Consider the following 72,089-nt stretch of genomic DNA (forward strand, 5'->3'; position numbering starts at 1 on the left):
AAAAACCACTACGTAGCATGGGTATATTGCTAGTTTTCCATTGTTACCCATTATATAGTCTATTATAATGCAAATAGCAGTTGTTATTTGTTCCACTTTGTTGGGATAAGAAATTTTGAAAAATTTTAATGGGTGCCAACCCTCATATAAAGCCCTTCCACTTGATCCCCTAGACGATCACGAGCTCTTGGCTCACATATTCCCACATCTCTACTCTCCAAGCCGCTCTTCTAAATCCCTTTTCCATTATCTGAGGTCATCTTATCCACTCTCTCATTATAGTTTCTCCCACCAAACCATCGCCTTCTCCCATCAAATCATCCTAAATTAACCTTCCTACAAATTTTTGGCACCAAACACCTGTATCAAACCCTAAATCATGTCTCTTGGCATTATTTAAGAGCGAAATCTATCCCTATCAACCTCCTATATCCCAACACTCCCAAGGCATATGCTTATCCACCACCCAAATGTAAGGTCATTATCTACTAATTAGCTCACATGTATCTTTGCATCAAATTATATAGTTGATTTGTCGACTATTTTAGCTATTTATGATTTATCCATTCGAATAAGTGGTGGTTAATTTATTTTAAGTATGCTTCCACTCGGGGTGTAATCTAAACTTATGGAATAGAAAAGGGATAAATCAATCACCATTTTTAATATTTATCACATTTGTGATGAATTATTTGTAAGTGTTCTTAATATAAATGTGATGCTACTAATATTATTTCTTTGCAAATTTTGAATTGAATTATCGTATTTATCCAAAATTTGGGCTCATTTGTGGCCTAGCCAATGTTGTGGATCAGAAATAGATCATTATATTGCCATTTAATACAAAATTTTTAAGAGAAATAATCATGTAGTAGCATTAGAAACTTTGCATTGATAATAAATTCACATGCAGTTAAACATGTCTTAGTTCATATTGTTAATTAGCTGATATGCATCTATTTGATCTATTTCAAGAAAGGCATATTTGTGGCTATTAAAAAAGCTGGTTCTGTCTTTGGCAATATAGGTAGATGGGTAAAAAGGATGAGAAATGGAATCACCAAGTCTTTAGATTCTATTTATGCATAATTGTCATGCGAAATATACTAAAAGACACCTACAATAATTTGCTTCGAGTGAAAATCAGAAAAAAAATCAAAATGGACTACAATTAGTATCTAAGAGTCCGTTAAGTCAAACAACTTTGATCGGGTTTTAACTAACTCAACAAGCTAGGCAAGTCAAGACTAACACAACATATGGGTTTTAAACAAATTCCAGTCTCTTACCATCCATCTCTAAAATTTGCGTAGTTGAGCTGATTTGGCCAACTTTCGAGATGGCTCAATAAGTTTCTAAACTTTGTAACATTGCAGGGAAGCTTGTCCTAGCTCGGCTCGACAAAAGATTGGTAAAAAAATTTTATTAGTCAAGCTTGAACGCTTGCAGTCAAGCTTGAGCAACCAAAGTATACATATAGTTGAGCCGGAAGTAGTCTAATACTCTTCTTTATACCCAAGATTACCATATTTAGTGCACATGATCCATGATAATTGCTTTTAAGATGAGTATTTGTAGGACAACAGATCAATAAACTCAGCGGTCAGCACATTAGACTAGTAATCTTTGGGCAGGGGATTGGTAAGTTGACATCCTAGACTACTAAAATTAGGACAAAGGGTTCATAACCTTGATACTTGACTAGCAATGGTGACATGGTTTGGTAAAGTTGATGCATAAAACCAACAGTGTTGTCATCCATGCCTAGTAATTTTGGCACACATGACTAGTATTCATAAGAAAGAAGCATGCATGATAGGCTGACCAAGAGACATAAATACATTAGGTAGTAAAATCTACATCTAAACATCTTTTTCCAAATTTTTTCACCTCCATACTCTTTAACTCTGGTTGGTTCGCAGAGATATAAAAAAAGAGAAAAAAGTAGTGCCACTAAAAAAATAAAGATATAGCTCATATCTCGTTAAAGTTTAGAGATGAAAAAATTATTTTTTTATGAGAATAAAATTTTTATATTTTATAATAATAAATGAAAAATCGATGTACTATATGAAAAGTTCCAATTATATTGAAAATTGGAGGTTTTTTTTCCAAAAAATATTTAAATTTTTAGATAAGATCCGGTAAAGTCTTACTTCTTTATTGAGAGTGTAATAATTATTTTACATAATTTTTTAAAAAATAAATACTTAACGAAAAGTAACTTATTTTGAAATATGCTATTTTTTTTAGCTAAACAAATGTGCAAAAATTATTTATTAATTTTTTACAAAAATATTTTAGAAACTAGTTGAGTGCTTAATTAGTATTTGACTCCTTGGTTATTCTAGGATATATTCCTCCACTAACATAGCATTGATTGCTAAAAAAGAAAATGTCCATGACCGCAAGTTTGGGCTGCGGTCAGCTTTGGTGGCTTGCCATGTTACCAGAAATAAAAAGCCTTAAATGCCGATTCCAACCACCCCTGCAGCAGATCGAGCGGCTTCCGGACCGGACTTGCATCAAAATCGACGGCAGATATTCGCCGTACGGATTCCCCGGCTCACTCCCTGCATTGATTGCAACATAAACCATCAGTAGTCCTTTGTCCCCATCACCTGCCCACCGTCAAGTTCAAGAAACCGGCGAAGACAAGCACGCAGCCGCCGTGACTCCTCCCAGTTTCTCTTCCTTCGAAGGTCATCAGCAAGAGGCAAATACGAAGAAGAGGGCAGGGGCGTTGCCGTCTTTCGTCGGTGAAAACGCTCCGCATAGTGTTTCTTTCGTAGGTGCGGTCTCTCTCCCTCTTACATCCCCCCCACTCTTGCTTGTCTTCTTGTCTGGAAGTATTCCTTCTGGTTTCTATTTGAGCTAGAACATGTTGGTGGGTCTGTATGCATCTGGGCTGCAAGCATAAAGAAGAAACTAGGAGGGCTAAGTAGTTGTCGTTTCACGTCTAGCATCAAATTTCCATCTTCTTCATCTTGTGCAGCAGGTGATTTGCAACTTTGCAATGCTTCACAAGCATTATGTAGGGACTTATAAGTTTGATTTTTTTTATATATATGTGTAGCTTAATAAGTATTTAAAATTGTGGATATACCGTTGTAGATTTTCTATTTATGTGCATATCCTTATATATATATATATATATATATATATATATATATATATATTTTTTTTTTTACATATGCATCCCTGACTCGATAAGGAAGATGTGCAAAAAGAAATAATTTATGCGGGTTTATACATAAATAGTAAAATTTGATAGTATCATATAAAAGAAAATTATTTATAAGGATATACATGCAGATCTAATAGATGTGACTGAAGTAGAACTAGGATCTAATAGCTCGTCATATATCCTTATTTAGCATCGTGCGAACCCTCTGCTACTTCAATCAATGCTGGGAAAGACATGTAGATCTAAATCATGGACTGTGGCTTATGGTGGAATTTTATTGGAGGACATATTTCTACTGCCAAAAGCCCGCAGAGTAGATGTAATATAGCCACCGCCTTTATTGGCAGTCACCCTAACTAATGAGGTCTTTTTGGACTTTGGATCGCTCCAATGGTCGCAGAACTAGAGCCCGACTCGTAGTGTGAGGGCCCAAATTAAGCTCTATATCGGGCTATCTCATCCTGCTGCCAGTGTCACCCAGACTTGCCTGAACGATAACTTTCATGCGAGCCTGGATTTATGTCTCATCATCATTTGGAGCAGGCGCCTCCTCTGACTCCCTGGAGTGAAGGTGGCTCCGTCGCTTGGCTGTCCACCTCCATCTTCTCTTTGACAACCCTCTCCTTAGCTGCTCTGAAATCAGCGAAGAGCTTGTTCATTAACTATCGGACTTTTTGTCAGTATTTCCATCATATAAATATATTGGGATAACTAACAGTCAGGTGCTGCTTTAACTTGGTTACCACTCTTTCTTTTAACTCTATGTTGCACTAGTACACCGTCATTTGTATCGTTCCGAGAGCATTTATCTATGATCCCAACTAATATCATACTTTGGATCTTTTTTTTTTGTATGGATCCATTCCTCTAGGTTTATCAAGCACGCCAGTTTATTAATTATTTAAAAATAGTAAAATTTTATTATGATTAATAAATATATTTTCTATTTTAGAAAATCTTCTAATTTATCTAATACATAATAATTTTTTTATTTTTTATTATTTATATATATTAATAATTTTTAAATTTAAAAATAATTTAAAATATTATAATTCAGAAAATATATTTTTTACTTTAGAAAATATTTCTGAATTATGCAATATGTAGCACTAATTTTTTATTTTTTGTACGGATTATATTTTTTAATATTTTTAAATTAAAAATAATTTTTAATCATAAAAATTTTAGAAAATTAATTTGAGTTTAGATTTATATACAACCCTACTATGGATGCTATATATATTTTTCTAAGCTCGTGGGCATGCATTAAAGGCTACTTATTTCATAATTTTATTCAAATTTAGGCCCATATCATATCACTGTGTGCATGATCACACCCAAATTTGAATAAATGAATACCAAATTTAGGTCAAAAGTTGCTTACATGCCCTAAAGAAACTTTTTAGATTTTATTTTATTTTTTAAGTTAAAAAATATTTTTTAATAAAAAATATAGAATTAATAAAAATTAAAGATTTTAGTCTCACTTTGTAAATCATCCATAGATTTACAATATATTATGAAATCATGCCAAAGTCAAAAATTTTGGCGTAATCTCCTCTTATTTTGAATTTTTTTGGTATTTTTCGACGTTGAAAAAAAAGAAAAAGAAATGAGATAGGGGAGAGCCACCTTACCTTGTTTTAGGTTCTTTAATCCTCGAAATTATGGAGTTTTTGGCGAAATAGGGGGGGTTTGAAAACAAAATAGTAGAATGACCTCAAAAGCTTGGGAGGCCTTCTTAGGCTTCTCTATTATTGAAAAAGGGGGGCACACCTGAATTGGTTTAAACTGGTGAATTGACTGATTTGCACTGGTTCCGCTTTGAACCGTCTAGTTCAGAGTGTTGCGGGGGTGTTCTCGAAAAAGAGGGCCGAATTGTTCCGATTCTGGCCCGGTTTAGCTCGGTATAGGGGTGAACTGGGTAATTCTGCGATTTGGCAGACTATCCAATTAGCTAATACTCAAAGTCATGACCCGGTTGGGTGAGCATGCTATGAAAATGATCTCATAGGACTTCCATCGAAAGAAGGCTAGCAAGATAACGGTACATACAAAGAATAAGTGTTTGGTTGAAAACAACGTTGGAAGGACTTTTGTGAAATGTTATCTCTTGGTCAAAGCCTTTGCATCATCTCCATCACTATCTAAAACAAAGAGTTGCATCAATACAGCCCCAAGCATCTCCTATTAATTGGTCCTATCAAGCTTCACATAAACACTGCTAAGAAATTCGTAGAGGCTCTAATGAATTTTTGCAACAAGATGAGCAGAAAGAAACTGAAAATATGCTAAGGGGAAACTAGGTCTTGGGAGTAGGAAAAATATATGAGAGAAAAAGGATGAACAAGAGATGGAAAAACCTATAAAAGGAATAAGAATGAAAAAAGGGAGAGAAATGAAGGTTTTTTTGAAGTAAAGAAGGAGTGCAAAGGAAACAAAAAGAAAGATGGATAGGATAAGCAAATGCAGTTGTCTATAGCTTTTGCTGGCTATGCACTGCCAACCTGAAATGGAAGTGAAGAATGGAGACAAAAGGGGAGAAATGGAGGGAAGGGAATGAATTATGGGAGAGCTTGAAGAGAAACTAGAGAAAAATGAAGGGATCCACCTAGAATGTATTAGAGCAACACTGGTCAAAGTTGGACCAGTTTGGGTCAGTTAGTGCACACAAACTACGGGGATGAGATGTTTTTTGAAAGCTAGCAAGAAGAAAAACATGGTGAGAAAGATAAGGAAAGGAAGGGCATGACAAATTTGAACAAATAAACCTTATCCGAGCCCACAAGTTTGCGAGACTATGGAGGACGCTGCAAACAATAAGAATTTTTTAGTACCAGAAGCTGGAGAGACGGTAAACCTTTCAAATAAGGAATTTTCCAAAGGTTAATAAATATCCCAACTTGTCCTTGAAGAATGCATACAACTCTAAGGTTTTGCCTTACATGCTAAGTGAAGGATGATTTTTCTGAAAATCCAGGATCATTTCCCTGTAACGGAAGAAAATCAAGGGAAAATCCTGCAAAACAACGAACAGAGTGTTAGAAACACAGATCTCACCACTAGCAACCCAAGCGTGTTGCCTCCCAAGAGATCCACGCTCACTGCCTCTCCCTGAATTTTTGTGGCTCTTGCAACTTTTGCGTGATTTCTTAGTTCTGATGGCCAACCTTGGCTATTTACGGCCACCACATAAAATCCTAGGCAATGATATGCGTGGAATCCTTAGGGATCTCTATTCTCGGTCATAGGATCACTGAAAAATAATTTTTCACAAAACTCCTTATATTCTTTTAATTCCGAATTTTGGGCGTCTACAAATTGCAAAAATGTCCATCAATACTTTGCAATTGACTTTCGAGAAAAGGAGATTAATTTAGTGAAATTTCTTTTTGCTTACAATTTTGTTTATTTATCCTTCCACCACACCATATTCCACATAAGCCAATAGGATCGAAAAAATATCATTGATTAAATTCCTGGTTCATATAATTCTTAATTCTTATTTTGTAATTCAGTTGGACCCAAAAATTGTTCTAAAACAATTTCACAAATAAACATGTTATTTATAGTAATAATAAAATATAATGAAAACAATTTTTATAAATCTTACTGGCCAGTTTTTCTTTTGGTCCAACCTCATACAGGCATACTGAATATTCTACCTCAAATTGAGGCTGGTGGATTCCTTATTGAGCATCTATACAAATCTATCTGGTGCACTCAAGATCCAACTTTGTTTGTATATTTGATCTTGAGAAGACCATCAACAATTGACTCAGTCAAAGCACAAGAACACACCAAATATATCTGCATAGACTTCTTAGGTCAAAGGGCATATAAACTAATTATGCTGAATACTCTTCTCAACATCAGTGATCACTTTCAGAAGGTACTCATATTTGGATCTCGTTCAGTGCATGTACTCTTACAGTGCACCTACTTGTCTGCTTAAGGTCTCTACCTCAATGACAAAGCCTATCATTCTATTTATATAGCGGCACAATGAGTGTAGGCCTAAAATATGTAACTCGGCTTAGAACAACATGAGTTAACAAAGAATCGAAAAACCACCACTCCGCGCCTATAATTCATTATTCATCGGTGTGGTCCCTCTACAATGTTACTTAACATATATACCATGTGAACATCTCATGTCACAATAAAATACCCAATAAACAAATAAACATATGTGTGAAAAGGAGACATAAATAATTCAATAATTATTAAAATTGTTTTACAAATTGGTTTCTGAGGGCATATATCTAACGCTAAGTTCATCAGATTTGAGGATGCTTCCATGAGAGCATTCTAGGAGGACATGCGGATGGAAAATCTCTGGCTTATAGTTTAGTCCAACAATATCAGATGAAGATTCTTTGTCAATTATAGACAATGCTCTCCTCAAGCTTTCATGTGGAAGCTCGATTATCTGGGCCTTCAAAGTACCTCTGCAAGGGTGTTGAAAATCAGAAGTATTTGGAGCCTTTTGAGTTTTGAAAATCCAAAGTATGTCTTTTTAGGGGCCTTAGGGCACAAGCCCAAAAAATATTATGTACATAGGAGGTGTAGTTGCCGCATAGTGAGAATAAAACATGATCAAGAAATAATGTATTTAACATGGACTCTATGCATGGAAAAACCAGGCTATGATAAAAATGATGCTTGTGACAATGCATATAACTGCAATATATGCCTCAATAAGGTGCAGGCCAAAAATGTAAAGATAATTATAATATATGTATTGTGGAAGAGTACCAGTTGATGGATAAATTATAAAGTGTAATGTGTATAAAGGCACCAATTCCAGATAATTTGTAAGCTAAAAATTGGATATTTTAGATATGTATTGGCTTAATCCGCTGAGTAATTCTTCCCTGAAGAGAAGTTCTTGGTGGATGTGGTTTGGCCAGGAAGAAGAGTGCTAGGACAATTTCAGTCCTTTTATCTCAAGAATTCTTATTATATTTTATGATCCTTGGTAGTTTCTCTAGAAATATCTAAGGCACTAGTTATTCCCAATTCTCCATACACCTCACCATTCGTTTTCTGTATGTACATTAAGCTTGAAATTAGCATTTGCATGTTTGAGCATGATTGATGACTGACAATACTGGTTTTTCAAGCTTGCTGCTGTGGTTGCAATATTTGTATTTTTGCATCTTATGTACGTAAATGTCTTGTTTCTTCATTTAATATTATTATGCTAAACATTCATAGTGTTTTCATTTTTATGGAGCTTCTCATGAGAAAATGATGTATATGATTACAGGTTGCATCCTTATTGTAGACCGAAGGCTGCATATGTAGCCGTTTAGAAGACTGAAGGTCCATTACATGAGTGGATATGCGTTGGTGTTGTTTTGATGCCCCGTCAGTGACAGAAAAGGATCGTCCTAATTCTCAACAAGACTTACGCAGTAAGAAATGCTTTTATATCTCAACTTCTTTCGCACTTACTGTTACAATAACAATATGTGAGGAGCATCTAGTGGAGAATATATTCGTTGCTTCATGGTCTGCTGAACCGCCCGCTGGTGCAGAACTGAATTGGTTTTGTTGTGAAATTTGGAACCCACCCCTGAACCACTTCGAACTAGGCGGTTCGGAGTGAAACCGGTGTGAAGCAGTTTGCACCAATTCGAACCGGTTTTCACTTCTCGCCGTCTTGAGAAAGATTCTCAAGCCTTCTTATTAGGCCTTCCTTCACGGTTTTCTCAAATCCCCTTTCCAGCCAAAAAACGTGCTGGTTTCGATAATTCAAGAAGGTTCCAACTCAAAATAAGGTGTGTTTTCCCTCTCCTATCTCATTTCCTCTTTTCTTTTTCAATACCGAAAATGCCGAGAAATTTTCAAAATAAGAGGTCATGCCAAAAGTTTTGATTTTGGCATGATTTCATGATATGTTGTAGATTTATGGATGATCTACACAATCCTACTAAAATCTTTCAATTTTATTAAATAATAATTTTTAAATTGAAAAATATATTTTTGAATTAAATTTTTAAAAAATAAAATACATAAAATAACTATAAAATTTGAAGCTTATTTAGGGGCATACAAGCTACTCCTGAGTTAAATTTGGTGTCTATTTTTTTAAGTTATCATCGTATAGTGGCCTATATTTAAATTTTAAAAATATTAAGAAATAAGTAGCGTTTGATACATGAACACGACTTAAAAAAATATATATAGCATCCATGGAAGGATTGTACATGGTTCTAAGATCAAATTAATTTTCTAAAATATTTATATTTAAAAAATATTTTTAATTTAAACAATTATTAAAAATATGTAATTAACAAAAAATAAAAAAAGTACTACGTATTACATGATTTAGAAGTATTTTTTGAAGTAGAAAAAATATTTTTCTAACTTTATGATATTTAAATATATTTTTAAATTTAAAAATTATTAAAAAATATATAAATAATCTAAAAAATATGAAAATTAGTACTATGGATTAACTACATCAGAAGTATTTTCTGAAGTAGAAACATATTTTTCATCGTAACAAAATTTTATTATTTTTAAATAATTAATAAACCGACGTGCTTGATAAATTTGCAAGAATTGAGCCATCAAAGAAAAAGAATTAGGACTCGCTTGTGTATCAAAAACTATCCTGTAGCTGTCTCATGAACAATAGTCTCCTGTCCTTCACTTTCTTCATGGCCAACAGATCCATGACCACCAGAACCGTCATTGCTGCTGCTCCAGGACTCTTCGACACTCTCTATTGGGACTGCAGGTGCTTTTTGTTTTTCTTTTTTGATCTATTGGGCAGCTGTCTTTTTACCCTTCGTGCCTCTCTGTTTGGCTTTGTGGCCATCCTGACAGAGTCGACTAGGTAGCGTAGTGGCCTTATCTAATCATTTCTCAATCATATCTCTGAGAGGATGTCTCAGACAAGGAGTCATATGGCGACTGGCTCTTTTGTGGCTATAGTTGATTAGCTGTAGGAATGCATGGAATATTACGCTCAGCCCATTGCCCTGCATCGACCCTAGCCTTGCCGACTACGTAGATGGTCGGTCGTGGAGGCAATCCTGGCTCGTCAAGCCTCGGCTTTTACTGTTGGTCCACAAGCCATCCGATCATAGGATCATCCTCATCATCAGCGAAAGCACTATAGATTGGATCTATATACTTGAGCTCCACTTCCTCAATGTACTTTAGCCTCATCTTCGGATTGTAGTTGACATATACAAGGTCGTTGATGCGCTTTTGTGTCAAACAGTTTCTCAATTTGCTGTGGATGAGGGCAAAGATAGATCAGTTGCGCTCACAGCCACTCGAGAAGACCGTCTGGAAGAGGATCCAGATAGTTACCTGCTTAAGATTTTTTGCGGACAGCCCAAAATGAATCCACCATTTAGCTACAAAAATATTATAAAAAAATAAATATAAGATAGTACCATATTAGTAACCATCTAATGCTAGGTGAATGTCCTGATGTGTAACATACTTAGATTCATACTTGTCTTACTTACGACAAGTGCTTGCTGTCCAAAGTTGTAGCTGCCCTCTCTAAATAATTTGGTCTATAAAAAAGAATCGTATTGTACTACGTTAATAATAGAAGATACCGGTAAACTTACATATGCCACTTAAGTTACCTCTTCTACGCAACTTTTGGATCAGACTCCATCTTGTAAATGACATTACACAAAGCTATCAGAAGTTCGTCATCCTTACCAATTCCAGCTATGTTGTACTAGAATCGAGGATTTATGTAGTATGCTGCACATAGAGGAGACCATTTTAGTAAAATTGTACAAGTACAAGAGCAGTCTAATTTTTAATGTTCTTGCTTACCTGCTAGATGCAAGTCTCAACCTATTTGGTAGTCCCACTGTCGCTCAATGATGTCGATGTACTCTTAGGCATGGGCTGGGTCTACCTCCATGATTTGAGCTTGTGCCCTCTCCATTATGTGATACAGAAAGCCCATCGGGAGGAACCTCTCGCTATCTACAGCCCGAAGTACTTTATATAATGGTTTGATAGCCTTCATTATTGCAGTGGCATGATCTCCTCTTATTTTGCAATATTTGAGCTATGTTTTTAAGCCCCCTCCAAAAAAATGAAGGAGATAGGAGAGAGGAAGAACATCTTATTTAGTCTAAGCTCTTCCTTCTGATAGCCTGAATCGGTGTTGTTTGTGGATTTTTTGGATAGAAGAATCTCTAGCAAGAAAAGGCTACTTACTTTTGGGATTTGGGAAGGCCCAAGCTTTTAAAGCCCCTAGCAGGCTACTATGGCATTATTGCCACAGTGCTGCTGTGGCAATAATGCCAAAATACTGTGGCATTACACTGTGGCAATAATGCCAAAGTGCTACTTGACTTGGTGCGAATCGACTGGTTCGCACCGAGTCATCATCAAACTAGTCAGAACCGACTGGCATGAAAAGGATCGAATTTGGCCGATCCTATTGCGATTCTGGCCCGAAGGGGCCGGAACCGTTTTTTGTAACCAATCGAGTCGGTTCGGTACTGCATGAACCGAGCGGTTTGACTCGGTTTGGCAAATCTTGATTTTACGAGTCGGATTTTTCTGTCGGTATATTCAGATGGGCTTCTCCACAGTCATATTATCAACTAGAGAATACTTCTCAAAGCCAGAGCTTCAATGAGAGATCCAAAACTGGTTATAACCAGAGCGCGTTCCTTATGAGATGAGTATATAGGATTACAACGCTGCTTGGTTAGAGGCATTGGTTGATGTGTCTCCTGATTATGCTAATGGTCCGGATATCTATGAGAGACATCACCACTCAACGAAATTTTAGATATTGGTATGTATGTTGTACTCTAAATATATTTTAATTGATTATATCGTTTTATATTTTGTATCTCACTAATTGATTTTAGGATATTTCATATTGTTTCTTCTAGCATGCAAAGCATTCTAGAAACAGAAATTACACTTAAAGTTATTTATATTTTGCATCACTCTAAAACATCAAGAGGCATCATTTAGGGTGTATCAGGATCATATACAAATCAAACAATATCAAAAAAATCAAATTATAAAAAAAATTGATTTTTTTTTGAAAAAATTAAAAAAATAATTACCATTAGTTCAAACTTAAAAATATTAAAAAATTGGCATGCTGGTTCGGAATTGGCACACCACCAGCCGCCGACCGGTACGGCTCTTGGTATCGGTTCGGCGGACCTTGAGTTGCTTTATATATATGGCACGTTTTGCTGACGGCACCGAAAACATGTGAGGAGGCATATTATTAATGATAAAAATAAGCATTATAGCAACTATTGTAGTTGTATCAAAGTAGTTAAGTCTTAATGTAGCACTATTGTCCTTTTCTCCTGAGATGCCATGAGTTTTGTATTGTTATCATCGCATGACTTGCTATGTGGCCATAAAGTGTTTCTTAGAATTCTAATTTAATTTTTTAATCTTATGATCCTTGAAAATATTGTTACTAAACTTTTCTGGATTTGATACATGTTTTTGCTACTTCTAGTTCATGTGGTTCTAGTTGTGCATGTGTTAACCTTTTGGGGTCCAATCCTAAGATGTTAGTGCGCAGTATTTTCTGCCTTTTGGGAATTGTGTTCACTAATTGTACTATATAGTACTAATTGACGGAGCCATTAATAGGAAAGTCTAAGCTGACCAACATGATGATTTTGCTGCCATTTATGCACACCAAGACATACAGACTTCATGGGCCTAGCAACTAAGTGTAAGACGACCACATTAACAGAAGCAGGCAAATATTAACTATTTATTTCATGGGCCTGGATTTCAGGGCATTTTAATATTTTTGGGGTGAATGCATTAAAAATATTTTGTTTAAGTGTTTTGATTATGTTAATAGCTAGCCACAACCTCTTATAAAACAATTGAAGGAAAAAAAATTTCATAATGAAGGCAAAAATAATTAGTCCAAAAGGAGAAGATTCTACGCTAAATGTGTGAAGGCCTGCCCGGGCCTGGTCCACTTGACCGGCCCGACTAGGCTTGGCCCAGGTTAGCCTTGCATGTGCTTTGCACGTGATGGGCGGAAGACTCCTATCGGGCGTCTTCCTTCCTCCCTTCTCCCCCAATGATACCGCTAGGAGTCAGAGACCTAGGGCCATCGGAGCCCTAGGTCTCGTCTATATAAGCACCTCCCCACCTCTCTTTCTCCTCCACCGATGATCATCGATCTCCTTTCTCTCTCTTTTTTCCTTTGAAGTTCACGGCTGCCTGTTTCTGTGCTCGTCAGAAATCGGGATCACTGATACCTCCTCAGAGCCAAGGTAAGGTCCCCGTCTTCTTCCTTGTTCTTCCTTTTCCCGATCGACCCGACAATGGCCGAAATCTGGCGAAAGATCATCAGAAAATTTCTGTTTCTCTCTCTTGTGTTGGTCACTGTCGGTGGCCGTTCTCTCGCCGTTGTGCCACCGGTTCTCGGCCGCAGTCGCTGGTCCTCCGGCCACAGCTGCCATCAGGCTGGAGGATCCCCTATTTCTCAATGGGGCGAGCTCACACCCCCTCCTCTATTCTGCGAAGAAAAGAGGGGAGTGCGATAGAGAAGAGAAAAAGAAAAAAAAGAAGAAGAAAAGTTAGAAAAGAAAAGAAGAAAAAGAAGAAAGAGAACCGATTTCTCTCTTGTTTCTTCTCTCTCTATCTTCTCCCTCTTTCTCTCTTGTCTTTTTGTTTCTATCTCTAAATAACCCTATGGATCCCAGTATAGGATCTCATCGATCTGATCTACGAATCCGAGTTGATTCCTAAAAAGAGGCCCTAAACTGCCCTAGTGCCCAGGTTGCCTACTAGATCAATCACCTCGGCCTTATTAAGCATCCTGGAACCCCCTAATGATGAGCCATGTCGAACGACTTTGGCCTTGATCGAGTCCATACCCTATGATTTATTGATCGAATTGCTTAGACTTGACCTGCCCGGAGCCGCCGAACATCGTCACCCAACCAACTGTCTCCTTTTCTTATTATTTTAATTCTATTGAAATCATTGAACAAAAATTAATTTTGCTTTTAATATTTTTAAGAGGGTTAAGTGATTTCACTAGTAAAGTTTGGCGGTGTAAGGCGAAAGAAGTAAGTAGATCTTACACTCATGATTTTTTAAATTATCATGTTTTTCATGCATATCAAGGATTGCTGAACTGATACCGGGTGTCGTACCAGTCGGCGCCCAATCCGGTTCAGTACCGGTTCCGACAGAACCGAACCGGTATCAAACCAGTTGGCTTGGTTCAGCAATCTTTGGCCTGGTTCGCACATCCGCACACCGTATTTTTTATTTTTTGGAGAGCTCTCTCTCTTTTCGAATTTATTCTATAAATTTATGTCTAATTTGATTTTTTTAATTATTTTTTTGATGTTTTCTGATGTTTCTATGATTCCGGTTCAAGCTAGATGATGTTTTTTGATATTTTCTGTGGCAAAATTAATCAGACTCCGTGCGAACCGACCAGTTCGCATCGAGTCCTGGCCGAGCGGGACGGATCCGGTTCCGTCCGGTTCGCTCTTGTACTGATTGGTTCCTACGGGGCCAGAATCGTTTTTCATGCACGAACTGACCCGGTCAGAGATCAGGTCGGCTCGGTTTGGCCCGAAGTGGGCGGCACCGTCCGGTTCGGCAATCCTTGATGCTAATGATATTGCCAATAAAGAAATCATGTTTTTTTTAAAATTACGGATCAACATATGTATTATAAAAATCATGCTTTACTATGAAAAATAGTTTCATGAATGTTTTGATGAAAATAGCTTTGTTATGAAATATGAATCTGATTATGTCATTTAGTATTTTTCATCTATTTATGTGCATATTTTAAGAAAAAGATATATATTTTCTAAAGGCTCTTAGATTGCTATGATTGCCCGTAGAAATATGGGTCAATCGACATCCTGGAGCTAGCATACAATGAAAACAGCCCTCTCTGCCAACGGGTTAGAGTTGGTAACGAATACAAACTATGATATCTTGTCGATTACGAAGATGGCCTTGTCATAGATTATAGTGATTATAGTGCAAATCTATGAGCACTGTTTTAAATGAAAGTATGGATAAATGGCAAATATTTGTTGAATATGAATATTTCAAATTATACTTTTAGCTTTATGAACTTTCATGATTTGTGTATAATGATTGGTTTGCTATGACATAGTTTGTTATTATATTTATGAAATATTTATTTTACAATATAAATTTACTTTCCAAATAATGCATTGAATCATGTAAAAACTTATACTTGATCCGGTAAGGTAGAGTAAGATTTAGTTATTGAGCTATGTCGCTTATATATCTTTATTTTTATTTTTCTCTCTCTAGACGAATAGGGTCTTAGAAATGAAGGATGATCCACGCTTGGAGTTCGCATTAGCAAGCTTGACGACTTTGTAGAAAAACTTTAGTATTTTAAATTGACTATGAATTTGTAGTTAATGATTTTCTGAATATTGAGGATTATGGGTTTAGTATTTATGTTTAGATTTAGACGCTCTGAACTCGTATTGGTTTCATTTAATGGATAATGAAATTGGAATTTTATTTATGATATTTTATCTGAAATGAATTTGGAACTTAAATGAAATGTTTGGCTTCGTATTATCATGGGTTGTACCCCTCGCTAGCACGGCCGTGTCTTGTCTCGGTTTTCGGGCGTGACAAAATGATGTTTCCGTTTCTACTTTGTCTTGGCAGAAGTGCTGGTTAAGTCCACAGTCAGGTCAGCTATGTATCTACTTATGGAATCTGTTGAAGACTTCTGGAGTCATTGCATTGAAATGCTTCTCAATTTTCTTTCTGCTGTTTGTTTCAATTATAAGAACTCCATCACCGCTAGAAATATTCATGTTTTGTCTCCCAAAAGTTTTGTGAACCATGTTGAAGAGCAGATATTTGTGTTAAGGGCCAGCAGTATAATTTGTGTTGAAGTTCATTGGAGATTTATACAGACACTACGGGGGAAAGGCAAGCAGAGAAGATGTGCAGATTACTTTTGTTATCTACAGTGTTGACTTTGAGGCAACACATTTGATTGGCTGATGTCAGATCAAGATCAATATTGCTATTATTAGACTTGACTGTCAAGTCATGTGAAAGGACTACTCGCATGTTCTAGTAAACCATATGTAATTGTTTGATTTTGTTTCTCTTTTTCTGGACAGGGTTGTCATCCAGTGAGAACATCACGGTTTTCTCCTACGGTGAGTTGAGAGCAGCAACAAATAATTTTCATCCATGTAATAAATTAGGACAAGGTGGTTTTGGAACAGTCTACAAGGTATTCATAATGTTTTAATATGTTGCCTTTGTTCACTTTAATCACACTATAATTATGGCTGTTAAATGTCTTAGTTCTTATGCTTGGATTCATCTACCTTATTAACTTATGACTGAATCTGACATATTTTGATTATGGCATGCCGTATGTCCCATCTCGTTCCAGCATATTGTAGCATTACCGGCATCGAACCGAGACTTGGTACGGGCGTGTACCAAGTCTCAATACACCGAATCAACCCCCGTATCGGATATACTGACACTGTACCAGCATGGTACCAATACCGGGTCTGGTACCAAGATAGCAAACCTTATTCTGATTATCATGCTAACATAGTTCGTGATTTTATAAAACTACCAGGAAAAAGGAAAAGAAATCCTGAGTGTGTGTATAAAGTGCCTTCTGCCTAGTTTGTCACATTAGACAGATAAATGATAGCTGACACCCTAGGAACAACAGCATATAACATACAAGATGAATGCTTAACACTAATTGTTAGTGGGTAAGGTCTCCCTAGTGCATTCAAAGTGTCATCTACTTGCAATGCACCTTTGTTAATCAATTGTGAGTAGTTATTCTCCATTGCGCAATTATATATTGTCACGCCCCCGCCTGCGCGGGGCACGTGAGGCACCCAGTGCCCACGTGGGGGCCACATGAGGGGGGAATACGGGGCTCCTCTGCCAGATATTGTCCGGTTCCGGGGCTTCACGCAAACGTCCTTCACCCCTTCCCGGTTTTGTTTTCCACCCAAAACGCGTCTGCAGGATTAGGAGACACCCGCCTCATATGCCCAGGCTCTAGAACGAGTCTTTCCGATGTGGGACTATTGGGCCTCACACCCTTCCCACCATCAGACAAGAGTCGTCCTCAGCTCTGATACCAAATGTCACACCCCCGCCTCTGCGAGGCACGTGAGGCACCTAGTGCCCACGTGGGGGCCACATGAGGGGGGAACACGGGGCTTCCCTGCCAGATATTGTCCGGTTCTGGGGCTTCACGCAAGCGTCCTTCCCCCCTCTCCGGTTTTGTTTTCCACCCAAAACGCGTCTGCAGGATTAGGAGACACCCGCCTCATATGCCCAGGCTCTGGAACGAGTCTTTCCGATGTGGGACTATTGGGCCTCACATATATTGCACATTTTCTCATTCCTTTCTTCGATTAGATAGGACCAAGCTGATTGTCGTTGAAGAATTTTGATGTTTGATTTACTAGATTTTGGTAAATGTTCATTTCATATATGCAGCAGAGTCTAAAATCGCCTTTAAGTACCTTGCATTTGCCTCTGTATGATGCCAATATGTATCAAGAATTTGGAAGGGAAAACACTTAGGCATTTTTTCATTTATTGTGTTAACTTTGAAGGTATTTAATTCTTAATTGAGAAAAAAAATCTTAGATTGTTTAAGTACACCAAAAACATCCTGTATAATCTAAAGTTTGGACCGATCTTCTATACTTCACCTGAACAACTTCTTTATGCTGGGCTACCTGTCATATGCCCATTCATGCCAAATTCATTTACCAACAGTACTAAAAATAATGATGCATTTGAACTCATCAGGGATCTCCCCTTCTTGAGATGCTCAAACGAGATATATTGTAGTAGAAAAAGGCCCATCTGTATCAAGTATTTTTTCATTGGAAAATCCAGTGTTGCTTCTATCAAAAATATATTTTCTCAATTTGGGAAAAAAAGACATTCCAACCATAGCTTAATATCTCTAAATTCCTCGAACAATTTGAAAGTCTATCTTGAATTGTGCCTCACTGCTTCCTAAAATGTATCTCTAAAACCTATCCTCCTACTTTTATCACTCTATCTATTTTCTAGGCTTTGTGAAACTATTAAGAGATAATACATTTCATCATGACCATAGGGCGAGGAATTTAGGTTCTGAGATTATATCCAAGAAAATATACTGAGAACATGAAAATGAATATCTAAACTGCTACTTTTCTCTAATGGTTCAGAGTCTTGATGACAATAAATTTTGAGCTTCAAAATTTTGACCTGTAATCCCTTTTAGCATCTACATGCAAGTTACCAAATTTTTAACATAACTATAGGAAGACAATACCTGGAACATGATCCTCAGGTGACAATCTCTCAGAAGGAAACATTTGGCAGGCCAAATCCTTGATACAAAACCTTCAAGAGACATAATTATTGAATTTCAGAATTGACAGAGAAAATACATATGTGCATGCGTGCTTCATTAGATTGAATAGCCACTTTTCCTGTTTCTTAAAAATGAAACATGCGAAACAGGTTAATTGTTTTGTAGTGGAGATCGTGCCAGATTTCTGAAACTTGTAACCAGAAAAACAAGTTTGGAACAAAAGAAGAAAACTTTCAATACTTATTTCAATGAAAGAAAAGACTGCATCCGCAAACCGTAGAAACATGGGCAGTTTATGATAACAGATATGTTTGGACAAGAGGAGAAGCAGATCTATCTCCTTGAGGGTGAAAGTTTTAAGGTGCACTCGTAGAATCTTGGAACAAAGTGAAGAAGAGTCACATTTTCTGTTGATACATTCTTTTCAATCAGGATTCACATTTTGAATCTAGAAGCAGTTTCTTAGATCCATTTTAAAAATTGTATTCAGGATTCTGCCGCCCTCGCCTTACTCGGCTCCAATCCTCCATGTAGTCTTAACTTCTGTATCAAGGCCAATCTTTTCCTTTTGTTGCAAATGAAAAAATAGTATGTTCTTTCTAACCAGATCATCAATTGTTGTGGCTTGTTGATTTCCATTAACATACACATTAATGGAAATCAACATATTCCCTTTTAAATACTCACCATTATTATGATCACCTTGCATGCTTGAAATTGCAATGTTGTTTTTCAGTTTTGACTTTTCTCCATGCAATTATTAAGGTTGTTATCAAGCATAATTTCGAAGTTTGTATGACGTTAATAACATCCTTGGAAGGAAGGATGGATGGATCAAGATAAGGAACCAAGCATGGAATGCCGTACCGGCCGGTACGGGCCGGTACGTACCGGTCCGGTCCTAGACCGGTACCGGAACGGCAAAAAAACCGGTATTTCCCGGTTTTCGGTCCCGTACCGGCCGGTTCGCACCGGTACGATTTTTTTTTTTTTAGAACCACAGCGCGCGGCGCTGTGGTTTTTGAAACCACCGCGTACCGTACCGGCCGGTACCGTACCGGTCCGGCCGGCCACCGGTACGCCGACCGGTACCGGTACGGCGGACCTTGGAACCAAGACATCATTAAATTTTGGTAGTCCCAGATGCCGGAGGAAGTTGTATTTTATAATTATCATTATGTTCTGCAACTGCTAATTCCAGTAGAGGATCACAAGTGTAGAATCTAGTACCAAAATAGCCATTTTTTAAGGATTTTCAATGTCATTGATCAGTTAACCAGCAACAATTAATTTACAAACTTATAGTAATTTCCTTGACACATTAAAAAAATTGTTTGAGAAACTACTGGAGTTAGTTTAGATTTTAGAAATTAAGAAAAGATGAAAGGCTTCTGATTCCTTGTTGAATTAAGTTTGACTGTTTTCAGTGATGATTAAACTTTCCCCTGAGTTCAATTATAGTGGTAAAGGAACGCATTTAAACTCCCTCCAAATAGGCATGCTTCTTGAGGAGATTTTCAAAATTTCTGATCTGAAATATATTTGATTTACATTTACTGAGTGGATAATTTATTAATCGTTTGCTTCTGCTGAATGGAGATAAGATTGAATAAAGTTTTCGTTCCAGGATAGCCGTGTCTAGAAGATTAAAACCAATTTGAGAATAAAAAGTTTAGTCTCCTTGATGTCAGATTTGCTATTACTTATTTCTGAAATTCTTTTAAATGTTTGCTTAATTGGTTTATTTGCTCTCTCTATATGGTTATAAGCATGTAATCTCTCATGCTTCTGTGAGACTTAATAGTTTCCTAGATATATTATAGAATATGGGCACTTAAGAGTTAAGATTATTGTTGGTACACTTTGATATCAATTTCTGTTCCTTCTTTATCTACAATAGGGAACTCTTAAGAATGGAGCTCCTGTTGCAACAAAGGTTCTCTCTGCAGAATCCAAGCAAGGGGTTCATGAGTTTCTGACCGAGATCAAAATTTTAACAAATGTTAAGCATCCAAACCTTGTTGAGCTAATTGGATGCTGCATTCAAGGAAGTACGAGAATATTGGTCTATGAATATCTGGAGAACAATAGTCTTGATCGTGCATTACGAGGTAAATTTAACAAATTCTGAAGATTAATTAGGGCAAATGAGGCACTTGTTCCACATATTAATGCATTAATGTTTCTTTAATCTGGTAGGGTCTGATGGTGAAATAGGTAAGCTAAATTGGAGCATGAGATCTTCAATTTGTATGGGCACTGCCAGGGGTCTTGCATTTCTTCATGAAGAACTTGAGCCACAAATTGTGCATAGAGACATTAAAGCTAGTAATATTCTTCTGGATAGAAACTTCACTCCGAAAATTGGAGATTTTGGTTTGGCCAGGCTATTTCCTGATGATACTACTCACATCAGCACATGTGTAGCTGGAACAACGTAAGTGATCTTATGGACTTGTGGCTGCAACATCTGCTGTCATGTTTTTTCTTGGCTGGTTAACTAGTTAAGTCCCTTGTTTTACTTGGAAATTTAGAAGGAAAAGTATACTGATATTGAATTTAAACCAAAAACTTATAGTCTTATTTCGGTTATATTTTACCAGCCTAAACTGTTTTCTACAAGGTTCCAAGAATTGCGGTATGAATCTTTCTACTTAGTTACTCATTTTAGTAATTAATGCTTGGCTTTCTTTAGCATTGGAAGCATATGATTTGTGGCAATAGTTTTTGTAAGAAATGTTCATGAATGTTGATGCCGGACTGATTTCTTGTTGCTCATAATTGTTAATGCCCGATTGATTGCTTAGACCTTTATTTTGCTAGTTTGTATGCTCTCTACAACTACTGTTAATTGTAATTCTTTATAATTCCCCATTCAATACCACATAAAGTGCTGCTTGTGGAGTCTAATTAGAGTTGCTCACTTAGAAGATTTGGTCAGAGTGCAAGTTTGGGGTGGAGTGGCAAGTTATATAGTCTATCATCTTGAAATAGTTTTGCTAATGACAGAAAGGAGAAGCATAGGTTGCTTGAGAAACTACAAAATGTTTGACTGTTGGAATTAAAGATTATCTATAAACATTTTATACTCGAGAAATTGCAAGAGAATATAAAATTGAGAAACAGGAAACTATAGATGTCGTTAACTGCACTACCTAAAGAATATAGTATCTCGAAATTATATGACGATGGTGCATAATCATGTTACTGTATGTGTGCCACTTAGGAGTTAATTTATTGAAAATATAATTTTAGAATCATATAGGATTGAGTCATCAGTTACCCCTTTCCAATTTCCACTATCATGTTAAGGTGCTATTACATGGCACATTAACTATGTTGCCTTGCTAGGAGGTTGTTAGCTGACATTGAGCCTATTCCATGGATAGTGTACCGGATGGAACAGCTTATATACTAAGGCACAATGTCATACTGAGAAATTTGGTGAGCTACTTTGATACCTTGCTCCCCGTTGCAGAGCTGAACATTCAATAGGTAATCATTTCCGTTATTTTAAATAAAGGATGATCCTTGTGAAAAACACCTTTTTTCATGATATTACAAGAATAGGTGCATAACCTATATTAAATGCTCAAGTTTCAAGTCCAGATAAATTATGTAGAAAGTAGAAGGTAATTTATGGATTGAAACATATTTCTCAGTCTAATTTTGATAGGTTCAGCAAAATGCTTGTTGCATGCATGCCAATAGAGGTCAAGTAAATCATTATCCAGCAAAACAGGTATCTTTGGAATGATTGTTATGGTAAAGATGATATTCTTGTCTACAATGGACAGAGTAAGGGAAAAAATGAAGGAAAACATTGAGCAAAGTTTTGGCACCAGAGAAGAGTTAGAGTCCTCAGTCAAAATATGGAATTTAGTTTCTTATGAGGAAGTTATTGCAATGACTTTAACATAGAAAGATGAGTGCTTGTGGAAAGCCAATACAGACACACTAAGTATCCTCAAATGGAAGTAATTGCAAATTTAACGGCTTTGCTTTATGATTTCAAAGTTTGCACTGCATTGGTAAGTGAACTTTTCTTTTTTGTTTCTGAGACCAAGCTTGAATTTGTTCTTATAGTTGTTATGATTGGGTTACCAGGTTCCTAGAGCTTTGAATTATAATTAAGTGATTTCGCTTCTAGAGGTAACTCAAAGGTGCCCATTGTTGAGTTATCAAATATTACCTGCAAAAAGAATGTGCATACAGTCTTGGGAAGTTGTCCTATGGATGAGAGATTGACCACTGGGTGGTACACAGTCAAACTGCAGTTTCTAGCTTGAATGCAAAATCAATTACAAAGTTATGGATCGCAAGTGTGTGAGATGAAGTTATCAAAGACATTTATGCAAGGAATCAATTTCATTATCATTGACCAAAGACATATTATGAACTAGTATTGATGAGATTGACTACTAGGTGGTCCACAGTCAAACTGCAGTTCCTAGATTGAATGCAAAATCAAATACAAAGTTATGGATTGCAAGATGTGCGACATGAAGTTATCAAAGACATTTGTGCAAGAAATCAATGTCATTGTCATTGACCAAAGACATATTATGTACTAGTATTGATATTTTTGTTATGGGAAGACATTATTTGATGACTAGACAGCAAGGCATATAATCAGCTTCCTATGCAGTGAACAAAGAGAACACTTAGGTCAACTCAAAAACACCTAGGTCAATTACTACCCTATTGCAGAGAAAATTGATCATGTGGATATATTTATAACTTATGGGAAGAAAAGGATGAGGATGAGCCTTACCGCAATTGTATGGTTGCACCATTATGATTTGGAGATCTTGGATTCGAAACACAGAAACAGCCTCTGCGCATGCAGAGTTAAGGCTTCATACATCTAACCCTCCCTAGACCCCACAATGGTGGGAGCTTTGTGCATTGGGCCACCATTTATGTGAAGAAAGGAATTAATTTGACAAACGCTCTTGGACATTCAGCATCAATCCATATGCAGTTGGGCACAAGTGAGATACCTATGCTCCTGTTCAGTGTCATACATGTGTTTTAGACAAATTACTGTTGTGCAAACCTATTGACATCCACTTCTTTTTTTTTATCCTGATAGCCTTTTCACTTTTTCTTATTTTTATTGCTTGTCTGATTATTGCCAACTAAATTATAGTAACAGGCACTGGGATGTGAAATAAACAAACAGAAGTCACCCCTTGTAAAAGAGTCTAGTGTAATAGAATCTGTCATTTTATGTGGAATTAATGAAACGAGGGTGTATTGACTAAATACATATTTTGGAACCCTTTTTCCTTGTAGATACATAAAATTCTGAAAAATCTCACCTGATATATTTCTTCAATATAAATTTTAAAACCGTGCTCAAACATCTAATAGATACTTTGGGGCTTAAGATTTTAGACAGTTCACATGTCATGCTTATATAAGCAGATAACTATCTATATCACATTGCTTAAGATTTATGGAGTTTGTGACCTGTCACTTCTACGAAACATGCATCAGCATCTTATCTCTTGGTTGCTTTTGAACCAGTTTCTTGTTTCCATCTCTTTGTAGTGATGTTTGTTGGTAAATGTTTATCTTCATCAACTGGTGCTTGAGATTCACTCTCAATGCCTCACTTTATATAGCTATCTACATGTCAGCTTCACTAGGTAGACCACTGCTGTTATTTGACATTGTCATTAGTTAACTTTGTCCAAGTCTTGCTTTCTCAACCTCTTTATGGAGGCTTACTTTATGACTGCACCATTTTTCAGGTTCAAATGATCATTGATACTGATGGATAAGGTTTTGTTTAAAAACTGGACCATGCCTGTAGGCATTTTTATCTAATCAACCTTTTAGTTATCCTTTTTGTATCAAGGTACACCATACCGTCCCAAATTAGTCGGTACGGGGCATACCGTACCGGTACCAATATATGGTACAGAGGTTACCGACACTCGGTATGCCGAACCGGCCTCCATAACGGACGTACCGACATAGTAACAGGGTGGCACTAATATGGGGCCGATACCGAGATGACGTACCTGGATTTGTATGATGATGAGTTACTCCTATCCAGATTCTCTTAATAAACATTGGCCTGCTTGCATAGATGTCACCATCATCGCACCCATGGTTTGCTGAACCGGCCCAAACCAGCCGGTTCAGCGCGTACTGTACCAATACCAGCCCAACCGGTCGATTCGGTTGTGAAAAACGGTTCCGGCGGCCAATTTCCGCTCTTTACCGGTGCGAACTAGGCCGGTTCGCATTGGCCCAAGCGCGGCTTCCCCACGTGCCCGGTGCGCGAGGCAGCGTGGGGAAAACGCCCGCGCGGTTCCCTGCATAGGGAATAGCGCCCGCAAGCTGGAAATCATGCTCGCACGTGGTTCCCCCGGCCCGCGCGCGGGGGGCAGCGTGCCTACGCGGGTGCGCGGGGCACCTCGCTCACGTGGGGCAGTGTGCGCACAGGACATTTAATGCCACTCTATGGCATTTAACGTGGGGGTGCGCACATCTGCTCGCATTTAGCAGAAAAAGTACCGGTTCGGTACCGATTTAAGCTAGTACAAACAGAAACCGTACCGATACTGGTGCTCACCGGTACATCAGTACAGTCGGTACGGCAGACCTTGATCGCACCTCTGTTGAGTCTACTCATCTACTAAATCCATAATTCTCGTGATAACATCCATAGATATACATATTTGAAAATCGCCTAAGCAATTTGTTCATGTAGTTTTATCTTGAATATTTTTTCCCTGTTTCTAGAAACATAAAATTAATAACATGAAACATGAACTTGGTCTTTTCATTTTTAAGTGACAGTTTCAAATTTTTCAGCAGTAAACAAGTTCTGCATCCAAAATTTTCTTTTCTGTTTACCATTTGCAAAATTGCCACAACATCACCACATCCACCCCTGCTATTGCAGATATCATCATTGCTACCACTTAATCACCAACTAAATTCTTCACCACTGGAGTCATCATTCCTACCCTCATCACCATTGCCACCATCCCCCTGCTTCCGCCGCTACAGCTACAGCAAGTCACTGCCACTGACACCTCCAATGCCAGAACCACTGCAGCCACCATGACTGCCACTGCCCACTCGCCACTCCTATTGTTGCTAGCATTGCTGCTGCCATAGTCACCATTCCATTACCATCACTTTCACCACCAGATATGTTTCTTTTCTGTGTCATTTGATATGCAAAATAATTGTTATTACCAAACACATTTCCTGCTCCTAGAAAATGGGAAACAAAACAGAAAGAAACTAGCTTGTTTTCTATTTCTGCAAATTAGAAGACAGCAATGATGCCAAGTGCAATCCTAGTTAATGATAGAGGAACACCTGGGAATGGCCTACTACCCCATGAGAGGTCCTACAAGATGACACAGATTAGGGAATAAATCAACCTGTTACATTGCTGTTGTGTCACAGAAAACTTGGCTAAGATGGTTTTTTCTAGTTTTGGAAAAAGATTGTACAGTAGTATATACTTGAATAACAGTCGTGAGAAATGTCTAGTTAAATACTTAAGTTGCTGTGCATTGTTAAACTGCTCAAGTGCTATTTGTTTTATCTATAAGTGGCCATCTTGTCTATTAAGCTAATTGTCCACTTAACTGTTTAATTCATGACCTAGTAACATAATATAAAAACTTAAAAGTTTTACAATATTTAATTTTATTTGTTATTAAATCAAATTACTAAATTATACAGTCTGAGACACTAGCTGAGATGTCAACGTTCCTTGAGTCCACCTATTGGCACTTCTTTTCTTACAGAATGCACTTAGAAACTTGGAAACACGGCCATTATTCTCCACTCGCACACAAAAAGAAAAGAACAACACTATGAACTAACATGATATTATGATAAGAATTTTTTTATTTGTTAATTTCTAATCAATATATGATATTCGCAACATTGAATATGCTACACATAAGTAGACTTAGTAAGCTGAGGAGAAACAAAAGTGTTTCTTCACCGCATTTGCTTAGCAAGCTTTCTATTATGGTTAACACTCCAATCTGTTAGCCATATCAAAAAAGGCTCCTTTCCTTTATCCTATTCCATGACTAAGTCTTAGGCAAGATTTGGAAGCCTTATGTTCTTAGCTAACTTAAGTGAAAAAAGCATATAAGTATTCAAGGTGCATGGTAGGTGGTTTCTGTTTGAATTTTACAATTGCATCATAAAGATTTTGCAATCATCTTCATTTTCTGATCATTACCGGAAATGTGTAATTTTAGGTCCTTCATCCTCTTAAATTTTAGATTTTGTCCTGTGCGTTGCTTCTTAATGACTTTAAGATAAAGTAATGGTAGTGGAAAAAGACTCATTGGAATGCATAGTTTCCCAATGATCAAAGGCTCTCTCCAACAATGTAAGTTCAGTCGAGCTCAAAATATACATGGTTTATGTCCAATTGTATCTACATGACCATTAAAATCAGCTCTGTCCTTCAACCAATTTCGGTTTATGAATAATCGAGCAGTCTGTCAAAATTTTTTCACAACATGAGGAAGCTGGTAATCTTAAATTTCACCAAGGTGAGCATGCACCGATCATTTAACAACATAAAGTTTTGCGCATTATAGTGTTGTTCTAGGTGCTGGAATTAAGCAACCATACATGTCGGTTTTCTTAATGCTTGTGTGAATTAGGCATCAGTTCATGTTAGTGCAGTTTGGTAAAATAATTCATAGCGATAAAAAACATTGTTCTTGTTTTCCTCTTTCATCTAGGCTTTATGATGGTAAATTTGTAACGGCATCACAGGTTACAACTTGCAAATTTTACTGTCAGGGTTTCGCTAGCCTATCCCTCATGCTAACATTGTAGAATCCATTTTTCATACTTCAATTTTGGAACAATCACATGCAGCGGTTATATGGCACCGGAGTATGCGATACATGGTCACTTAACTAAAAAGGCTGATGTTTATAGTTTTGGGATGCTTGCACTGGAAATAGTTAGCGGCAGGAGTATTTCAAAGGCAAATTGGTCAGAACAGGAGAAATTTCTTTTGGAATGGGTCGGTTCTTTATTTAACTCCTCCCTTGCAGATCTTCATTTACTTACATGTTGTTTGCTAGTTTATGGGTTTCAACTTTTATTTTATATTAACAAGAACTATATCTGATGCTGTTTGATGTACTAGTATGTGCCTGGAAAAAGGACCAGTCTGACACTACTATACTATTTTTCACTACAACATGACCATATGGAGCACACATGATAATTAGAATCAATATATGCTTGTATCATGTTTTGCTGCTTTATAAAATAACCCCGTGGAGAAGATTGCAAAGTCTAACAAAGTCGCATTCAAGGATGCTGGATTTGGTTATAGCTCCCCACCTAAGGAAGCCGGCAAGATATCTCTATAAGGAGGTGAAGTAGAATAATCCATGTAAACTATGTGAAATGGCATGATCACTTCTTAGGAGGATTGGCCAATGCCCATGATCATGTAACAGTCATGAAAGAATTGTGAGAAGAAATAAAATTTGTGAAAATAGTTTAATGATAAAAATTCAGAACTCAGAAATTATTCTCTCAATAGGACACAAACTTCACAAGATTGGACTTACCATTATCAGAGGGCACATGCCATAAAAGGGGATCCAGTCACTAACAAGAGCACTCTAAGACTCAAGCACCACATATAAGTAGTTGTTAAATTCTAACAGCTAAAGCATTTTGGTCTATTAACGAACCATCGTTCTCAGCTCAGACTAAACTCATACAAGGACGACAACCGTACTTTCCTCTTCCCTCCAACTTTGTACCTTAGGCATTTGCCTCTTACATAGCAACCAGCAAGCTACTAGATTCTTCAATTTATGTATACTACAACTCTTTTCTGTCTTAGGCAATTAGTCTGAAAGTAGTTTACAGCTAAATCTAGCTTCGACTCCATCCTATGTTTCAATCCAAATAGAAGACCACATTTGCGAGGACTCCTAAAGCCACTCAACCTATCAGTAACTTCACCATTGACCTATTATCTGACTAGATAAAAAGAGGTAAATGAAGTTCCTAACAAAACTAAGATGTGCAATAACCGTCAAAAAATCCCTCTAGTTGCCTAGTCCATGCTGATGACTCCTCCACTGAGTAGACAACTCCGCCATCAGCTCACCACCTTTGATGTGTGTATCAGATTCAATAATGAATCTCCAACACCTCCTCAGTGTTTTGACTTAGCTATCACACCAAGATGCCATCAAACATCTAATTGCTGTTATGGAATATCCAGCTGCCAGCAAGCTTTTAAATATCAAGGACTGGGACCTAATATCTAGTCGGTATGGTACATGATATACCATGTATCATATAAGGCTAGTTCAAATGAACAAATAAATAAATAAATAAATGAGGGTGTGTAGAATGCTTAGGGAGGTCGATACAGGATTGGTGCGCAATTGTACTAAATGTGCAGGGTGGTATGAGTCTGGGGTTGTACCAATCCCTTATATAGATTGTATTCAGTTACAAGTTTACCTATTTTAGGGAAGAAGTCTAGGTGTTCTAGTTAACTAAGGGGTCTTTTTTTAGTAGATTTTTGTTGTTTCTTGCTATAAAAGGAGGGAAGATGGTCTGAATTAGTTTCAACTTGAGTTTGAAAAATACCAGCCGATATTATATACCCATAGATACATACTGTATTGACCCCTTGGTGGTGCAAGAGGTATCTATGGTAAATACCCCCCAAGTTGCATCTAAAACCAAGTCTGAACTGCCGTCGAACCGAGCTACTGCCTTGTACCACTGGAGATGATCACAACAGCCCCTTTTGCAACCATTCTCTACCGCTTGAATGCAGGAACAAAGTGAGGTAGAAGGGAAGACTGCTTAAGGAGATCGGCCAGTAGAATAACCATAATGTATGAACTATACAAGTTTGGGGACTATGCTGAATTGCCAAGTGCTTATCTATTTAATGAGATAGGCCAGACCCACTTTTGAATTTAGCCTGCAGGAGTAGTGTTTTTCTGTTTTTCTTTTTTGTTTTAAAAAAGAGTTGTGGTGATGTTCATGAAACGGCATTTAACACTTGGCTTCACTAATCTGTTCTCTACTCTTATTACTCCCCTTGGAGGAACTTCATTGACTGGTTTTGTTTTAAAGTTCCATTAATTGAAGCTATTGATTTAGTAGCATCTTTTGTTTTCATGATCTTGAAACTTATGACTCGTAAATTTGTTGATATCCTTCTAACTTAAAGATGCTGCGCTACAGGCATGGCAGCTTTATGAAGAAGGGAATCTGATAGAGCTCGTGGATCCAAATCTTAAAGAATATCTGGAGGAAGAAGTACTAAGATACATCAAAGTTGCCCTTTTCTGCACGCAGGCAGCAACCAAGCAAAGACCTACCATGCCTCAGGTCGTTGAGATGTTGTCCAAGCAAGTAAGGCTGAACGAGAAGGAACTGACGCCCCCACGTCTCGTCCAAGACTTGAGACATACCAGTGGAGGCTGGAAAGCAGGAGAGTCTACCAATGTTCCTCCACCCAGCTCTGCTACTGTAACCTATTCTGAACTGGTTCCTAGATGAAAGCAGTCATGCAGTAAAGTTAACTTAAAACAGACATGCTAGACAGGAAGCTTACCAGGAAGAGATGTCTTTCCATCACTTGCATGAATTGAAGTAACTGCATTACATGCATCAACAGGAGCAGAATGTAGGATTTCATTCCTTTACCTCACCCAGCCATATGCTTTGATGACTTTGTGATCGGTTTGCCGACGATATGATTTTCTGTTTAGGCCTACTTTATATGCATGCAGAGTTCACCTGCAAGTGGCATGAACCAAGAAAAAAACCTCTCTTTAAGTGGCTCCTGCATCACATACAAGAGGGGCGCATTCCAAGGGATCCTTGTATGTAGACTTAACACTGCTTCTTGTTTTAAGAATAAGTCCTGTTTTCTTTGTTTCTATTCTGCCCCTGTGACTTCTAACAACCTGCAGCACTGTGTAACATTCCACTTCAAGAGGGTAATCTTGTCGCCTAAAAAAAGTTGTGCTGTATAAAAAATGTAGGTTTCTTGGGAGTCTTTGGATGCTGTGAATTGATATGACAGAGTTAGGAAATCCATAATTATATTTATGGCTGTTCCTAGAAATTGGCTAGTTAGAGTTGATGATCCAAGTGGATGCTGGTTCTGAAATCCCCAGCTATCAATGTGGTGTAAATTTTTATGTAAGAAAATAATTCTAGGCTGAGGGGGAATCCAGGTTTCATCTTATCGCAAAGAAATTTCTAGTTTCATTTCATCCTTTGCTGTTTGATCATTCTCCCATTCTCAAGGTAAATCTGGTATCCCAAGATTGGCTATTTTAATGTTCAATTTTGAGGCATGTGCAGTCAGGCCATACAATTCCTCCATTGGTACATCTACATTCAGCAACTATTCAGTTCCTGCCGGTATCCTTTCGACCTGGGATAATAGACAAAAGCCATCAGTTCAGGGCTCCAGCCTACCAGGCTAACACAAATTCCACTTAACAACCTGACTGCATTAAATGGCACCAATAATCTGCTTCCAAACAACCTGCAAAACCTTCTTAACTGCTAAGAGCTCTACCTGAGAAACTCATATCTTCTACAGGATAATCACTTCGACAAAATTCAACAAAGTAAATAAAAGCTCAAACTCTGCTGAAACTGTCCGATTTGAAACACAAGACACAGCTCTAGCATGCACGCATGCGTGCGCGCACCTAAATGTGGTTCCTCAGGCCAAGATTTTCTGATAGACAAAAAAGTATAGCATCCAATCTTCTACAGGGAAAAAAATCTCAAAAAGAATAGCTCTCTATCCTAATAACCAATCTCCACAAATCCAGTCAAGGAAAGCAAACAACTCAAACAAATGCTCTGTTCTGCTGTCAGGCTGATGCAAAGCTTTTATTCTTAATAACAAATGGAGCGTAATGTTACTAATAAGTAGGGGTTCACCAATGCAATTCTCAGCAATCAAGCAGTGGTAGGTGGCTCCGGCACCTTAGCTTCTTCCCCTTCTGCTGCAGAAGGGGCCTCTCCCTTGGGTGAGGCAGTGGTACCATTAGCTGTGGCTTCTTTGGCAGGTGATGCTGGTTTCTTTCCAGTGGCTAGAGCACCATCTTTAGCATCTTTGGCATCTTTGGCATCCTTGGCTCCTGCTGGGGCAGGTGGTGGTGGAGGTTTCATGTGGGGTGGGGGAGTATGCTTCAGCTTCAGCAAAATCTGACGCATCCTTGTAAGATCAGTGGGCTTTCCAGGCTTTGGTCCTTGAATTACCGTGATGGAAGGCTTCTTCTCCTGTTCTTTCTTCCCTCTTCTCTTCTCAAAGCTTGGTAACTCATGAGGGATGAGTTCTGCAATGGCTTTCCAGTACTGTTTATCTGCATTAGCATGGAACTTCTCCTGGTTGGCCAGAAATAGCTGACAAAAAAAAAGAAGAAAATGCTATTTAGAGCAAAGACTCGAGCAGAACTATAAACAGTTATCAAGCAAGTAGATAGCATGAGTTAGAAGCATCAGAACTTTCCACCTTCTCTCTTTCCCTGTTGTGGGTCTTGTTTGTTTGACAGTTCAATTTCCCTTTCTCATAGAAAGACCTCTTGTATTCATCAGCTTCAGCAATTATTTCATTCCTCCGCTCCTTTTCCTTTCTCTCTTTCTCCTCAAGAAGGATGGCATTTTGGCTGCAAGTGTGCAACAAAACCATAACATTTTTTGAAGGAGAACTACACATAAAATTCATTGAAGAAGCAGAGAGAGAAAGTCTTAAGAACTGCAAAAAATAATGGTCTTTACACTATTTTGAATTCAACAAGAACAATTTCAACTAAATCATGATTTAAGCAAGATAAGAAGTAAAAAACAGTCAGTTTGATACTATCTCATCTGCAATCCAGTGCTTCTTTCTTGCTCTTGTGAATCAGAGGGGGGGGGGGGCCTTCAAACTGAACATGAAGGTAGGTGAAAAGAAAAACTGTTTGAGTTAATTGTACCCCTAAGAATTCACCCATTGTCATACTCAGCCAAAGTTAGATTAAAAAAAAAAAGGGCGCCGAATTGGATATAAAACCAAAACAACTTGGTCATCTCATAGACCCAAATCGCATGCACGTATAATCTCTCATCTCCATATGATGTTATTTTTCTATCTTTGGAAAATTCTACCAACGAAATGAAAAGATAATCAGTAAATGTTTGACAAATATGTCATATTAATGAACAGCCAAAATCACTTAGCAAAGGATCCTACAGTAATATTAGTTAATCCTAGTTCTAACTGTACCACAAAGTTGATAGAGAAACATATAAACTTCATCTTGCAAGACAAAACCTCAGTTTTTCCTCATCATCAATGCACATGACGTAAATTCATGTCTAATTGCTTTGGAATACGTTTACTACCATGGTGCGCATATGATAAAATACAGTGCATGGACAAGTTTCCCTCTCAGAAAGAATTGAGAAAGATCCTGCAGAAAACTGCTTGGCATCTCCTTTGCTACATGTGGATATCCAGAAAATCTAAGATGCACTAACTAAATGCTGGATTGGACAAACAACTTTATCTATATCAGTTAAACATTTTAAATCTTGTTGAGGCTATCGTGATATAAGCGGCCATATGATCTAAATGCAATAGAGATAAGCATGCATGCAGGTGTATATACGTACCAACATGCATAAATACTTAGATTCATACATACATAGAAGTAATTTCATTAAATTAACTTAGTCTTCACTTCCCATTCAAATTACCTGCTGGAGGGTAAATATGAGTTCAATTGAAGGTTAAGAAAAGGGAAAAGATGGTCAGGAAAAGGGCAAAGCATCTTAGGCCTCTAATCCCAATAGACATTGCAAGTTAGAGAGACACCAAGACAAAAATTTAACCCAATGCAATTGTAACAGCACAACAAGGTACCAGATTCAATCAGGCTCGTCCGGTTTTCAAAGTCCAGATCTTATTCAGTTCTGACTACAAACCCATCACAATGGTATGCATGAGACCTTCAGATATGTTAGAGATTACGAGCACAAAAAACTAGAAAACCTAAGCTATGCTACATGGTATTCAATTATTCAAATCCATTACTACAGCTGCAAAAGTAAAAGTGCTCTGACCATTGGGAGAAGGAATGTCCTTAGGTGTTCTGACAAATATATACAAATGGAAGGGCACAAAAAAAAGTTCCAAATGAGATCTTTTAGATTGGTGAAGAAAGAAAATAAAAGAATGAAAATCAATATCACATTAGCATGGGAAAGAACCAAGGAGCCCATATGCAGACCTAGAGGATAAATGAAGTGCATCATCAAATCATGCCAAAATAGGTAATATAATAAAAGTGTAATTAATAACTACTTAATCTTTATTCTCCTCTCTCAACTTTCAACCTTCTGAACAGACATAAACTTGTTTGCAGATTGGTAATCCATTTCCCTATAGGATCCAAGCCCTAGATTCTCTATACCCAAATCTAAGAATCTAGAAATACACGCTGTCAATCTCATGGTACCATTCTTCCCTTAGGAATTGCAGTCTTGGAAGATATGTTGTGGAGTTACGCAGACGAGTCAATACCAGTAGCATTGTAGCAGTGCCGTAAACAAACCGCTGCTTGAGAAGCCATTACCATCAAAGCCTTGCCCCAACTGTTTGGGCCAGCTTTATGCATCCTTACCAACCATTCCTATTTAGGGCTACCTCTGAAAGTATTTCGAACATTTTCCTACCTTTTCTCATTCCATAACATTTCCGAACATTGAACAGACATTCTCAGGTGACATGTTTTAAATGTGATTTATTTAGTTTGTCCCTAGAAGTGACATGTTTTACGATGAAGTTCTGTTTAGACAGTCCTTCGTGTCAATTGCGCAGATCCTAAAGGAAAGTCATACATTGATGTCAAAAATAAAGGCCACATTTCCCAATAATCATCATCATCATCTCATTCCACAATTTGGGTCAAATACTCATTCAACATGCACATCTCAAATTCTGAATCCTGTAAAGATTTTTGTCATGTTTTAATATCACACGCTAAACAAGAGTTCTTTGTTCCTGTTCATAGAGGTTTGAATCTCCTCTTTCTAAGAACCTAAAGAGGCCAATAGCGAAGGATCACCAAGCATACTTTCACAAGGCTCATATATTAACAAAAGCCGTTTATGAAAAATGTGATAGTTTAGCTCTTTACATCTCTCCTGCTCATAATGATCTATCAGATCTTCTTTGATAGTTTAGCTCTTTACATCTCTCCTGCTCATAATGATCTATCAGATCTTATTTGTAAACAAGAAGCAAAGATCAGAGCCAGGTAAATAGAATGTTAAAACAGTTGAACTCAGATATACCTCCAATACCAAATTTTAAAAATAAAAAACAAATCCAGAGAAGAATACACTTTGACAGAAAACCTCTCAGAAACTTGAAAATCTAGAACAGATTACCAAACGCAATGAGTGCATTTTGCACATCAAGATTACCAAACAAAATGTAAAATTCAAACCATTTCCAAAAAATTCTCAAATGTTGGTCAAAAATTCAGATCGCAAACAAACACAGTTGCCAGCTTTTTGGCTATCTCAGCGATAAAGATCAAAAGAAAAAACCCAGATCCGTTCATCTTTTGACATTATAACTCCCACAAATCAAAAATATTGAGACATCGACACAATTCAAGAGAAATCTAAGAGAAATAACGCATCAGAGAAGCAGATCTCGAGAAGAAAAGACCCCTCACCGGCGCCACTCCCGCAGAGCAAACCCCTCCTCCCGCATGTCCTCCGGGTCCGGAAGGACCGGCCCGTCGGAGGCGAAGATCTCGCCATTCTCATCCTCCTCGCCGTACGCCTTCCCGTTGGAGTCCGGCATCCCGAAGGGAGAGGGCGCCGCGGCGTAGCCCTGCTGCGGATCTCCGTGGAAGCCGTAGCCCTCGGGGGAGTTCGGCATGCTGCCGCCGTGGGCGTTGTGTACGGGTACGTCGTCCTCGCCGGCTCCGCCGCCGAAGCCTCCGATGTCTCCGGGGAAGGCGGCCGGCGGTGGAGCGTCGTCGACGAAGGTGGAGGAGTAGTCGTAGCTCTGCGAGTCGTAGGCCACGTAGCCGCCGTCCTCGCCGTCGTTGCTGAAAGTATCGAACGCCGACATCTCGGTATCGGGATCGGTCTTCTCTCCTCCCTCTCTGAGATCTCTCGCGGCTTCGTTTCGACTTCCTTCTCCTCTCTTTGCTTTGTTTTGGGAAGGACGCTGTCGAATTGGCCGCAATAATTACTGTCTAAGTTTTCGACGAGGATGACGACACTGCCCTTGAACCAAAACTCGTTTCCCAAACTGGAACTTTCCCCTGTTATGGGAGACGAGCTCAAGGCCTCGAACCACCATTTTTTTTTTTCATGTACATCCAACTTAAAATTCAAATTTACGTGAATAATCTCTTAAAATTTATATTTATTTCTGTACTTTCATAAAATATTATTTTTTAACTGTTCTTTTAACATAATTAATAAAAATCATATTTATTTTAATTAAAAATAAAATAAAATTTTAAATTACTTTTTTTGTCTATTACCTCGATCGTCTTGTAAATATTTCTTTTTGCATGTCTACTCATCAAAGATATTCTAATTATTTTAATTTGAAAACTATTAATTTTTTATCGGTATTAGATGGTATGGGTACATATGCAAAAATAAGGATATAAAAAAAGCAAAAATAAGTATTTTATAAGGATATATATATGTAAATATTAATTTAAAAAAATAATTATGTAAAATTTGATATTTAAAAGGATATTTATGTAAAAAAATAAAAAAAAAAAAAGAAGAGAGAGACGCGTGGCTTGCTAATTTTGGATCAACGTGGGCGGCCGGGGTGAGGCCTTGGTCTTCTATTACGTTGCTCCCGTCTAAGGTGACATGTATGCTAAAAGTGGCATGTATGCCAAAAACCTCTCTCTAGAATATTTGTAGATTTATTGGCTTTTTCTTCATGGCCAGCATCAAAAAATATGTTCTAAGAATACCCAATTTTGGTCTTGACCCAAACTATTTTAATATTATTAATCAAGTAAAATGTGTTATCTTGAGTAAAACCTATTCAACCTACAAAATCCAAGCAGTTATAGTTAAGCACTCTCCTTTAGTTTTCTATCATGTACAACTGGAGACTTGTTGTGTTATTTCTAAAATATAATTTTTCATCTTTGTAAAACTTCCATTTCATAAAGCTTCTCAGCTTATCATAGTATGTATTATCAAAAGAAACTAAGTCTCTAAAATTTTTCATTGATTTCAGATTTTTGGATCAATTATACTAATCACACATGCTCACAAAAATTATGTCATCATCAAAAATTTATGATTTAAATATTTCAATATGTATGCGATAATCTAAATACCTTGACTGAAGATCCGAATGAATTTTGAATTCAAACTTGATAAAATTTAGCCTTGGTTTTACCAGGTGGAGCCAAGCCTTGCTGGTGATGATACCCATCAATTAGTTAAGTTGGTTGGTGTCTTTCTTATCTTTGCCCGCCGCTTGGCCATTTTAGTTCTTTGGTTGCTATCCCCTTAAGAGAATTTCTTGCTGTTGGGGGAAAAAATGGACTACCCCACAAGTACAATTAAAGCACCTAAATCCGACAGCAAAGCCGAGCTCATGCAGGCTGCTGAGCTCCGAAGGCTGCCGAGCTCATGCAGGCTGCCGAGCTCAGAAGGCCGAGACCAGAAGACCGAGCTCATGCAGAAGGCCGAGCTCATGCAGGCCGTGCCGAGCTCATGCAGGCCGAGCCGAGCTCAGAAGACCGAGCTCATGCAGGCCGAGCCGAGCTCAAAAGACCGAGCTCATGCAGAAGGCCGAGCTCCTGCAGATCGAGTCCAGAAGGCCGAGCTCATGCAGACCGAGCTCATGCAGGTCGAGCCGAGCTCAGAAGACCGAGCTCATGCAGAAAGCCGAGCTCATGCAGGCTGAGCTCAGAAGACTGCCGAGAACAGAAGGCCGAGCTGACCTCAGAAGGCCGACCTCGTCGTCCACATGCTGCGGCCATGCCCTGCAGCAGCCTCACCGCACCATGCTTTACTTGCCGGCCATGCCACGACATATCAACCAGGGACCATACCCTGCTACGACGGTTAACGCCTCATCATTCCCAAGAATGAACTGCACTGCGCGCCACAAGCAAGCTCTGGCTGCACGCCATCTCCTCCCATGATGGGAACGAGCCATCCACGGCAACTCCTTACTTCCACGCCCACGTCGAATCGTGACGGTAACCCATTAATTCGCCCAGTCACATCATAGGTAACTCTGGCACTTTCCCTATAAAAGCGGAGCTTCTTCCTCTAAAAAAAAGGGGCTTCTTCCTCCCAAAGGAGGGCTTCGGACTTATATATACAGTCCCTCTCCTTCTCTAAAATTAAGCCCCCCTCTGACTTAAGCATCGGAGGGCCAGCACCGGAAACCCCGGCCACCGGCTTTTTGCAGGTCCCCCAGAGGACACCGCCCGCCGACGTACTGCCATCCGTCATTCCCGCACCGAAGCTCCTCCTTCTCAGCCGACGGCCGCCCCCGGATCCAATTTTCAGCAACAATTGGCGCTAGAGGAAGGGACCGAGTTGCGACCATGAAACTAAGGAGCAGAGGAGTCTTTGATGCCTCTCGGCATCATGCTCCAAGTCCCGGACGCTCAGTGCAGAATTCACCACCAAGACCTCCGGTAGATCAAGTTCCACAAGTCCAACCCGAGCAGTTCGACACGCTGGTGCAGCAAGTCCAAGTGCTAGCTATTGCAGTCCAAAGCCTGCAACAAGTGGAGGCCCCTCCTGTGCCGCCTCCACGGGTTCACCTCAAGCGGAGGAAGAAACTTTCACTCGAGCCATCTCAAATCAGGCACGGCTCCCGCTGCAACGACGTGGGACGTGGGGGGAACCAGTAAGAAGTAGTAGCCCGAGTCTCACGCAAACAAGTTGGAGGGGAAGAAAAATAAAAGCTGAGGTCAGGAGGAGGAGAGTTATGGAGCTTTAAAATGGGATTGTAAGCCTCTGTGGTAAAGGGTACAGCCCCATTGATGGGGACATCAGAGCCCTTCATCCAGATGATCCTGAGCCCCCGGATTGAGCCAGACTCGTTTATTTGCATATTTATTTTATTATTTTATTTTTGGGCTTATTTGCATTCTAGGGTTTATTTGTGGTTTATTTTATTTCAGGGCTTATTTGCATTTTAGGGCTTATTTGTGTTATTTGTGGGTTCATTAGGATTTATTTCTGTGTAAGGGGGGTTTATGCAAGTTGTGTATTTGGGCCCTATATATAGAGAACTATTTTCATGATTAGGGTTTAATGAATGATTAAGAATTTCTTTTCCCTACGTTCTTTCTTCTCTTCTTCTCCTCTCCTTCTCTATTCTTCCTGCGTCTCTACAACCTCTTCTTCCTTCTCCTTCTCTTGTTCTTCCTTCTTCTCCTCTTCCCCCGCACTGGTGCTACATCAACTTGGTATCAGAGCAAGAGGCTTTGCCCCTGCTGCCAAAGCCACGGTCCCGTGTTTTCTCTTTTCCTTTCTCTCTCGGTTTTCACCAGCCCCCCTTCCCCTCTGTCGGTTTTCACCGGAGAAAAAAAAAAAAAAAGAACAACCCCTCGATTTCAAAACAGAAGAAGGAAAAGAAGAAACCCTTCGGTGGTCTCCCCACCACCCGTCACCACACCCACGCCCACCCTCGCCGGCTGCTTCCTCTCCGCCACACCCTACCGCCAACATCGCCGCTGTGACTTTAGTTCATCGCTGGAGATCGTCGCAATCCCACGAAAGCGCCGCTGTGCCCGAGCTCTTTGTGTTGGTCACCGGCTAGCCGTGTCCGACCCTCGGAGGAGGTCACTGCCCCGTGGGTATCCGTAGCCGGCCGCCGCCCGTCGCTGCGAACCCCAGAGTCGCCACTGCGATCTCCATCCCGCCTCGCAGCCACCGCCACAAAATCCGGCGCATCCCCAACGAATCCGTCGGAGGTTGAAGACGGCCAGCTAAATGGGTAAGTCTCAGACCCGTTAGCCCGCCACACTAGCTCGGATCCGTTCCGGAAAAAAAAAAAGAAAAAGAAAAAGAAAAAAAAAAAAGCAGCGCACGTGAGTTGCACATGCGGATGAACGGGTATCGGAGCGGGTTGCACCAGAAAATCCGGACCCGATAACCCGAACCTATAATTCAAAAAAAAAAAGAAAAAAAAAGAAAAAAAAAGGAAAAATCCTTACCTCTGTCCGTCGTCTCGATCGGCCGCCGCTTCTTCTTCCGCCGTTGCCAAGCCGCATCACTGCGTCCGCCGTCGCTTCTCCGCCGCCGCCACTTCGCCGTCGCCACCGCCCGCTTAGCACGGCCCCACCGTCGCCGCAGCGCCGCCAAGCCGTGCGCCTCTTTCCCCGCGGCCGATCGCAGCATCGCCGCTGACCGTGAAGCGTCGCTCCACCCTAGCCGCCGCAGCCGTCGCCCCTCCGGCCTCGCCACCCCGCCGCCGTCGAGATCCGTCGCCAACCCACCTCCCATACTGCACCGCCCTCGCCGCCTCGCCGTTTCCGCCTCCGCTCGCACACAACGCCGCCCCACCTCAACGCGCCACCGTCGTCACCGCAGCTCTGCCGCCACCCGCCTGCCGCTTCGTCTGCGCCGCCGCCGGCCGTCCCCATTCCGAACCCCTGTCACCTTCCGCCGCCCCCCCCCCCCCCACCCCCCTTTTTTTCCCCTTATTCATTTTCGTCTTCGGCCACTGCAGCTCAACCGAGCAACCCTCCATCGACCCCAGACAGGCCCCTTTTGGGCCCAAGTTTCGGGCCACCCCACCTCACGGGCCCAAGCCAGCAAGCCCTCATTACAGAGGCCTGATCCGATCTCACAAAATTCCAACAGGTCCACTCCCCGCCATTTTACAAGCCCAGCAGACTCACCAAGGTGCTGTGATCAGAACTAAATTGAAGCCAATTGAAGGGTCCATCAGCTGCAGCCGCGCACCAATCGTCATCCCAGCCCACGAGCACACAATTTTGGTCGACTACTTCACGACAGGTGATAGGTTTCCACTTTTCTTGGGCTTGTTCATTTAATTATGTTCTAGTTCTCTTGCATGATAGCCACATTTTGAAAACTTATATTGCTGTTATAATTCAGAACATTGAACCTTTCACTTCCGAACCCGTCCTCTTACCCTTTAAATCTTGACATTAAATTAGCACACCCTAGTAACAGGACGTTTCTCAACATTATTCGGTCAGATTGATTTAGGATCAGAACAACTGTACTACTTGATTGCAATCTAATTTCTTAAATTGAATAATCTTAATCCTTAATTCTGAATAACCGAAGTAAAAATCAGCAACATTTAAATTTTAAGTTATTATTGTGGAGACTTGCTGATTTCTGAAATCATAGTAGATTGCATTAGTAGGTTGTCCTGCATCAAATTTGGTCCTACATCATAGTTATTAGGGTTTCATTAGTGACACTGCATTTCACATCATCACCTAGTGTCATCATTGCATGTCAACCTGTAGTGACATGGAGTACTATTTCAGTCAACATAAAACCCCTATAACTACCATGAATTCCGACATTTTGAGGTATATTAAGGAACAGATCGTTGCCATACGGACTGGATACAAGGAATTCAGACAAAAGATCCGTGAGCTCGTGCAAAATTCTAGGACCCCTAAATCGCCAACCCCTGTTACAGCCCAACCTAAAATCAGTTTGGTCGCACCACCTGTAGTCCTTCCCCACTCTCCTAGGCACCAAACCCAATACTCTAGGTGTCAACAATTCGGCCACATAGCGCCCCAATGTTCCACTAAAACCTACTCGATTACTGAACCAGAAGTTAGGAACCAAGAGGCCGAATATGTCGAAGAAGTCTATGAACCAAATATAGAAGACTATGAAGAAGACTTTGAAGACGAACTTACAGAATTAGACTTTGTCCAAAATGATTCCCAAAGGGAGACTAGTGATCTAAGTACAACCAAGCCACTTCACATCACAACTGTGGAAGAGGTAGTGACAGATATTGAGAGCCAATCATCTGAATTGGCACTTGTAGCTAAAGTTACCCATGCAGAGTCCAACCTTGAACATTCCCCGGTAGTAGTTTCCCTTCTAGAGGAGTTTCATGATGCACTCCCTGATGATCTTCCGGATGCACTTTCTCCAATGCATGATATCCAACGCGCAATCGATCTAGTTCCCGGAGCATCTCTGCCCAACCTTCTACATCATAGGCTCAGACCGGATGCATATGCTAGGACCTGGAATTTAATGTTACCGACAGTTGAGTTTGCATGTAATAGTTCGGTTAACAAGTCCATAGGTATGAGTCCATTCGAAGTAGTGCATGATTACAAACCTAGGCAACCCATAGACCTGTTTTTCATGTCTCATCAGTATAGAGTCTTTTGAGTCTGCACAATCAATTGTATCACATCCACATTCATTGCATCGAGAAATCAGCAATTGTAGTCACTTTAATAACTTAAAATATAAATCCTTTGCTGATTTACACAGACGTTATAATGAGTTAAGTGAAAGAGATTACATCATGATAAGAATTAGGTTTGAACGACTTTCTTCGGAAACGTTTAAGAAATTGCAAATTTGTAGTGCAGAACAGTTCAAAATCTTAAAGAAAACCAGTTCGAATGCATATGTTGTGGATCTTCCTGATGACTATGGGATTAGTGCGACATTTAATATTGAAGATTTAGTCCCATACAAAAAGATAATATTCCTGCCTTCTGACCCCTTTATTGCTATACCTGCCCATGTTGGACACCCTGCCCTATTACCTGCTGTTGAGCCACCACCTCCCAAATTTCATGCACGCAGAGAACAAATAGAACATATATTGGATGAGCAGGTTATTTCAAGCAGGAACGGTGGTTACCAACGTTACCTTGTTCGGTGGAAAGGTCGACCAAAGTCTGATGTGACGTGGATTTCCAAAACACAGTTGCAGCGCATTGACCCCGATCTTCTGGAGCAGTACGACAGCCGGCCAGACCTGTACTCGACGGGGTCGAGTTTTTCTCACCCGAGAGGAGTTGATGGGGACATCAGAGCCCTTCATCCAGATGATCCTGAGCCCCCGGATTGAGCCAGACTCGTTTATTTGCATATTTATTTTATTATTTTATTTTTGGGCTTATTTGCATTCTAGGGTTTATTTGTGGTTTATTTTATTTCTGGGCTTATTTGCATTTTAGGGCTTATTTGTGTTATTTGTGGGTTCATTAGGATTTATTTCTGTGTAAGGGGGGTTTATGCAAGTTGTGTATTTGGGCCCTATATATAGGGAACTATTTTCATGATTAGAGTTTAATGAATGATTAAGAATTTCTTTTCCCTACGTTCTTTCTTCTCTTCTTCTCCTCTCCTTCTCTATTCTTCCTGCGTCTCTACAACCTCTTCTTCCTTCTCCTTCTCTTGTTCTTCCTTCTTCTCCTCTTCCCCCGCACTGGTGCTACATCACCCATTAAATCCCGTTGTCCTTCAAACTCTTCTGTCTTCCGACAGTAAGTAAGAAACCAGCATGTACTCCCTCCTCACGGGTGTAAGTCCTCAGGACGGCGCCCGCAACGTTGCTCTCCTTCAGAGCATCGCCATCACTGAAGCCCCCGCCGAGCTCATGCAGGCTGAGCTCAGAAGGCCGAGCTCGTCATCCACATGCTGCAGCCACGACTTGCAGCAGTCTCATGAAGGCCGAGCTCGTGCAGGCCGAGCCGAGCTCAGAAGGCCAAGCTCGTCATCCACATGCTGCAGCCACGACCTGCAGTAGTCTCATCCATGCCGAGCTCAGAAGGCTGGTGAGCTCATCCAGGCCGAGCTCATGTAGGCTGCCAAGTTCAGAAGGCTGCCGAGGTCAGAATGCCGAGCTCAGAAGGCTGCCGTGCTCAGAAGGCTGCCGAGCTCAGAAGGCTGCCGAGCACAGAAGGCTGCCGAGCTCAGAAGTCCGAGCACAAAACACCTCTCCCAGAAAATTGAGCCAAAGAAAGCTGGTGCTAAGCCAAGTCCTGAGGGACTTCGAAGTTCGGGAGCCATCAAAATGTCTCCAAAAGGTACAAGATGCCACTTTGGCTTTAAATAATTTTAATATTTTACCTATTTTCAGGTCGGAGAATGCAAAAGACGACCTACGGGTATCTCTATCTCCAACGTCGCCCCCCTCCAGGTGGGAACGCACGATTGCCAACAGACAAGGCCATCTCCGGTCTCCATCTCCATCTCCACCAAAGACCCCGACAAAACTCGGGATGCCCCGTTATTCGATAGTGAGCCCAAGCTCCCTCGACCTCGAAAAGCGTCGCAGGTCGACAGTGCATTCCCAGACCCCTCGACCTTGCGCACGATCCCTCGACTAAGGTCGAGATGCCCCGCTAAGTCGACAGTGAGCCCAAGCTCCCTCGACCTCGGGAAGCATCACCAGGTCGACAGTGAGCCCAAGCTCCCTCGACCTCGTGCTCGATCTCTCAACTAAGGTCGGGATGCCCCGTGTGTCGACAGTGCGTTCCCAGACCCCTCGACCTCGGGAAGCGTCGCAGGTCGACCGTGCATTCCCAGACCCCTCGACCTTGCGCACGATCCCTCGATTAAGGTCGGGATGCCCCGTGTGTCGACAGTGCGTTCCCAGACCCCTCGACCTCGGGAAGCGCCGCCAGGTCGACAGCGAGCCCAAGCTCCCTCGACCTCATGCTCGATTTCTCGACTAAGGTCGAGATGCCCCGTTGAGTCGACAGTGAACCCAAGCTCCCTCGGCCTCGGAAAGACATACGGGGTAGTACCTACGCGGCCCTCCGTGGCGTCCGACAACGACAACGGGGTAGTACTTACGCGGCCCCCTGTGGCGCCCGACAACGACAACGGGGTAGTACCTACGCGGACCCCCAAGGCATTCAACGACATTTCGACGATATTTGACGACATTCGACGCCTTCTGCGACAACACGCCCCAATCTGAGTGGGGGCACCCTGCTAAGTCGACCACAACCCAAAGAAGGTCGCTGAGTCGACCTGAAGCACTTAACTCCAACTGCATGAGAGGTACACCCTACTTAGCACGTACATCTCCATAGATATTTGGCTATATTATAGGATGATCGACGACTGGACTACTTCCTTCGCCCGAGCCAAAAAGCAGCTCGAACTCGGAAGTTGGGGGATAGTGTTGGGGAAAAAAATGGACCACCCCACAAGTACACTTAAAGCACCCAAATCCAACAGCAAGGCCGAGCTCATGCAGGCTGCCGAGCTCCGAAGACCGAGACCAGAAGATTGAGCTCAGAAGGCTGCCGAGCTCAGAAGACCGAGCTCATGCAGGCCGAGCCGAGAAGGCCGAGCTCATGCAGGCCGAGCCGAGCTCAGGAGACCGAGCTCATGCAGAAGGCCGAGCCCAGAAGACCGAGCTTATGCAGGCCGAGCCGAGCTCAGAAGACCGAGCTCATGTAGGCCGAGCTCAGAAGGCTGCCGAGCACAGAAGGCCAAGCACAGAAGGCCGAGCTGACCTCAGAAGGCCGACCTCGTCGTCCACATGCTGCGGCCATGCCCTGCAGCAGCCTCACCGCACCATGCTTTACTTGCCGGCCACGCCACGACATATTAACCAGGGACCATACCCTGCTACGACTGCCAACGCCTCACCATTCCCAATAATGAACTGCACTGCGCGCCACAAGTAAGCTCTGGCTGCACGCCATCTCCTCTCATGATGGGAACGGGCCATCCACGGCAACTCATTACTTCCACGCCGACGTCGAATCGTGAGGTAACCCATTAATTCGCCCAGTCACATCACAGGTAACCCTGGCACTTCCCCTATAAAAGGGGAGCTTCTCCCTCTAAAAAGGGGCTTCTTCCTCTCAAGGGAGGGCTTCGGACTTATATATACAGTCCCTCTCCTTCTCCAAAATTAAGCTCTCCTCTGACTTAAGCATCGGAGGGCTGGCGCCAGAAACCCCGGCCACCGGCTTTTTGCAGATCCCCCGGAGGACGCCGCCCGCCGATGTACCACCACCCGCCATTCCTGCACCGGAGCTCCTCCTTCTCAGCCGGACGGCCGCCCCCAGGCCCAATTTCCAGCAACACTTGCTTGCATCATCATCATCATCATCATGCTTCTGTTTCAAGCTCTTGGGATCCAATTCCATCTTGCCTCCTAGATCACAATTAGCCTTAGATATACTCATGCTCTTCGAAACTGCCTCCATTTTAACCTTAGCAGAATCTACATACAACCTTAGAACCATGAGATATAAAGAAAATATCAAGAAAATTCTCCATAAAAAAGAATAGCTAAAACACCACAAATTAATTCCTCGCGGAACAGATTGTAAGAAATTTCCAATATAAAAATAATAAAAAAAATTCTTGTGAACTCATGCTTGTGGATGGTTCTTGGAGTATTCGATCCTCCAGAGAAGAAAGTTTCAGTTAAAATTTTGATGTAGATTAGGGGGTCATGGACCTTTTGCTGGAAAAGAAGGTGTGCAAGTCTATGTAAGTGATATGAAGAATGTTGGGATTATAAGATCATGAGATGAATCAACAAAATTAACACATAACTTTCCCTCGAATTTATATTTTAAAAGGTCAAACTTTCTCCTTATTCATGCCCCGGAGGTGAAGCCTTCTTTTTTGTCTTCTCCACCTCAAAGAAGGAAGGAATGGTTGTGCATAGCTCAAGGAATTATTAAGTCATGATGTGTGGAGGCCCTGGAGGTTCTTCTTCTTCTTCTTCTTCTTTTGTTGAAACAAAAGTATCATACATAACGTGTACGGATATAGCCAATAAAAGTACTTCTTCCGGGCCAACCTTGTGGCGTTCCAAAAGAAATACATGACCTATGCTCCAAAATTGGACCAAATCTTGGAATGATGGCCTCTTAGGTCCATCTTTTGTGCGATTTAGCACAGCCTACACCATCTTGAACTTTACAGCCATGTTGTGGGTGCCGTGTGAGGTGCCTGTGCCGAGTAGATCTAAGTTTTAGCTCAAACTGTAGTGGAAAGCAAGGTGGACCATAACATATTATGCTTCTCTTACTTCTTTGCTCGCCTCCTCAGCTTTTCTGTTTACGGGCACAACCACCACCCTTTTGCCTTGCACTGCCATAGCCATACCTCCTGCGCTAGCTTGGGCCCTTCTCCTCAATGCTCTAAAGCCAATACCTCCAACCCTTTTTGTTGTCATACCTTCGATGACAATGGACTACGTATTGGTTTGTTTATACCGTATTCTACTGCTCAGGATCACTGTACATATGGCAGCTCTGACAAAGGATCCAAAAAAGAAACCTCAAAAAATCTTAAGCCAAGATTTTAGCATTACCCGGTCTCATCAAAGACGGAGATATGGCGCCTAATAGATGAGTGCAAAAACCATCAAACTAAGTGGCTAAAATTGAATTAGCCTAATCGTTCGTCCTAAATAAAGAGTCATTACTTGACACATAATGTGTACTAGACCGAGCGAATGAGCATTGTATTTGATGGTTAATATGGATATAACAAGTAATGAAAGAGATGGACAGGGGAAACTATTATGGGTAGATCAAGTGAAGACCAACTGTGACATGTTTGAGATTGATTGAGTATGGCTATCGGTCTGACATATGATACAAGATCTAGCCATGATGACATCATAAATATTGGAGGATGGTTGGCGTTGGTTATTAAAACTATCAAAAGAGGCGAAGGGCAAATGTGAGCTGTTACTATTGGAAGTAGTCGATTACTATATCGTTTGTATTCTAGTATAAACAATGGAATGTAGTTGGGACAAAAGACTTTTTGGCCAATTAATCAAATCAGTTTATCTTTATCTTTTAAGTTATTCTTGCTTTTTTCTTTTGAATTTTATACTTTAGTTTTCTACTAGGATTCTAATGTATCCATAACAGTAGTAGTAAAGTACCTCGTAACCTCGGTTATACCTTCTTATTTTCTCTTTTGAACAAATGGTGTGATGGTAGCGAAATCTTTGAAAGTCAAGATACCTAGGCTTATGTTACTACCATTATTCTTTGTGGCTAACACGATGCTAGTGGCATGCCCATATGATTGCTCAATCTAGCTACTAGGCCTCTTATTATTCTCCATCAGCGAATAAGTTTTTTAGTACATTTGTCCCTCGATGGTTCAAAAGAAAAAGGGCTAATACGGCTATGAGCTCATGCTCCTTCTAGATCAAAGGTATAACCGAAAGAGATTACGAAGAGAGAAGAGGTGATCAAAAGAGCGACGTTGGCCTTCTTATAGCCGAGTTTGGTAGCGGGAAAAGGGTTCAAGCTTGATCTTCATATTTTTGATTGCATGATGCTTAAATAACAAAAATAATAATTGAATTTATTAGATAATTTTTTCTAGTAAAGCAGGATTCCATCTCCACGTCATTAAATAACTTGTTAATTACTCAATTTCTTCATGAAATCTGACTCGATGCATGATTTTTTTATAATCTAGTACTGTTATGGCAATATAGATATGGAGATTCAATTGAGTTTGGGGTTATGCTTGGGTATAACAAATATAAATAGATATAAAAATTTAATTGAGTTTGGGTTACCTTCTGCGTAACAAATATATTTTTTGGTTTAGGTATGGACATTTGCCAGAACCGACCCGAGCCCAGCTTTCAAGTTTCGTCCGGTCAGGGCGTCGAGCCTGAACCCACCGCCACCGACTTTAGATTTTTCTCAGATAATTCCAGGAGGCATCACCTATATATATATATATATATATATATATATCTATACATATGCTTACATTCCCGTCCATTGGGTCATCTCCTCCCCTATCACGAAGGTGTTCGAATCCTGCGACGATGGTCTTTGTACGAACCCTAGACCGCAAAACCCTAGCGCTAGATCTAAACATTAATTCCACCTCCCTCCATGCCCTCAAGCTCGCTGTCGAGGCCGGATCCGGCGTCCCGGTCCATCTCCAGCGCCTCTTTCTCTCCTCCCGCAGCCTCATCCCCGCCGCCGTCGGCGGCGATGGCGACTCCTCCACCACCCTCGCGGACCTCGCCGTCCGCCCAGACTCCACCTTGATCCTCCACATCCCCCTCCTCGGTGGCACCCAGACCGCCGCCGGCCCGGCGAGGCCCGCCCGCTACGAATTCCTCAACTCCAGGCCGCCTCCGAACTACGTCGCCGGGCTCGGCCGTGGCGCCACCGGATTCACCACCCGGTCCGATATCGGTCCCGCCCGCGCCGCCCCCGACCTCCCCGACCGCTCCGCCGCCGCCGTCGGCAGCGGCGTTGCTCCTGGCGTCGGCCGTGGCCGTGGCAAGGGAGCCGGCGGCGAGGATGAGGAGGACGAGGAGGAGGCCGACGAGAAGGGATACGATGAGAACCAGAAGTTTGATGAGTTCGAGGGGAACGATGTTGGGCTCTTTGCCTCCGCCGAGTATGATGAGGACGACAAGGAGGCGGATGCGGTGTGGGAGAGCATCGAGAAGAGGATGGATTCGAGAAGGAAGGATCGGAGGGAGGCGAGGCTGAAGCAGGAGATCGAGAAATACCGCGCTTCAAACCCTAAGATCACGGAGCAGTTCGCTGACCTCAAGAGGAAGCTAGTTGATCTGACCCCAGAGCAGTGGGAAAGCATCCCTGAGATTGGGGATTACTCGCTCAGGAACAAGAAGAAGCGGTTCGAGAGCTTCGTGCCGGTGCCAGATACCCTCCTTGAGAAGGCAAGGCAGGAGCAGGAGCACGTCACCGCCTTGGACCCCAAGAGCCGAGCAGCTGGGGGAATGGAGACTCCATGGTCGCAGACTCCGGTAACCGATCTCACGGCCGTTGGAGAAGGGAGGGGCACAGTGCTTTCTTTGAAGCTGGATCGGTTGTCTGACTCTGTTTCCGGGCTTACTGTTGTGGATCCAAAGGGGTACCTAACTGATCTCAAGAGTATGAAGATCACAAGTGATGCTGAGATTTCTGATATCAAGAAGGCAAGACTGTTGCTTAAGTCGGTGATCCAGACAAACCCCAAGCATCCGCCAGGATGGATTGCGGCGGCCAGGCTGGAGGAGGTTGCGGGGAAGATCCAGGTAGCAAGGCAGTTGATTCAGAAAGGGTGTGAAGAATGCCCAAAGAACGAGGATGTCTGGTTGGAAGCTTGTAGGCTGGCGAGCCCGGATGAAGCCAAGGCAGTGATTGCGAAAGGTGTGAAGGCTATTCCGAACTCAGTGAAGCTATGGTTACAGGCTGCGAAATTGGAGCATAATGATGTGAACCGCAGCAGAGTGTTGAGGAAAGGGTTGGAGTACATCCCTGATTCTGTGAGGTTGTGGAAGGCTGTTGTGGAATTGGCAAACGAGGAGGATGCAAGAGTTTTGCTCCATAGGGCTGTGGAGTGCTGTCCGCTTCATGTTGAGCTGTGGCTTGCACTCGCGAGGCTGGAAACCTATGAGCAGGCGAAGAAGGTGCTCAACAAGGCAAGGGAGAGGCTTTCTAAGGAGCCTGCAATTTGGATCACTGCTGCAAAGCTTGAGGAAGCTAATGGTAATATTGCATCAGTTGGCAAGGTAATCGAGAGAGGCATAAGGTCTTTGCAGAGAGAAGGTCTGGAGATTGACAGAGAAGCTTGGATGAAGGAAGCAGAGGCTGCTGAACGAGCTGGATCAGTTGCAACATGTCAGGCTATCATTCACAATACAATTGGCATTGGGGTGGAGGAAGAAGATAGGAAGAGGACATGGGTTGCGGATGCTGAGGAGTGCAAGAAGCGTGGTTCAATTGAGACGGCTCGGGCCATCTATGCACATGCACTTACAGTGTTCCTAACCAAGAAGAGTATTTGGCTCAAGGCAGCCCAGCTTGAGAAGAGCCATGGGACTAGGGAATCTCTTGATGCCCTCCTAAGGAGGGCAGTCACTTATAGGCCACAGGCTGAGGTACTATGGCTGATGGGTGCAAAAGAGAAGTGGTTGGCAGGAGATGTTCCTGCAGCTCGAGCAATTCTTCAGGAAGCATATGCTGCAATTCCCAATTCGGAGGAGATTTGGCTTGCTGCATTCAAGCTTGAGTTTGAGAACCATGAGCCAGAGAGAGCAAGAATGCTTCTAGCTAAAGCCCGGGAGAGAGGAGGAACTGAGAGGGTGTGGATGAAGTCTGCTATTGTTGAGAGGGAATTAGGGAACATCTCAGAGGAAAGGAGGCTGCTGGAGGAAGGATTGAAGTTATTCCCTTCATTTTTCAAGTTGTGGCTGATGCTTGGTCAGATGGAGGAACGATTTGGTCGAGGAGAACGGGCGAAGGAAGATTATGAAAATGGTCTGAAACACTGCCCCAATTGCATCTCTCTTTGGCTCTCGCTTGCTAACCTAGAGGAAAGGATGAATGGTCTGAGCAAAGCTCGTGCTGTTCTTACTATGGCTAGAAAGAAGAATCCTCAGAGCCCAGAACTTTGGCTTGCAGCTATTCGTGCTGAATCCAGACATGGGAACAAGAAGGAAGCAGATTCCTTGATGGCGAAAGCATTGCAGGAATGTCCAACAAGTGGGATCTTGTGGGCTGCTTCCATTGAGATGGTTCCACGGCCTCAACGCAAATCAAAAAGTGCAGATGCTCTTAAACGGTGTGATCATGATCCACATGTTATTGCAGCTGTGGCAAAACTCTTTTGGCATGATAGGAAGGTGGATAAGGCAAGGAACTGGTTCAACAGGGCAGTTACTCTTGCTCCTGACATTGGAGACTTCTGGGCTTTGTACTACAAATTTGAACTTCAACATGGTACTGAGGAACAGCAAAAGGATGTCCTGAAAAGATGCATTTCTGCAGAACCAAAGCATGGTGAGAGATGGCAAGCAATCTCCAAGGCTGTGGAGAATTCCCACCTGCCAATTGAAGCCGTTCTCAAGAAAGCAGTGGTTGTTCTGGGTAAAGAAGAGAGCTCTACCACCACAGATGGCATCAAGTCCTAAATTTTGTAATACAGCAGCCAAAATTTCGTAAGGTGTGGTGGGTGTTTTGATGTAGAAGCTTTCTATTTGCTTCTTCTTTATGGTCAAGTAGGTTTAACAAAACTCTTCTGATATTTTGTATTGGAACTACATTCTGTTTATGCTACTGGATCATTTGATTACTGGATCATCATTTTCATATCAAACATAATACGTAGTGGGTTGCTCTTTTGCTTTGAGGTTTAAAGGAGGCTATGGAAAAGGATTTAAACACTCTGGTGACTTTTTTCTTTTTCGTCTAGATTATATTATTAGCAGACATAGAATCATTCAAGTCAGTAAAAATTCTGATATTGTTCTGTAGAGGATCTTTTAGTTTAATAAACAACCATTTGCTTTTCGTCCAAAAACATTAGCATAAGTACTTTCATTTTCTGTGTTTAGGACTAGATATTTTAAATTTTTATAAGGTGCAAATTCTGTCCTCAAGAGTCATGTGTGAGAGGCAAAATATTAGAGTGCGTTCTAACGTACTTGTTGCCAATCATTGATTGCTGGATATGATTGACATGTACTAGTTCATGCTTTATATAGTTTGCTAATTTACTTTTCATGCTGGACTCATCAATTTTCGAAATTCGTCAAATTACGATAAACTTGAGCTTGAGACTTTTTTTTGGTCATATATTGTTAACCAGGAGTTGTTTTGCTACCTTAATTAGCAATTAGTACATGCAAAAATAACATTGACTTGGTTGATCTTATAATCGCTGATTACAATGGTTAAACACAAATAGTTTGTTTTGTGATGCATGCTTCTTCCTTCTTTTGGGTATATTTTTCCAGCTTCATTACCATCTTTGATGTAATTTCCCTTTGGCCCTGTTTCAAAGGAATTAATCATTGACTTTCCTATTTTTGCTTATAAATAGCTGGGAAAAGACTTGATGGTTATGGTTATCTATTAAAGCTTCATTGAGGCCAGCTCTCAATCTGGGTCTGCTCAGGCTCCATATGAAATTAATTGCAAGACAAATTTAAGATCATCTGCAGATTTTTACATTTAATTCGAGCTTCTTCAAGCCTAGAACCAAACTGAACATGAACTGTTCGTGAGCAGCTTCACACCATTGTTATCCCTGTCTAAGAGGGATAGTCTCATTCTTTTGAAGTAGACATATAGTTGCATTTATAGCATCCACTGTTTATGCTACTGTAGTGTCCTAAGAAGGGCTTTATTTATTATTTTATTTTAGAGTCCTCTAAAGACTTCATCGGAAGAATGTTAACAGGAGGGTTTGTCAGTCAGTTTCCAAGCTTTGTTTTGAATTATTTTGAGGAAAAAAGGAGTCTTTTCGACTTAGACTTTTCTTCTGGTAGGAGACTATTTTCAGTTTCCTTTTTCTATTTCCCTCTTTCTCCTACTCCTTCCTCATCTTTCTATTAACTGGTGGTTCTTTTTCTTTCTAGTAGTTCTTTCCTTCATAACACAATGACAACATATACTTTGCTTCTTCTTGTCCTCTCTCCCTCTCCAGGTAAATATTACTGTAAGGTGTACCTAATTTGTGTCCAACCACTCTTTCCTTCATTTTTCCTCCAGATACCTTTGCTATTTCACATCTCTCTCGCCATTAGTATGCTCAAAAATTGTAAGGAACATAAAAGCATTTCTTGCCCTTTTTTTTTTGCTTTGTGATATTGTGCTTTTATTAAGCAGGACTTATTTCTTTGGCATCTTTGGAACTCTGCATACCAACTACATTACAAGCTTGTTTGTTTAATCATCTGTTATGAGCTTGATTCTCAAAGCACTATTTCTGCTACCCTTTGGTATGTTCTCCTGATTGTTAGAACACCATTACATGTGGTGAAAAACACCTATCCTCAAGTATGTTCTTTCAAATATTGAATCAGGACTTGTTTCAGGGCTATCATACTTTTCCAATTCTTTTCTTGTAACAATTAGTTTGCAATAAATATATTTCACTCTTGAATAATGCTAGATCATCATTTCTCTTTCCATAAAAGAGAGGGATGCATAGTGGATCATTCAGATATGTTCTTATTTAAGAAATTTTGCAATGCATGAGATTTACTTTATTTATTATTTATGAATTTGCCTTTTTGTTTATTTTCAGTATGATTATTTGTAGGAAAAATACTTCATGCAGCACCTCGATGGAGTATACTGTTATACTGCTGTCTCAATTTTTTTCTCTGCCTTTTGATCAAATGTGATGTAATATTTGTGAACAATATTATCTAATTTTGCATTAGCTCTTACACTTACATGATGTTGCTCTCAGCTCTATCCTGAAGAGAAGAATTCAAAACATTTCGAGCCTCAGCTTTCCTACCATGGTTATTCAGTCCTCTTAGGTATCAGGGGAACCAGGTTCCTTGTGTACATTTAAAGCTGAGAACATCTTGCCAAGGTCAAGCTAACTTGCCAAAGTCATTCCATATGGGTCTTCAGGTTGGATAGTATTCCTCAAGTATCTAGGTAATTAGGTTCACTTTCCAGTTATTGTATTGGAATGTCAGTGTCTGTTTTAATTGTTCTATATGCAATTTCTATAAGAACATGACATAATGGAACTCTCTGAAATATTAATGATGTGTTAAGATTGTAAGGAATTGCAGTTTAACAAGTGACATCATGTTTGATTATTAATCATCTGCTTCTTGGACGTCCAAAGTCTTATATGAACTTTCATCTAAATGCTTTGTTAAAAAATGATCCTCCTAGTTCACAATGTTTGTTCCTTCATTATCAAATGTTGAATTCTAAATTATATTATAGTTACAGTTTAATGTGTTGAGGTAGGCACCAAAATTAAAGGATCTTGATATATGGATCTTCACATTACTTTATGTAATATTCTGTTGATCTCAGAAATCACTTGAACGCACAAGATTTGATCTTTGATGATAAAAAGCACTTAGATGTGTAGGAGCTACCAAAAGATACTCCAGAGGTTCAGTTGATATACATGATTATTTCTATAGGTGATGCACTGCTATCACATGATTACAGTGATAAAGGATCTTTTGATATCATCATCATCATAATAGCTAGAATACTTATTATTAGAACTGCTGGTAGGCACATGCGATTGTATGCAGAATTAGGGAAAATAGTAAGGTCCGCCGTACCGGTGGCCGGCCGGACCGGTACGGTACCGGTCCGGACGGTACCGCATGCCAGACATTTTTTTTAATATAAATATTGTCTCTGTTGGATCTTAAATTAAGTGAAGATTGATGTTTTTTTATTGCTTTTTTCATGATTTTTGATGTTTTTATATTTAAATTTAGGGTTGAAATTTGAAATATAGATGATGCATGTTATGTTTTCCTCCCGTTCCAAATGATAAAATGATGCACATAAAATATCTTCAAATTAAAATACAATCATTTACATACATTTAAAGTACTCTAAGATATCTAAAATCAGGACGAGTGCCGAGAGGCCACTTCTTTTTTTGATTTGATAGAACAGAAGTGGCCTCTCGGCCACTTCTTTGTTTTTTGATGGGAAGGAGTGGCCGGAGGCCACTTCCTTTCCCATCAAAAAAAAAAGCTGTGGCCGAGCTTTTTTTTCCCAGGCCACAGCTTTTTTTTGTTTTGTTTGAAAGAAGTGGCCCGTGGGCTACTTCTTCCTTAAAACCACGCGCCGGTTTTTGACCACGCGCGGCGCGTGGTTTCAAAAACCATAGCGCGAGGCGCTGTGGTTCGGAAAAAAAAACCCGTACCGGTACGAGGCCGGTACCGACCGGTACGGGCTCCGTACCGGCCGGTTCGCACAAAAAAACCGGAAAATACCGGCTTTCATCTGTTTCCGGTACCGGCCGGTATGGCGTTCCTTGAAAAATACACTGAATAGAAGTGACTTCAGGAGTAGCGAGGGGCATTTTGTCTGGCTAAAAGTTAACTAATCATTTAGTCTATTACTTAGATTGGGAGTGAACTCTCATAATTAATATGCAATATTGTAGTTGATAATGACAAGAAGTGGGTGCTATGCTGAAAGTAAGTTCTAGGGTGCCACGCACTCCTGGATTCTAAAGTCTCAAACAGTTGGTGATCTGCAAACAGTCTTACTAATTTATGGTTTCAAGATTGTTATCAAGCTATGCACTTCATTTGCTCCTGTTCCTGACTTTGCATCTTTTGAACTGGGAGCATCAGACAATCTAGTGAATCTGCCATTTTGTCAATCCCCTTTCTCCCTTCCTCTTCTCTCTACGATTCCCTTTCATCCACTTTTTTTCTTGTTATTGTTACCCATCTCTACTTGTTTAATTATCTTTCATTTGCTGGAATCATGTGCCGTATTTTCCATTCTACTTAATCAATCAATTAGATCTCAGATTTGTCGATCCCTAAAGATATTTGCTGGATATATACTACTGGAGACATATTTTACCATTCTTGCAAGGTTTCCATCATCTGCTAGTGCTGGAATTTCATTACAGCAGCCAAGTCATTCTCTCTTCTATTAATCATGCTATGAAGCCCTTAGAAACTGTATTCTAAGGTTACCAACACCTTGAGGGGACCTTATTGCTTGCTGGTATTTTGGGGCAGCACCCAGACTCCCCCACCCGCATCCAGACATATTTTACCATTCTTGCAAGGTTTTCATCATCTGCTTGTGCTAGAATTTCATTACAGCAGCCAAGTCATTCTCTCTTCTATTAATCATGCTATGAAGCCCTTAGAAACCGTATTCTAAGGTCACCAACACCTTGAGGGGACCTTCTTGCTTGCTGGAATTTCTGGGCCACCTGCCACCCCCCCCTCGGGGGCCAAAACTCCGGTATATTTTTCTAGAGGTTCTATGGGCTATCTATTGCATATCATCCCCATATCTTAATGGCAGATTGCCTTGGTTGAGAAGAAGGCTCGCTGCGCGATTGAACAATCTAAGGCATCGGGGGGCTACCGTGTGCGGCTCGCTCTGAATATGGTAGAGGCCTTTGTAGAAGGTTTCGACGAGTGTTGGAGTCGTGTCGAGGCTCTTTCCCTGGGCAGATTTCAGCAGTCTCGATGCAACCGTGGACAGCGACGAGGAACCATAGGTGTGGGACAACGACGAAGATGAGGAGTTATGGAGCAGCGATGGGGAGGATAGGAAGCCGTCGAGCTCCAAGCAATAGGTTTCTGTAGACCTCCTTTTTTGCTTCTTCGTGCCATCGTGGAGGTGCAGGATGAGATGAAGGGTGGTCTCTCGAGCTGGTGACCTTGCCGGAGTTGTCAACCAGGTCCTGACCGACTTGAGCACTTTCCTCCTTTTGTTGTTTGATTTGGTCTTTGACCTGCTGTAATCATATGTTATATTAAGTGAAACAAAATAGTTCTTTTTTGTGTGTACCTTTTTTTTGTCGTTGCCTATTGCCTGAAGTGTTAGCTTGTGGCGGTCTTTAAAATGTTGAGATAGATCAAGTTAGGCCGGAGATGCAAGTTCCTGAGATTGCATTAAAGAGATCAGAAGGCCGAGATAAATCATGCATAGATGAATCCGTGAGTGTTCAAGATCGGATGAGTGCTGCGAGATGAAGTCGTCATACCATATTGTCCCTGAGGAGCCGAGATGAATAGGAGACCATGGTGGAGAGATTATAATAATATGAACTAGGGGAATCATCCATCATAACTTTTGAGAAGATAGAATAAAAATTTCACATAGTGATTGGAGCCAATGAAGAGTTAATAATATACTCAAGAGATCTAGGTATGCTATATTGGATTGACTCGGGCGGTATGGGACATACGGTATCGTACTAGTTTGCTATGGTACCCAATACAGAGGTATACCAACATCCAGTACGTCTAACCGACCTCTGTACTGGGTGTATTAACACAGTAATAGGGTAGCACCGATACGATGTCTGGTACTGAGACAACATACCTTGCAAGAGATAATTGCAGGTTGCTTTGTCGAAGAAGAACATTGTTTCAAAGAGAAAAAGAGCTGCTTCTTGAGGTCGAGTATAAGGGCTAGGAGGTTTGCTCGAACCTTTGGGGTTAATGGGCCTTGATAATACACGAGGACGAGTATAAGGGCCAGCGGGCTTTTTCGAGCTACGAGGGCCAACAGGCCTCTGCTTGAGCCTCGGGGGCCAACGAGCCTTGAGAACACACGAAGGCAAGTATAAGGGCCAACAGGCCTGCTCGAGCCTGGGGGCAACGGGCCGTGAAAATACATGAGGATGAGTATAGCAGCCAATGGTCTTGCTCGAGCCTCGGAGGCCAATGGGTCTTAAGAATACATGAGGACGAGTATAGGGGTCAATGGGTTGCTTGAGCCTCAGGGGCCAACAGGTCTTGTGAATACAACGAGGGCAAGTATAAGGGTCAACAGGCTTGCTCAAGCCTAAGTGGCCAACGAGCTTTGAGTCGGCGTACACTTCGAGTGATCAATCCGAGTATGCCTTCTAGGCTGCACTAGGATTTTCAGATATAAAATCATTCAAGGTCGGTAGTTCTCTTAGATCAGTGCGACCTTTAACATTTTTGCCCCATCGTCGAAGCTCAAACTTCTCAGGCTCGGTTGTTAGGCGTGGATGCATTCTTCATGCACCTCAAGCTTAGTCATCAGCTCTTTGAGACATTTCCATTTCTTCATCAGAAGATGAGTCCCCTTTGAAACCATAATTGCTTTTCCTTGATATCGAACATAATGCATGAAGGGATCCTTGAAGAACCATAGGGTCTTCTGAAAATAATTACGGCTCGGGGGGGTCTAAGATCCTCGCTCCGAACCTTCAAAAGATGGTGGTTGTTAGCCCAATGAGAGGATGGTTAACCTCCTGTCTCTTGGAGGTTTGCCTATCCCGACTAGGATTGTGGTCATTTACATAGTGACTGAGGTATCCTTGTTGAACGAGTGCTTCAATTTCATCTTTCAGTTGGAGGCACTTCTCTGTATCTTTTTGCGACCTTTATGGAATTGGCAGTACTTGCCTAGGACCCTTTTCTTCGCAGAAATTTGCAGCTTTTGAGGCCAACGTAGGTAGCCTCGGTCTTGAATCCTTGGCGCATTAAGAGGGGTATACCTCTCTGGCCTCCTGCAGACTGCAGCGGACTCCGAGGTTGTGCAACGCCCCTCTTCTCATTTGTGCTTTTTCCTCGACTCCTTTTTGTGGTCTTTGTGCTCGTTGCTTATCTTTTTCAGCACTTCTTTCCAAGCAACGATAGCCTCTTCGACATTATATATTTGTTTGCTCGAGTTGAACCAACTGATGTAGTTTCGAAGGAACTCACCTTTCCTCTGCTTGATGGTGAATAAGTTGGTCAAAATTTTTCTTCATTTTTCTATCGACGAAGTGGCCAGCAAAATGGCGCCCAAGCTGATCGAAGAAGTAGATTGAGCCTTGGTCGAAGGCTCGAGTACTAGAGTCATGCGGCCTTTTTAGTGTGGTTGGGAAGGCATGGCACATCACGGTCTTTAAAGCTACTTGTAACAGCATGAGATTTTTGAAGCTCTCGATTTGATCTATCGGATCAGTGGTACCATCATAGAGTTCAAACCGAGGTACCTTGAACTTCTTAGGCAGGGGAGAACTATGATCTCTTTGGTGAAGGGAGGCTCACTCATCACCTCAAAGTCGTCTCCGACTTCGACCTTCTGTTCTCTAGAGCTTTGATTTGGTCGCTTATCTCGATTTTGCGGTCCAGATTTGCTTGAAGGGTTTCTAGAACTGAATCTATCCGTTTTGTAGGGCTCTGATTTAGTCACTTATCTCCTCGATTCTGCAATCCAAATTTGCTTGAGGGTTTGCTAGAATTGAATCTGGTCGAAGGAGGGCGACAATGACCCTGCTTCTGAATCCTGTCATGAGCTTCATGGTGGAAATGGTTGCTGCCTTGGATAGGCTTATCTTGGCTATCTGGTGGTCCCTTTGAAAGGCGAAGGACCCGCCGTTGCAGCTCCTTCACCATTACAGTGAGTTTGCACTTGCTGGGTCAGCAGGCCAAGCTGGCATGCGTCGGCAGCCTCCACATCCGATTGTAATGATAGAGACTTTGGGGCGTTGGTTCGAGAGTTGTTAGACTCCTATTGGATGGCTCTTAAACCATTGTTTCTTCAACGCCTCATGGCTTATCCACCTTCGTTTCCCACAAACAATGCTCATTTGTTGCTATCGATCCTAGGACGTCGATGCGGACCGCCTTAGCTTGCTGGATTGACTTCGGTCTGGCCCTCTGATGCGTAAGTCAATAAAGGTTTTATAAATGAAAAATGAAGGAGAAAGAAAAACAGAGAACTGGGAGATAGTCTCCCTTAGACAAGTAAATTTTTTATTTTGTTTGTTACTTTTTTTGGAGAACCATTTTGTCATTTTTAGCTGGGGTCTAAAGTTTTCAAGATCACATTCTAACAAACTTGAGGTCGTGCCGCAATGGACTGTTGACGTGGCGTAACCCTAGAGACATGTTGCAACAACCTGGCGAGTGGTGGGACCATGCACACCCTTAGGAAGATGGAAGTTGGGCTACTCCTGTGGGGAGCTCTGCTCAAGGTGAGTCAGCGGTCAAGGTTGCAGAGCCGAGCTGGGAGAGTTGAATGTTTCTGCTCAGCTCAACTTGCTCCCCCGCGCTCGACTAAGGCGATTGGGTTGAGATGCCCCGGAGGAACCTAGGACGTACAGAGATAAGCATGAGTCGTGCGCTGGATGAATCCTTATGTACCACATCACTCTGATTATTACTTGTTGTAACACATATAAACCTCCTTCTCCTTCATTCTAAATATCTTTCCCAATTCATTAAGTGAACTCTATATAAAATGATTCCTCTTTTTCATTTGAACAATTACATCTCTTTTTATCTATTTTCACTTGATTATATTAAACATTCATGTTTCATTGTTTGTTTTGGTGGATTCTTATAACGCTCTCAGGTATATCAATATATATATATATATATATATATATATATATATATATATATATATATTACAATTATACTTTGTAAATTTAAAAATGATCAATTATTTGGATGAAATTAAAAGTTTTTGAATTAAAAATATGTTTCAGATGGCTCTTTTTAGTTTTACTTGAATTTTTTAATGGACTTATATTTAATTATTATATTCTAGCTATAAAAGAATGACTAGATACTTGTCTCAGACTGCAAACTGGACTTGACTTGGTCATGATTGAACCTGAACATTTCACCTCAATCTGACCCGATTGACCTGTTGGGTATAAAATCCTTTACATGGATCTGACCTAACCCAATCTGATTAGCTAAGAGGTTGGGTCCAGGTCCAAAATCCTGACCCAAATATGAAATCAGATCCATGCCCTGGTCCATCCCGACCTGTTTGCAGCCCTAATTGAGATGGAGGAATTGAATCTTTTTAGTGAAGTTGACTACTGAATATTACCATCAGTCTTGTGCTTGTGCTGCAGGTTTTGAGTTCATGATCGTAGCTAAAATTGTCAATTATGAATACATTGTCTAGTGGGATCCTTCTCTTTGATATTGCTTTGGTGTTGCAACTAAGTATAGGGGACAGGTAGAAATTTTAGAAAGAAGAGGATGTTAAGAAAATAGAAGAAAAAGGTGTTAAGAAAAGAATGGTGTAAGTCGCCATGTTAGATTCGGTATTTTGTAAATCTTATCTCATAACATTGTACATGTGAGTGTCAAGAATTGGAGAAAATGTTGATGTTACCATGTTGAAATCAATATTTTTGAATGTTATATCTGAACAATCTACTTATAAGTTCATTCCAATCTTTTCCAATAGATTCACACCAGTGCTAACTTGTAGAAGTTCTAATCTAGGGAATAAATTTAATTAAATGACTTATCATAGACTGAAAGCAAATTATAATTAAATGGAATCTATTTACAAAGTTATATCTATAACTTTGTTGAATGTTGGGAGCATAGTCTGCCGTACCGCCCCGTACCGTCTGATTTGGGGTGTACCATATTGTACCGGCGGAAAACTGGTACGAAACGCACTTTCAAGTCAGTACAAGTTCCGTACTGTCCTGTATCGAGGTGTATCGACCTGTACTAAGACGTACTGAAGCATACCGAGGTGCGTACCGGTCCGTACCGAGATAAAAATTGAGAAAAATGGTTGGAGAGCTATTTTGGCACAGAGGTGTACCATACCGAACTAATAAGATATCCGATATCGAGATTGCAGACCTTAGTTGGGAGTATCTGAATTTGGCGAAGAGTTGTAAAATGACTCTTATTCTAAGGGATAAGGACTCTGAAATATCAATTATAGATCCTAAAGAGACCTTTCAGCTGATTTTGAGATCATTAAAATCTGATATTTGTGTGAAAATTTACACCTTTTGGAAAATTGCTCATTCCTTGTAGACTAATTTTAGTTATCAAAGTTTTTTTCTCGAGTTTAGAATTTATAGTCTAGTTTTATCATTGAACTCAAGGGCAAGACAGTGAAGGACCTGATGCATGATAGGATCCTATATGATTTGATTTTGTACTTTAGAGCATATACTTAATTTTAGGATCTTATTCGATCATTTATCGAGAGGCAGAATTGGAGTTTTGATGCATGTGAGCTTTTTGTAATGAAACTGGCTTTGAGATATACCGTTTTGTAGTTAAGAGTGATACCTAGTTTGGTTGTTATGATGGCTGAAAATGAATGCTGATTTTCAGTATAGAAGTACATCTAATTACAAGTCTAAGAAGTATTTCACTATTTTTTTGGGTTTAATCAACAGTCCTCAACATTATATTCTTTTTCTTTTTGGCTTTTAGGGTGGTGGGGTTAGTTACTTAAGCTCATAGGCTGGTGTAATTTTTCATTTTTGGGTAAGGAGTACTTGAGCCATTAAACAGCTGTGAGTTTCATAGTGAGGTTAGCCTTTCCTGGTCTCACACACTTTTTTTTCTTTTTTATGGAAGACCTGTAATGAAGAGTAGGATGAAGAGGGGTGGGGTGGGGATAGAGAGGATGAGTACTGGAGAGATTGTGAGAAGGGAAGGGCAAGGTTGGAAACAGAAAGAGGGAAAATAGCCATTGGATGGGGACTACAATACTGAATAGAAGGGGGATAATTTTAAACACTCATACATAAACTTTTTGGGAAATACATTTGAAATTATTCTTATTGGTTTCAAGTTGTTTAGTGGCTGTATCAAGCCAAACCCATAAAAGTTGTTGAGTGGCTTTCTCTTCTCTCAGGTGGGATTTCATTGTATACATCCTGTCTCCTCTGTTTTTTTCAAAGCTGCTGTCTGTAGTTCTAAAAAGGAAAGCTGATAACCTAACCCCTAATTCTCAGTTATTCTTGGGATGATTGGTTGCTTCATCTCCTGATTTTTTATATTGGACCTTGCTCTGAGCAGTAGTGCCATTTCTGACTCTAGGTAGTAATCATTTGATCATGGTTAGCAATTTTGGGGTGGATTGGTGGATGTAAGGGTTCAGGTTGTGGTGCTTGCAAGACTTGGCGTTCAAATATGTTTTTGGGTGGTTGCACGCTAAGAGGTTCCTCAAGCTTGGTTGGCTCAATGGTTGCCGACTTTGGTTTAGGTTGAGAAATTGAGGACATTCCCGGGTTATCTCTTTCTTCCGGCTCATCAAATTGCAAACCATGGTATTGGATGTCTGTAGGGGGGTTTTGGATATCCATAATTAGAACTTGATAGCTGGTTGCACAGATGTAGTCATCCCTTGTTTAGCTGGCATGCCTGAACCTTCCAATGCTCTTAAATTTTACTCATTAGCACGAGGATGAGCGTACAGCTTGAGCAGAGTAGATCCTGGGCCAACCTAGGAGTAGGTTATAAGAGGAATAGATATTAGGAACATGGAATGGTATGTTAAAGACAAGGCCTCTTGTCAAGACAGACATCGAGGTTGATCTTACTGACCACATTTCTTCTTGAATTGTCATAAGATCTGACTCCTTGAATGGTCTTACTGAACATGGAGTCGGATCCTCGATTCTATAGCCATCCTCGATGGACTGATATTCAAGGTCAAGCCATTATTGACTAACATCAAGGGCAATCTATAAATTTTCTTGCTGAACCATCATGTGCAACGTCTTTGTGTGGCCAGTCCCTTTAGTGGGCAACTCTTCATTAGTAAATACGATCTCTTCTTGCTTGTTAAGAAGTCCGGTCATCCTTTCAAAGGTTTCTAACTCCACTTCTTCGGGAATCATATAGCTGTCCGGAAAGCTCTCAAAAAACCAATTGGTGTTTCAGGGACTTGGTGATGATCTCTCAGACTCTTGCTTCTGCCGTCATCTTCTTTAGCTGATTGATTGGATTGTACATCAATGACCTCTTGTGCTGGGTGCTTCGCATTTCCCTTTCAAACTCCTTTACAGGTTGGTCTGCACCTTAAAACACTGGCTTGAAGACCTACCCAGATTGCATCATATTACTTGTTGCATGCCCTCGATACTTGGTTTTGATTAACATGATCATTATCCAGGGGTACTTGATGTGAGTTGGGTAAAGGGATTTTTACATGTGGAAGCGAATTTGATGCGGGTACACAGAAGTAGAAGTTGGAATAGGCGCTACAAGTACAGGAGATAGAGCAGGAAAGGCAGGTATAGAAATTACATAAGCTGGAGCAATGATTTATTATGATAACCAAATAGAAGCTTAAGGAGTAAGAGTAAGGATTACATCTGAGGGGCAGTGGTAGTCGGGGCCAGAGTAAGCACAGGTCGAGAGGAATTAGGGGTTGCAGTTAGGGAGAAATCTAATGAAATCTTTGCGATGCGGAGGCCTTGGTGCAGGTGGCATTGACAAGGATTGAAATCCGGAATAAGTAGCATGAGCAAGCTGGTGGGGAGCTAGTAAAAAAGTGGGACGAGGGATGTATGCTAGCTTGATGATTGCAATTATTAGAGGGATCTGCATGAGGGTTAGTGTGCATCATATTGATAGAATTCGATCAATCTTTCCCATGTGGAGGTAAGGGATTTTGCAAGATATTGATTGAGGGATTGGCAATGCAAGGTTGACTTTATTTGGCACAATCAAATCTTGGATTGCTTGCTTTAAAGTCCAATACCTACCAGTTGGATGCCAGCAAGGAAGGCGGGACGTTCCGAGCCATGCTGGGGCGAATTGGCATGGTTTTGCCCTTCGGTTTGAGAAATCGGCAAGGGCGAAAAGGATTATTTTATATAAATTGTTATGGTTTTGCCTATCCTGCCTCATAACAGCCTCAGAAAACCAGTTATCTTTTTTTCTCCATCAATGATTGTAGTACTGCTTGTTTGCACTGATTCAAAGTTGTAGAATAATTAGTACATTACTTCACCTCTTCTCTGAAACTATTTGAATTATCTCAGTTATGACTTGTGGCAATAAAATCATAGTACATAACCAAAACCCATGCTGGCCATCTGAGTGATTAACATAGTTCCCTATAAATTTCTACTTTCTATTTGTGGAATCATCAAATTCTTTTGCAGCCCTCAATTGTGAGAAGATGTAAGTTTCAACTCTGACAGCTTTGATGTTCTTTTTGGCATTATGCTGTCATCTTCATTCCAGTCAGGTGCATTCTCTTGTCTTTGCCTGTCTCAACCAAGTTCTGTGGTGTTATTTTTGTTCCTTGGTTGCTTCAGGGAGATATTTCATCCTGTCAGAATTTGATTTGACACCAAATGTTGGTGAGTTAATCTCTATGTGAAAAAAGGCTTCCATAACACCTGTCTCCATTTTGTGAGGAAGTATTTCTGTTAGAAGGGTCCTTTGCGGGAAGAAGGCTTTATGAATTGTAAATTGACAGGAGAACGTTATGCCAAAAATGGGTGGCTGTAGAATTTAGGTGGTCTTGTGGAATTGCTAAGCAATGCTTCCTGTTAGATAAACAAGGTTCCAATTCAGGATCAATCGGTATAGAAATTAAAAATGATTCAATATGTCGATTAGATCGGGTCAAGCCAATAATAAATAAAAAGAAAAGAAACTAATTAATGAAACCTAGAACAGTTCAGGCATATGAAACATTGGTTGGATCATCTGCTTTGTAGCAGCTTCATCTTGTTTGATTTTCTTCTCTCTTTTGATGAGGGGCTGGTCTACTGCCCATCCTGATTGTGTATCTGTAATTGGGTAGCCTGTTTTGGGGCTTGAGGGAGCTCTTGTTGTTGATTCTCTCTTTCTTTCAGACCTTTGTCTGATTCTCTTATTTCATTAATTTAATGAAATGTAAGGTGGAACACCTGCTGTCTTGCTCAGGAAAAAGGTTCTTACATATATATATATATATATTCCTGCAAATATGGGATATTGTATATTTACCTCAAATATTTCATTAGTATATATACTTCTCAATTTGTCCTGCTGTTTTGCAACCATGACCTTCCTGTTAGATTGATGGCATTGGTAAGTAATTTTTTTAAAATATAAAATAAGTTTATTTCCTTTTGCATTACTATCTCTAAAAAAAATTATATAAAATAATCCTTTATAATTATCAACTGAATGTTAAATTTTTTTAGGGGTATTAATGCAGAAGGATAATAGAGTCAATTTATATTTAAAATGGACACTTCTTAACAACAGGGTCAAAAATCTAGCAAAAGAACTGTTACATAAATAGGACAAATTTTCAGTATATATCTAATAATAATTTCCAAGATAAGCAAAAAATTATTGATTTCAAGAACTTGTTAATAAAGACCCTATTTGGTATCACTTTTTTTTATTTTAATTTAAAAAATTCAAGATAAAAGGAATAGAGCAAATAGCTATGTATCATCAAGCATTTTGATTTTAAAAATTGTCTCTAAAACCTTAAAAATTTTTGCAGCAAAAAAATATTGATTTCAAGAAAAAGAAATGAAAGTAAAAGCAAGGAATGGTAGGAGTCCATGCAAATGCTATTCTCCACGCAATCAGTAATTCCTAGAAAAAAAAAAAAAACCAAACTGGCTCATAGCTATTGGAAAGCATAAATCTATTTGCACATTATGGCAAAACCTGCACGCATGCAGCATGAACCACCCAGACTTTACCAACAAGCTAAGCTCGCAACTTCGACAGGTACCCATATGGTTATGACGACTGGGTTCAGCATCTTCAACCATGCATATGTAAGAAATCAAATCGTTGCATTTATATTGTGACATGCAATACTTAGAGACCTTAAGAACTATTTGAGCCATACTAAAATAATGGACAACCTTGCAAGTATTTCTGATTAAACATTGATACTATGATGCATGTCGAGCAAGAAGAGAACATAATATGTGGTGCTCGATGTAAGGTTCACCATTTTGATGCCAAATTTTGTATCAGTATCATATTAAAACAGTATTATTACGGTACAAAAAATTTTTTTGACGTCGGAACGCCATCTGTATGGTATGGTATGGTATGTTCTGTATTGTTTGATTCGGACCAGTACAATATACTATATTTGAAAATATTTTAATCATTTAACATGAAAAGGGCACTGTATTAAGTACTGCCTTCGGATCCTCTCCAGTGCAACGAGTTGGATCACAAGCTAGCTGCCATCATCCATGTATTAGTTAGTGATGGGACCTTCTGTTCGGTTAGCTCTCCAGTTTGTACATGAACTACAGGGAATCCAAAATTCTGAACTCTTATATGCTTCCATGGTGAATCATGTTGTCATGCCACCAAGGTAGTAGCCTGGTGGTATGGAGGCTTGGACTCCACCTGAGTTGTCTGGGTTCGAAACGCGCGGGCGTCGATTAAATCAGGGAACCACATGCCCCATGCCTGGATGGCTATGTGTAGATATGCTTTTCTCCATTAGTATTGAGGTGGCGCTGGGGTGACGTACTTACACATGAGTGGCTCAGTAGGGTTTTCCATAGATTGGGGAGGGCACGCAGAAACTTACAACCCGCATCGAACATTTTCTGGTGGAAGGAAGGTGGCGCTGGGTCCCCCCCCCCCCCCCCCCCCCCCCCCCCCCCCCTTTCATTTACCAAAAAAAAAAAAATCATGTTGTCATCCTATGGAATGAAGGCAAGACAAAAGATTCACAAGAAACAGAAGGTTACATTTTGAAAGAAAACAGTCTAAGAAGGCTAAGAAAGAAGCCAGATGTCCCTTTTTCTATAAAAATTCACAATGAACGATGAAGTGCTATTCCCCACTCCACTTGCTACTTTGGGCGCTACTGATCAAAGCCACAATAATATTTCCCTTCCAACCAAAAAGAACTGAAAGAAGAGAGTGACACACCCATGCAGCCGAAGATGTGGCACTCTGATCTCGACGTCAGAGGCCAAAACTTCCTCATCTTCCTTCCATAACTCAGCCTCTCTCCGTGCTCTTGGTTGCAGGAGAATTCGGGACTATATATGCTGTTCCTCCATGGATTCCCAGAGATATGGTACTCCGGGAGGCACCAAATGGTCGCCGTCGCCGAAGCTGGATTCCGAGCCATCGCCCCCGACTTCCGTGGCTATGGCCTCTCCGAGCAGCCCGAGAAAGCCAGCCGGTGAGACCTCGTCGATGATCTCCTCGCCATCCTGGACCCTCTCTCCATCCCCAAGGCGCCATCTTTTCCATCGATGACTCAAAGTTTCTCTACTTCCTTCTACGAATCTTGTATTCTAGAGCCCAATTCGGTTCTCTACCTTCTATAATACATCTATAACCTTCACTGCATGCAAAAAAAAAGAAAAATCTTGGATTGCGGTACAAAGAATTCAACTGGCAACGACAATTCTCTTTTTTCATGGATGAACAAGCTTTCGTGGTAGGGAAGGATTTTGGAGCGAAACCAGCATATGATTTCGTCGTCTCTCAAAGGCTCCTCTCGTGATAATCTCCCCCCAGGCTTCTGCATGTTGGGAGAGGGGGTAATATAATCGGATGAATTGATGAATTAATGAATCGAGCCAGTTCTCATTAACTCACGCTTCATCAGTGATCCAAAGATCAGCAGCAACACTTTCTTCCTTAGTTTGCATGATTTTTGTCTTGTTATATTTTATTCGTGTTATATGTAACCTTTTGGGTGCATCTTTTGTTGCGCTTGATCTTTCCAAGTAGACGTTGTTTAGCTTGGCGGGTGGCTTGATAAAGACTTAGCTCAGCCGCTGAGCAAACTGAGCTTGACCTAAACAACTAAGCTTGATTGTACGGCAATTCCATTCAGATGGCCCGCTAGTACAAGCGTCCTCACGTCCATTAGTAGTCCTGAATTGGAGGAGCATAACATCACAGTGAGGCCAAAAAATGCATGATGAACTAGCCAATCAACTATGTGGTTAACTTCATGCGAAGTATAGATTAATGTACACTCAGCTCCTGCGATGCACGCATGTTTTATTTCTGACATACCATGAACCATGATGCAGCCCGTTCCAAAAAGAATTTAGTTTGTTTCAAAGCAAAGTACTTGAAAAGATGCAACCTTGAAGCATGAATAATGCCTAGACAGCACCTAAATCTAACTAGCACTTACTTGGCAGTGGTAGTGATACATCTCGCAACCGACCTCTGTTGCCAGGATAAACTGACCAATAAAAGCTTAACACCTAGCTGTGGGCTGACTATTCAAAGCTTGTCACGTGTCTGATCCAAAAAGCCCGTAGGGAGCTTTCTGTATTTCAAACTTTTCTTGTAGTTGGCAACAACTCGACCATGATCGTTAACCGTTTCCTAATAGACATGATATCCGAGCAAATCTCAAGATTCATGGGCAAGATATATTGTTTGTTACTTTATTGACCAGCATATAGCGCCAAACTATTCAATAATAGGCTCCAGTCTTCACCTATATTATACATTTTTGGGGCCTTCCAGATAAGTTCTCTTTTGACTCTCTTGTGCTATCTCTTTGCCCCTTGCAGGCCTCTTCTTATTTCTTGAGAGTTGCATCAGACTTAGGCATTGAAAGGTCTCCTGTCGGACATGCCCTGATGAATAAATTTTTTTATTTTTGTTATTTCAGATTGGAGCCAGCTCAAAGCACCACCCGAAGCTATTCATCCACCCTCTAACACCGACTTGTGGGTACTTGACATCGGGTCCATTACCAATTGAGTGCAGTGGCTAGCAAAACATCGTCACAAAGACATGCAGCGATCTCATTCGATTTTTCTAATCTAAGTGGTAGATGGGCCTAAATCTCTCTTGATGCGTGTTTTGTGATGTAAAATTTGGTGCATGTGTGTATTTGGATAGACCACACATCGTCCATCTTTCAACTCGTCATGTATGGTATGCCAGTCGTGTTTGGCATACCAACATGATGATGAGTGCCAGCCGGGCGACGTCCGTCCGGACATGCGCCGGGCTCAGCGGTGCAAACCTGGCATGGGATCCAAACTCATCATAACATGGAGGAAAAAAAGAGAGGGGAAAGACGAGTATGAACAAAATATGTTTTTATTTAAAAAAATAAATTGAAAGCACACCAAAAATTAAACAGAGAGAACAACCACAATCTATAATATTCAAGTACAATTCAAAACACTCTAGATGTTTCAAAGTACATGCACCAAAGCTACTAGTACCAATTCGGAATCATAACCTGATAGATAATTTTTTTAGACCATTGAGAATGCCAACATATATAAGTTTGTAGAGTTGAGAAATATGTAAAATGCAAATAGGTTAGCAAATGAAATTTGACAACTACTATGCCGAGGGATAGTCATATTTACTAAACATTCTTATTGGTTGGGGATACTCTCTCAAGTATGGTGGAATGGATAAAAATTTTGCCACAAAGGAAAGCAAGGCCCGCAACATTGACTGTAATGATTGTACTATTGATGCCGAACCAGATCTGGGAAGAATGACTGCGGTGGTGGAAAGAAGGAGAAGAGAAGGAGGAAGAAGAAGAGAAGAAGGAGAAGGGAGGAGGAAGAAAGGAGAGAAAAACGTGGGGGAAAGAAAATGCTTAATTCTTCATTAATCCTAATTACCATCAAAGTTTCCTATAAATAGGGCCCAATAAGAACAATTAAAATAAACCCCCTTACACAAGAATAATTCCCAATAAACCCAAAATACACAAATGAACCCTAAAATGCAAACAAGCCCAGAAACAAAATAAAATAAATATGTACTAAGATGGTGGACTAGGCGGGGACATAATCAGGTCCGATGTCCCCATCAACTATCCTATACAAATCAAATATCATTATAGGATCAAGATTTGGTTTGGTATATAAGTTGAACTAGTATGTATCAATCCAAACCGAGATCGAACTATCCTTGATGTTCCGGATGCTATTATAGATTAGAGGGAGGAAAATATTAGAAACCTACCATGGTATTAGCTGCATGTCGTAGCTAACTGGTAATATATTGGTATAGTTCTCTATGCTAATTTATCAATGCAGCTGAGTTGCATTATCAATGCAATCAAAGTACACCAAAAGTTAAACAGAGAGAACAACCACAATCTATAATATCCAAGTACAATGTATGTTTCAAAGTATATACACCAAAGCTACTAGTCCAAATTCGGAATCATGGACTGATGGAGTATTTTTTCAGATCATTGAGAATGCCAACATATATAGTTTGGTAGAGTTGAAAAATATGTAAAATGTAGATAGATTAGCCAATGGATTTTGACTACTATGCGGAGGGGTAGTCATATTTACCAAATATTCTTATTGGAGGGGTATCCCATATGGTTGGGAATACTCTCTCTAAAGTATCATAGAATGGATAAAATTTTTGCCACAAAGCAGAGCAAAGCCTGCAACATGTATCAAGATTTGGTTCGGTATATAAGCTAAACCAGTATGTATCAATCCAAACCGAGATCGGACTGTCCTTGATGTTTCGGATGGTATTATAGACTAGAGGGAGAAAAACATTGGAAACCTACCATGGTATTAGCTGCATGTCGTACCTAACTGGTAATATATTGGTATGGTTCTCCGTGCTGGTTTTTTGAACAAAGTTTATTGATAACACTTTCTTCCATAGAACACTTGATGAACAAGATACCTACGTGCATGCATGCCGCTCGAGCAGAAGAGTAGCCAAAGCAAAAAGCTCTTCCCTTACTTGCAACTATCCTCCTCCATTGAAGAGGAGTGATCTACGATAATGGAATGAACTGAGGCGATCCATTAGAGAAAGAGAAACCTTGGCTACTATTTACATTACATTCACTGAAGAATTGCAGAGCAAACAACACTCCGACATTATTCTCCCAATGATGCTCCCCTCCTCAACCTCAATGTTCCTGCTCTCCCGGTTCCAAAGATGCAGGGCGAAGCTCCGTCTACGAATGGAATCGTGCTTCTTCGCAATCCACTTCCAATGCTTCCCATTTCTGGGCGCCTGAAACAGCGTCGATATCTTATGCCAACCCACCGGATAGAATGCCGCCGGCGGCAATACTCTGAATTCAAAGCCAGGCCTCCCGGCGACCCTGGCGACGACCCTCGAAACAAGGTAAGGTCCGTTGTGACCCCACTTGCTCCCATTGAAGGTCCGCGCGAACTCCTCTATGAATTTATAAAGAAGTGGATGCTCCTCATCGAATGCCATCACGGCGTTGTTCAGCCGGCTCCAGTTACCGGTCTCGGCGTTGACGGACTGGGCTCCAA

General features: G+C 40.6%; 4 protein-coding genes across 6 annotated transcripts in view; 2 read left to right on the forward strand and 2 right to left on the reverse strand.

Annotated features, from left to right (window-relative positions):
* Nucleotides 1–2,519: 2,519 nt before the first annotated feature.
* Nucleotides 2,520–30,868, forward strand: LOC120109928 (cold-responsive protein kinase 1-like). Of its 2 annotated transcripts, none has more exons than XM_039123723.1 (7): nt 2,520–2,792; nt 8,460–8,607; nt 16,342–16,457; nt 20,482–20,692; nt 20,781–21,018; nt 27,531–27,618; nt 29,829–30,868. In XM_039123723.1, exons 2-7 carry the CDS (start codon nt 8,535–8,537, stop codon nt 30,144–30,146), a joined length of 1,044 nt encoding a protein of 347 aa, XP_038979651.1. In that variant the 5' UTR covers nt 2,520–2,792; nt 8,460–8,534; the 3' UTR covers nt 30,147–30,868. The 2 variants fall into 2 exon arrangements, with proteins under 2 accessions (XP_038979651.1, XP_038979650.1); XM_039123722.1 differs by having other exon boundaries at nt 2,523–2,792; nt 27,468–27,618.
* Nucleotides 30,869–31,232: 364 nt separating this feature from the next.
* LOC103721118 (clathrin light chain 2-like) lies at nt 31,233–35,869 on the reverse strand. The gene is made up of 3 exons (XM_008811180.3): nt 35,342–35,869; nt 32,128–32,281; nt 31,233–32,018 (listed from the first exon to the last, which is right to left on the reverse strand). The coding sequence occupies exons 1-3, from the start codon at nt 35,743–35,745 to the stop codon at nt 31,572–31,574; spliced, it is 1,005 nt and encodes a 334-aa protein (XP_008809402.2). The 5' UTR covers nt 35,746–35,869; the 3' UTR covers nt 31,233–31,571.
* Nucleotides 35,870–48,379: 12,510 nt separating this feature from the next.
* On the forward strand, nt 48,380–54,235 carry LOC103721117 (protein STABILIZED1). 2 transcript variants are annotated; one of them, XR_606270.4, is made up of 2 exons: nt 48,380–51,642; nt 53,844–54,235. XR_606270.4 is itself a non-coding variant. In XM_008811179.4 (2 exons), the coding sequence occupies exon 1, from the start codon at nt 48,382–48,384 to the stop codon at nt 51,553–51,555; it is 3,174 nt and encodes a 1,057-aa protein (XP_008809401.2). In that variant the 5' UTR covers nt 48,381; the 3' UTR covers nt 51,556–51,587; nt 53,844–54,235. The 2 variants fall into 2 exon arrangements, 1 of the variants encoding a protein (XP_008809401.2); XM_008811179.4 differs by having other exon boundaries at nt 48,381–51,587.
* A 17,349-nt stretch (nt 54,236–71,584) lies between these two features.
* Nucleotides 71,585–72,089, reverse strand: part of LOC103721120 (uncharacterized protein At4g19900-like) — a 1,307-nt gene continuing 802 nt past the window's right edge. Inside the window, exon 1 of the mRNA XM_017846180.3 lies at nt 71,585–72,089. This exon is cut by the window's right edge and continues 802 nt beyond it. Coding sequence (XP_017701669.2) covers nt 71,635–72,089 — 455 coding nt within the window. The 3' untranslated portion in view covers nt 71,585–71,634.

Source organism: Phoenix dactylifera, chromosome 2, assembly GCF_009389715.1.
Source record: "Phoenix dactylifera cultivar Barhee BC4 chromosome 2, palm_55x_up_171113_PBpolish2nd_filt_p, whole genome shotgun sequence".
NCBI classification, from domain to species: domain Eukaryota; kingdom Viridiplantae; phylum Streptophyta; class Magnoliopsida; order Arecales; family Arecaceae; genus Phoenix; species Phoenix dactylifera.

Bases quoted from the DNA above. Each gene is read 5' to 3' on its own strand.
- LOC103721118 (XM_008811180.3), bottom strand. From the start codon at position 35,745: ATGTCGGCGTTCGATACTTTCAGCAACGACGGCGAGGACGGCGGCTAC. The intron at 32,282-35,341 runs GTGAGGGGTCTT...GCACACTTGCAG, and splicing joins GCTCTGCGGGAGTGGCGCCG to CCAAAATGCCATCCTTCTTG. The intron at 32,019-32,127 runs GTGGAAAGTTCT...TTTTTTTGTCAG, and splicing joins ACAACAGGGAAAGAGAGAAG to CTATTTCTGGCCAACCAGGA.
- LOC103721117 (XM_008811179.4), top strand. From the start codon at position 48,382: ATGCTTACATTCCCGTCCATTGGGTCATCTCCTCCCCTATCACGAAGG.
- LOC120109928 (XM_039123722.1), top strand. From the start codon at position 8,535: ATGCGTTGGTGTTGTTTTGATGCCCCGTCAGTGACAGAAAAGGATCGT. The intron at 20,693-20,780 runs GTAAATTTAACA...TTAATCTGGTAG, and splicing joins TCTTGATCGTGCATTACGAG to GGTCTGATGGTGAAATAGGT. The intron at 27,619-29,828 runs GTCGGTTCTTTA...GCTGCGCTACAG, and splicing joins AGAAATTTCTTTTGGAATGG to GCATGGCAGCTTTATGAAGA.